The sequence below is a fragment of the Epinephelus fuscoguttatus genome, linkage group LG3 (assembly GCF_011397635.1).
Source record: "Epinephelus fuscoguttatus linkage group LG3, E.fuscoguttatus.final_Chr_v1".
Taxonomy (NCBI): Eukaryota; Metazoa; Chordata; class Actinopteri; order Perciformes; family Serranidae; genus Epinephelus; species Epinephelus fuscoguttatus.
In genome coordinates, this window is record NC_064754.1 from 612,480 (window position 1) to 673,427 (window position 60,948).

Genomic DNA, 60,948 nt, shown 5'->3' on the forward strand with positions numbered 1-60,948 from the left:
TGTTTCTTACCCCTCCTCCTCCTCCTCCTCCTCCTCCTCTTGATGGCAGCAGGTGTGTGTGTGCTCCTTCTCTTTGTTCATGTGACTTTAATTTAAAATTTAATTGTTTATTTGTTGTTTATTGTTTCGTCGCCTCGTTGTTTTGATGTTGTTTTGAATCTGTTTATTTGTTTGGAAGGGGGCAGGCCCCGGCAGCTCTGCAGCATCAACCAGATTCATCTCTGCCTTTATTTTGAAATCCTGACTCACTGCGTTCCCTGAACATGTCAATGTAGGGGAGAGCGGTGGGAACAGTGTTTGTCTCAGCAGCTGACCGATTGTTGGAGCTCTAACGTTAGAAATGTTTCCAACAGAATTAATGAAGTGGAGTGGACGATCCATCGTTACCATCGGCACCAACGACAAAGAAACACAAAATAAACAAACCACAACAACAGAGGGAACTGTCAACGTTCCCAAATATGGGACAAACTTTACATCCGTCTATGTTGTGAACATTCACAGTGTCTGTGTCCCCATTAAACTGCTGTCATGTCTTTATCACGTCACACATTAACGACACGCTTTGTTTTCATTCAGACGCCGCACTTTTTCCTCTCCACAGGAAGAGACTGAGCTTTTTCCTTTTTTTACCACAGTGAGGATGAAACACATTATTACAACGCACCATCTTTAGTCAGTTGTACGTGTGCACGTCATCAAATAATGTGTCACACGAACTTCCCTCTGGACGCTCACACACAGAGGATCGGACCAAATGTCTCCCCTTCTGTCCCTGAGATATGATATTAAAACATGATGATGACACAGTCAAGATGACCTTTGACCTTTTCAACATACACCAGTTCTGAGTGGACGTCACAGCAGTTTCATGCGTGTTCTGGTGGCAGAGAAACATACCTGGAATAACAATGTCTTGTTGTGTGGTTGGATGTCAGAACAGGAGCACAGGATGAGACTCGTTCAGAGGACGCCGAAGCAGAAGATAAAGTTTAATTCTCTTGTGGCTGCTGGACGCTCAGCAGAGGAGTGTGTGTTTGAGTTACATCAAAGATAATTCATCATCATAGGAACTGTACAAACTCACATCTGTCAGACATGGACTTGTCTTATTGTCCCTGGCTCAAACTCGCGGAGACGTCCACACAGAACATCATTTAATGTGGAAGCAACATCAGACGACTTTGTAGCTAGCTAGCTAACGCTGCCTGTTCATGACCTCCTGGATCAGAACAGAATATAGAAACTCTGAGCGCTGCTCATTTTAGAAAGGACGCCACAAGAAAACATGTTCTTTGTTTAGATTATTAAACAGATGATGGATCATCGTTTGTTTCTGTCAGTGTTCAGCTACATGTAGCACGCTAGCTACGTTAGCTACATCGCTAGTGTTAGCAAGACTTTTATTTTCCTTGCCTGGATGCAGATGAGCTGATCTAAACACACATTATAGTCTCTACGTTAACACAAACTGAGAGCAGGTTGTCTCGTGGTGTCCTTAATAAAGTGAGCAGTGGTGACAGCTAATATACTTTGTTATGATCCAGGTGTTAATCTGGCGCTAGCACATTGATGGGGTCAGCCCTATGTTGCCACAGTGCTAGGACATTTTCAAAATTAGGTCTTGTTCCTACATTTCCCTTCAATTTAAGCCCTACCTTCCCACAAGAGTTTTTAAAAGCACATTATAGTAAATGAATGAATGAGTAATTTTATTTCGATCAGCAGCAGAAATCATCACGATCATTACAAGAAAAAATAAAATAGGCTGATTGAAAAGGGTTTCGGCTGAAGCAGAGCTTATAGATACCGAACCCTTATTTTCATTTCCTTAAGTCAGACAAACAAAACCAGATAAGTACAAATACGCATACGGTATATACATGTAATACAATCACATGCTATTTACATATACATACCTACATACACATGCATATATACCTGAATACATACATTATGTATGTACATATTTATGTTCGTGGGTACATGTGCGTATGTATGTATATATAACATAAATATGTACATACAGAATGTACCTGTGTAACTTATGTGTCTACACACAAATATAAAACAAAACAGAAAAAAAGACATCTTATAATATTCTATATTTTTCAAATGTTATTTTTAAATTTGGTTTTTAAATGGACAACACTTTTACTCTCTTTAATATCCACTGGCAAACTATTCCACAGTTTCACCCCATACACTGATACGCACATACTTTTCAATGTGGTACGAAAACTTGGTTGTTTTCAGTTTCTTCTCCCTCTTAGGTTGTACCCTCCATCCATCCATCCATCCATCCATCCATCTTCTAACCGCTTCATCCTCTTGAGGGTCGCGGGGGGCTGGAGCCTATCCCAGCTGACACTGGGTGAGAGGCAGGGTTCACCCTGGACAGGTCGCCAGACTATCACAGGGCTGACACATAGAGACAGACAACCATTCACACTCACATTCACACCTACGGACAATTTAGAGTCACCAGTTGACACGTAGATCATGAACTTGTGGATATAAAAACGACTCATTGCAATCATTTAAGAAATATAAACTACAGTGCTTTTTACATTTTATTTGGCGCTCACACCGACACCACTACTGACCCTTTTTGCCACCAGTTCAGCTCCACCCACAAAATACATCATCACTGTTTCCAAACACAAAAAGGATTTATAAAATGTTACGCTTCATGATTTTATCCCGTTAGACATTTGTGTGAAGTTTTGTCATAATTAGTGTATGAATTCTGAAGTTATGGACAAAAACATGTTTAGCGAGATCACACTGACCTTTGACCGCTAAAGTGTAATGATGTTTAACGTTTGTGCCAAAGTTGGAAAAAAAAAAAAAAAAAAAAAAAATTCCCTCAAGGTGTTCTTGTGATATTGTGACATGGCGTTCATGAGAATGTGACATATGTTTGTACATACAAACCTGAAAACATTCTGTCTCCGCCCGCGGCTGTGGCCATAGTAATAAATGTAAACATGTTGCATGTGATAATTAATGGACGGGAGTCTCACCGCCAACACGTTTCAGTTTTATTGTAAAATAAGTCATTGTACACACACACACACACACACACACACACACAGATAGATCCTTTCAGTTTATGTAAATGTTTTTATTTCATGACAAAGTTTGACGAACAGAGAAAAAAAAAATCCAACAATTTTTTCTTTCTTTCTTTTTTATGGAGCCAAAATCTGCAGAATACATCACCTTTCTTTAGTTTCACTGTAACAGCAGCAGCAGCATGTCGCAGGTCTGGTCTCTGCGTTTCATATTAATTTTTATTACAGAAAATCAAACAGGAAAAAAAACATAATTTAATGAATGAAAACAATTTAATTTTAAAGGAAAAGTGCAGCATATTGGGAAATCTTCTCGTTAGTCTTCAGAGTCAGACGACCAGATGCATTTCAGAGCATACAGGACATGACATAGGACATAGTTCAAACACTGGACGCAAGGGGGAACTGTTAGCCTAGCTCTTAGCTTAAACACTGGAGGCAGGGAAACTGTTAGCCTAGCTCTTAGCTTAAACACTGGAGGCAGGGAAACTGTTAGCCTAGCTCTTAGCTCAATCATTGGACACAGGGGGGAACTGTTAGCCTAGCTCTTAGCTTAAACACTGGAGGCAGGGAAACTGTTAGCCTAGCTCTTAGCTCAATCATTGGACACAGGGGGGAACTGTTAGCCTAGCTCTTAGCTCAATCATTGGACACAGGGGGGAACTGTTAGCCTAGCTCTTAGCTTAAACACTGGAGGCAGGGAAACTGTTAGCCTAGCTCTTAGCTCAATCATTGGACACAGGGGGGAACTGTTAGCCTAGCTCTTAGCTCAATCATTGGACACAGGGGGGAACTGTTAGCCTAGCTCTTAGCTTAAACACTGGAGGCAGGGAAACTGTTAGCCTAGCTCTTAGCTCAATCATTGGACACAGGGGGGAACTGTTAGCCTAGCTCTTAGCTTAAACACTGGAGGCAGGGAAACTGTTAGCCTAGCTCTTAGCTCAATCATTGGACACAGGGGGGAACTGTTAGCCTAGCTCTTAGCTCAGTCGCTGGAAGGAGGGGGGAATTGTTAGCTTAGCTCTTAGCTCAAACACTGGACGCAAGGGGGAACTGTTAGCCTAGCTCTTAGCTCAATTATTGGACACAGGGGGGAACTGTTAGCCTAGCTCTTAGCTCAAACACTGGACACAGGGGGGAACTGTTAGCCTAGCTCTTAGCTCAATCATTGGACACAGGGGGGAACTGTTAGCCTAGCTCTTAGCTCAAACACTGGACACAGGGGGGAACTGTTAGCCTAGCTCTTAGCTCAGTCATTGGACACAGGGGGGAACTGTTAGCCTAGCTCTTAGCTCAAACACTGGATGCAAGGGGGAACTGTTAGCCTAGCTCTTAGCTCAATCATTGGACACGGGGGAACTGTTAGCCTAGCTCTTAGCTCAAACACTGGACACAGGGGGGAACTGCTAGCCTAGCTCTTAGCTCAAACACTGGACACGGGGAACTGTTAGCCTAGCTCTTAGCTCAAACACTGGACACAGGGGGGAACTGTTAGCCTAGCTCTTAGCTCAAACATTGGACACAGGGGGGAACTGTTAGCCTAGCTCTTAGCTCAAACACTGGACACAGGGGGGAACTGTTAGCCTAGCTCCATCTGAGGAAATTTATTTTGTATGAAGAGAGATGAAACTGATATTCATTTGATGCGCCTGACACTGGAGAAGATTTACAATAATACTGGTTTAATATTCCCCTCATTTGCCTGTTAGCTAGCAAGCTAAAGTTTCAGCTAGCATATATGCTCCCCAGCTAACAAATGTTAGCTCATTAGCTATGAAAGTCTTTGATTTGGAGGTTGGTAAACAACTTAAAATAATTTTGAACAGAATACAATCAACAAATAATGGGTGCTTTACAATACAAACATTGCTTAGCTAACGTTAGCCTAAGTCATTAACTGGTGATAATATCACACTTGCTAAGCCTGGCAGGTTTTTGTGATGATTGTGGTTAAAACTTATTTGTTTCCCTTCTTCCAGTCACTTGTGTAAAGCTAAGCTAACCACATCCTGTGGTCTATACTGGACACACAGAGATTAAACTGGTGTCCCTCTGAAACATGCGTCTCTGGAGAGGACAGAACAAAAAGATTTCACTACATGTTTCTTTAGGCTGTAAACAGGTGGAGGAGGCCTCAGCGGCCATCTTGTAATAAATGTGAACTGAACTGAGCTCCATTCACTATCTAAAGAACGCTCACAGTTACAGCTAACATCTTTCATTTTACAAAATCAACCTGCTGCTGTACACAAAACCAGAAGCACCAGTATCATACCAGTATAATATCAGCATCATTTCAGTTACATCACTGGGGGAAAATATCTGTTCCAAAGTTTCATTTTACCATTTTCTTTAATGTTACAAAATTACTGATGTTCACGATTCAGTCTCTTTAAAATCTACAATAACACAAAATGTTCTGGTGTACAAAAATAACAGACTCTGCACGTTTTTTTTTAAATGTGTCCAATCAGTTACCAATTAGCGAAGTGAAGCATCAGTATTGTTGCTTTGGTTACCTTCTGTTTGATTTAAAACTGTGGTTAAACTGTTGACCTGAACTGTGTTTGAGATGTTAAAATGTTTGTAACGTATACTCATGTACAACAATGAATAAGTAAAATAACATGGGACCCAACATTGAACCCTGTGGAACTCCACAAGTAATCGGCTGACAAGTGATCGGCTGGGAGCTCTCCAGTAGGTTCTTTTGAGAACCATCAATCTCTGTAATGACCTATGTCATTACAGATGAATGAGTGAATTTTATTTTTCTTGACATAAGACTTTTCCACCCAAAATTGGTGCAAAAAAATCACCAGAATGCAGGAAATAAAGTGTTTCATGCTCAAAGTTTCTTGGTGGAGGGTCCCCACACGTTCCTGCTTAGTACGTATCCCCACCAGTGCTGAAATTAAACCTTTGCCTTCGGATGGCGTGACCAAGAAACAACATGACTTATTCATACAATTGTTACAGGTCTGCAACTGTCGGGATGTTGAGACGTGATGTCAGTTCTGCAGAACGTGACTGACTGATGCCTTCACTGGCGGTGTGAAAGTTTAGAAAAATGGACCTTGTTGCATCACTCTTTGCAGCGTGATATTTTCCTTCTTTGTCAAAACACTGATGACCAAAACAACAGTTAAAAAATGTTGACGTGCAAAATAATCACACGCAAAATAAAATATGAATAAAATAAATAAAAACGCCGCAGTGAGTAGAGGCCTACAGTCCGGGAAAAAAAAACAAACCTACTTCTGCGCCGCAGAAAATAATTTAGTTCTCTTGTTTCTGTCGTCTTTCATCATGTTTATCTTTTGACGCCAACATGCTGGATTTTACATTTAGCACCTTCTAACTACACTAAACACATGTCGACACAGATACGAGAACACGAGTGGTATTATTGAGTTGTTGCACAGGTTCCTTAGAGAACAGAGGATCATTTTGGTTGTTTTTTCCCTTTAAATCCTCGTTGATGTTCAAAAGCAGCATTCAGTTTCTTCAAGTTTTATTTAAACAACAGGGAGACAACAGACAGCGCTATCTGGTGGACAGAAAGAGGTCGTCCACACTCTGTCTTCCTCTGCTCAGTAAAGTCTATCAAATATTTATTTTCTACCTTAAATATGATTCAGTTTCACTTTATTGTATGTTGAGGTAGAACATATATTTTTTTTTTATTTCCAGTTTAAATATCTGGGATCAAAGATCCATCTTTCCTTTGTTTGTTTTCTACTTCATTTAAGTAAAACATAACTGCATCATCATCATCATCACCTTGAGACAGCACGAGATACAAAACAAAACAACGACAGCATTCATCATCCATATCTGTAAAAAGCCCTAAATGATGATTTTGATAGCACCACCAGTATAAATAAAGTTGTATCAAATGTTTGGTCAGAGTTTGTGATAAAGGCACGTACTGACAAACAGAAACAGCTACATCTAACAGCTACACGTTGTCTGAAGGAGGTCAAACTGCACTCCTCTTCCTGTGTTTGGATCTTTTTACACAAAAGTAACTACACAAACATTTGAAATCTAAAAAACACCGGCTGCTTGTCATGTCCACATCAAATCATCTGAATATACAAGAAGAACTACGTCACAAGAAAATACAGTACAGTCAGCTTCACGTGACGTGTCTGGTCACGGCTCACACGCAGTTTGACTTGAGACTTCCTGTCCTGTGTGGTTTCAGGTAAAGGGGCTGAAGCGTCAACAGAGCTGAGTGCAGCATCACAGGAGAAGGAGAAGAAGAGGAGGAGGAGGAGGAGGAGGAGGAGGAGGAAGAGGAGAAGGAGAAGAGGAGGAGGAGGAGGAGGAGGAGGAGGAGGACTGTCACTGACATTTCCACACAAACAAACTGGAGGGAAAAAACACAGAAAGAAATGTTGTGAATATTGATGATAAACAGTTGGACCCAATTCATCAGACATAATTTAATAAACACTCATTTTTATTCTTCTTATAGTTTTTGTTTTTGCATCAACAAATATTTTAACTAGAATTACTGCTTCACCGCCGTACGGCTCTGTGAACACGGACATTTCACACAGAAGATCTATACAATCAGCACAGTTTCAAGATTAGAGTCACCAATTCAGTATCTGACCAAATGTCTCCCCTTCTGTTCCTGAGATATGACGTTAAAACATGATGATGTCACAGTCAAGCTGACCTTTGACCTTTTGACCTTCATTATTTCATCCTGTTAGACATTTGGGTCAAGTTTGGTCAGAATTAGTGACTGAATTCGTCAGTTATGGACAGAAACATATTTCGTGAGGTCACACTGACCTTTGACCTCCAACCACCAAACTCTGATCAGTTCATCTCAAAGTGGACGTTCGTGCCAAATTTGATGAAATATCCTGAAGGTGTTTGAGAGATAGGACGTACACAAGAATGGGACAGACGTCTGACCTGAAAGCATAACGCCTCCAGCTGTGGAGGTTTTATAAAAAGATTCGCTCTGTGTCTGAGGATGCGCAGTAAATAAATAAAATAAATATTGTTATTTCTCTGCATCATCAGAGGCTTCAGGTGTTTTCTCTGAATGATCTGGTCTGACTTCTTCTCACCTGCAGTCACTGCCACCGGCGCTGATGACGAACTTGTCGTCACAGGAGAATCGAATGTTTGTCACGTGAGCAGAGTGACCGAAGTAGCGCTTGTGTTTTGCCTGTGAGAAGATCAGAAGGAGGAACAGAGAGGTGATGGAGTGACCCCACTGTCTGTTCAAGAAAAACATCTGACGACGTGTCGTACGAAGTTGACTTACAAATTTTTCGGAGCAGGGGAAATCAAAGAGCTTGATGAGGCCAAAGTCGTCTCCGGTCACCAGGTTGAGACCAGCGTGGGAAACACAAGCACAGTTAACGTCCGCCTTCTCTGCGTTACGAGGCCAAACTCCGAGAACCTCGTCACCCAGGATGCTGAGAACACCAAACAAATCAGCATCACGGTCAGTATAGAGTTTAAACAGCCCTATGTTTTTATGGACCTCTAACACGTTCCCTTTAGCTTTAAAATGTGTTCCCAAAACACTTCAGTGTATTCTAAAACATCTGCAATACAGGTAGTTCCCAAAGTTCCACTGTTTGTGTTTACATGATGGATCTAAAGTATGATTGTAAGCCCCATATCCATTATATTTCACTGGATCGGCATGTGGTTCCCCACAGTACTTCAGTTAGTTCCCTAGACTCTACATTTTGTTTCACATTTCTTCACAATATGTTCCCTAAACTCTGTAGTATATGCTCTTGGTTCTATGTGTAGTTCCCTCGGCTCTTCAGTATGATTCATAGCCTCATAGTCTGTTCCACAACATATTCTGCAGGATCTACATGTTCCTTAGGTTCAACAGTTAGTTCCCTAAGCTCTAAACATGTTATTTTGCCTTCACAGTATCTTCACTGGGCTGTATAGAATGTTGCCTAATCCCCACTTCACTTTGCTCTACAGTCAGTTCCCTAAGATCTTTACTTAGTTCCCTAGGATCTACAGCATGTTTCTCGCCACTACAGTAGGTTTCTCAGGATCTACGCTTCGTTCCCTAGACTCCTCGGTATGTTTCCTAACCTCTACAGTATGGTCCATTGGCTTAACAATATGTTCCCTAGGTTTTACATTTAGTTCCTTAGGCTCTACAGTATGCCCCCTAGGCTACAAAGATAGTTCCCTTCTACAGCTACTTCCCTAGACTATAAAGTTAGTTCCCTAGGTTCTACAGTTAGTTCCCAAGGTTGTAAAGTTAGTTACCCTCTACAGTTAGTTTCCTAGGCTCTGAGGTTACTTCTGTAGGCTATGAAATTAGTTCCCATAGTTCTGCAGTTACTTCTCTTGGCTATAAAGTTAGTTTCCTAGATTCTAGAGTTAGTTCCCTAGGTTCTTAAGTCAGTTTCCTAGGCCATAAAGTGAGTTCACCTCTACAGCTAGTTCCCTTGTAAAGTTAATAACCTATGCTGTAAATTTCCTATGCTATGAAATTAGTTCCCATGGTTCTGCAGTTAGTTCCCTTGGCTATAAAGTTAGTTTTCTATGTTCTAGAGTTAGTTCCCTTGGGTCTTAAGTCAGTTTCCTAGGCCATAAAGTGAGTTCCCCTCTACAGCTAGTTCCCTCAGGTTCTATACTTGGTTCCCTAAGCTCTAGTGCTCTTGGCTAACCAACAAATTAGTTTTGTTGGTTATAAAGTTAGTTACTTATGCTCTAAATTTAATTTCCTATGTTGTACAATTTGTTCCCTAGGCTATAAAGTTAATTCCTCTTGACAACTAGTACTCTAGGTTTTTAAGTTAGTCTCCTAGACTTTCATTGTACTTCCTTAGGCTCTACAGTGTGTTCCCTAGGTTATAGAGGTAGTTCCCCTCTACGGCTAGTTCCCTAGGCCCTGAATTTAGGTCCCTTGGTCTTACAGTTAGTTCCCAAGGTTTTAAAGTTAGTGCCTTTGGGTTCTAAAGTTAGCTCCCCTCTACAGTTAGTTTCCTGGGTTCCAAAGTTAGTTCCCATGGCTATAAAGTTAGTTTTCTAGGTTCTGAGGTCAGTTTCCAAGGCTATGACCTGAGTTCCCCTCTACAGCTAGTTCCCTTGGCTTCAAGGTCAGTTCCCCAGATTCTACACTTGGCTCTCTAGACTCTAGTGCACTTGGCTATAAAATTAGTTCGCTCGGTTGTAAAGTTAGTTCCCTTGGCTCTGAAGTCAGTTCCCTAGGTTATGAAATAGATCCTTTGGTTCTGCAGTTAGTTTCCTTGGCCATACAGTTAGTTCCCTAGGGTGCACAGTTGGTTCCCCAGGTTCTAAAATTAGATCACCATTATGTTTCAACAGTAGTTTCTTGGATCTACAGTATGTTTCCTAGGAGTATGTTTCTTGCTCCTACAAGATAATCCACGGGAAATATATCCCAGGATCCACACTTAGTTCCCCAAGCCCTTGCATGTGTCCTCTAAGCTCTCCAGTCAGTTCCCTAGCCTCTGTGGTATGTTCCCTATAGAAGCCTGATAGTAAGTTCTACAGTCATAACAAATCTCTATGGTAGGTTCCCTGAGGCTTTGGGTATGGAGAGCGTCTTGATTACAACTTACACGGTTCCCTGAATAAAATAAAACATTATCCAGGGTTCTGCTTCAGTTATCAGAGCGGCAGAGCTGAGACTGTGTGTGTTTGTATCAAAGTGTATTTTAACTAATACGTTCACTGAGTCCTGCTGTTTTCCCGTAGAACCACAGTTGAACCTCTGAGCTCTACGGTATGTTTCCTAGACCTGACAGTACATTTCTGAGAGCACTCAACATGTTCCCTGACACATCATACAGGACATTACACCATCTGAACCATTATCGTCTCACAGCCAGCCTCACCTGGTCCAGGTAGCCCAGGTGATCCTCTCAAATGCAGACTGCTCTGTGACAATCTTCCCCAAGGGAACTTCATGCACCTGCCGAGTGTAGGTGCTGGTGGACACCTGGGTGGAACAGAACAACAATTCAACGATGTATGACGCTCCCATGAAAGATTTTCACTGTGCTCAACAGTAGAAAAACATCAGTAAATAGATCTTTTATTTTATTTATTTATTTTTTGTCTTAGCTCTTAAGAAACTACCGTTACATTATTTGGCGCTACGGACGCTTCATATCCAGGTCAATTCACACACTTGTGAGTAAAGCATTTAAGAGCAGAGGAGAGGGCGCCGTCCGATCTCTTCATAAACTAAAGTCATATTATTTTGCACGACGCTTCATATAACATAACAATATGCTATTTATCGTGTTATGACATCATGTCATGTCTGTCTCTACATGGTCACGCGTTAACAATTCTGCTCTGCTCTGTGTATGCATACACATTCACACATGCACACACACACACGCACACACACACACACACACACACACACACGCACACAATACGCCAATAGATACACAGAAACATCCCAGCAGGCTGTGCTTTGCAAACATACAAAAAAGTTTCGCGCGTGTGACATCTTTTTTTTTTTAATGCATGTTTCACCTCCGCTGCGACAACTCCATCCTAGGGGAAACACTGCATCTACCATAATACAACAATCTGTTAGTAAAAAGGTCAGAGGTCACAGCGCCAACACCACTGATGGTAATCAAATCTCCATTCGTTGGCAGACCAAACTGAACTGGTGCACCTGTGTCATAATTCTGAGGGTTTTCAGTCTTTTCAACCTGGATATGTTTGCTGTCAGCAGAGAAGTCGATCTGGATGACGGAGCCCGGGATGTCCTTACAGTAGCCAATCCTGTTGAGGGACGGTCCCAGAGAAAGGTCGTAGAAATCCACAGCACTTTCAACTGAACCCACTGCCAAGAATCGGTTGTCTGGACTGAACCTGAACCACAAGAAAACCCCAAAAATGTGTCGCTGATTGAGGTGCAACACAGAAGTGTTAAAGAACGATGTCCTGGTATCTATTAAAGATCGATGCCGTACCGTATGTCCTGGATGGCGACACTGCGGTCTCTCCTCTTGCCCCAGACAGTGAGGGAGTTGACTAGCAGGACGATGAACTCTCCATTCTCCATACCGATGGAAACCATCTCTCCATTGGGACTGTAGGAGGTGCACTTGGCAGGATGACCCAAACTCACCTTGTTCAGAAGTTTCTAACACAGAAAACAAGATAAGAGAACATCTGAGTAGAACCACAACAAAGCTTCAGTCTCCACCCATCAGATCTGGTACCTTATCAGCCAGGTCCCATATTCGGATGGTCCCGTCATCGCTGGCGGAGATGAAGACGTCTTTGAAAGGGTGAGTTGCTAAACCCCAGATTCCTCCCTGAGTGTGTCCGTTGATCATGGTGTTGGAGGCGGCGTTCTTTTCTCCCACCTCTATGATCTCTCCATCTTTGGTTCCCACCAGGATTTTACCCTGAGACAAAAGACATCTGTCAGTAAGTTGAGGGTTCCAGTGACAAGAATCAAGATCCTCCTACCTTCAACTCCAGAGTTTATTTTTGAAAGAAAACTCATAATTTTATTGTTCAGTTCACCTAAAATTTGCTGGAACTACTTTATACAGATGTTTCATTTAGCCCAGTCTCTTCCATCTGAGTGCTGCGCCAACACTTTATACACATTTCAAGAGACTGTGTGAATACAGTGTTATTCTCAGTGCCATCCATCAGCTACTGATCTACAAGTATTCTGACAAAGGTGTGACTCTACAAACTGCTTGATATAACTGGATCCACGTTATCGTGACGTGCTAGTTTAACTCCATTTTACCTGGAGCGTGCACTTTCATGGTCCTTGTGCATGTGACTTAGCAAATTGCAATGATACTTACGAATAACGACTAACAGCCATTTTTGCATTCATGCTTCATTTAGGGCCTGTGTCCACGTACCCTCTTATTTAGCTTGTTCCCAATGAGAAGAAAGTGTGTGCGGGTGTCTACAGAAAAAAAAAAAAATGCTGCACTCAGCTCAAAGCGCTTCAACGTCACTGCCCCTCCATTAGCTGTTGGGATGACGCGTGCAGATGTTTGTTCTGTCAGCTCTGTTAAATTTGGGCTCTTATGTCCATTTTGCAGGTGTTGGTGTTGTTTCTTGTGGTTGGTGTTGGACGGTGGTGGCATGTGGCTGCGAGTCACTCACCAGGATGAGGACAACAACCCACCATCTGTAAACTCTCCTTTTACTAATTTCTAGCTAGCTGCTAGCCAATCGATGTTTATATATACATCGAAGAAAGATGGAGAAGATGGATACCAGCTGGACGAACATCCTGCCATCGTACAGGGGTTGGAAATAAGCTGGACAACCTCCATCAAGCTCAAACAGGATATCAGGAACTGTGACATCCTGTGATTCACTGTCCGACCAGGGGACTCTGTTTCTCTTAGCTGATCTGATGGAGCAGAGGATTCTGGGAGAGAAGGAGAGGAGGTGTGGCTTTAATCAGGACCGGTGTGATGGTGTGAATGTGAGCTGCTGTCCTGCTCCTGCTGTGGATCACTGCTGTACGCCGTTCAGAGGCGGCTGCAGAGGGACTCCACTCCTGTTCAGGAGGAGCGACCATGTGGACGTTTTGTTGAGGTTAGGTTAGGGTTAGATGTGTGGACAGTAACCATGGAAACCAGAACCATCCTGAAACACTGACGAATATAAAGCAGCAGCCAACGATGGAGGAAGACGATAAAACGACTGACTGACAGTGACCAAGTTAAAGGAGCTGGTGGATCACAGTTCACTGGAGTTGTACCTTGTTTGATTCCATGTGACGAATAAATGACTGATTGTCAGTCTCGAGTTGTATGAAATTATCGCAACAAAGACAGGAAAGCAGATCAGTCAGACGCTGAATGCTGCTGGTAAGTGTTCTGCTTTTATCGTTGCGTTACGTGTTATAAGCTTGTCATTAAAAAAAGTGCTGGGAGCAGGTTTTTTATGAAGTGCTCTGCAGCTCCCAGCCACCACTTTTCTGCCAAAGACAAACGTTCTGTGGACACAGGCCCTCAGGTTTTATACTCTGATCTGTCTCGTACCTTTCCTCTGCAGACGGATCGGACGTTCTCCACCGGCTGGCCGGTCTCCAGCTGAAACGCTCTACAGCGCTTCATCTCCTGATCCCAAAGTTTCACAGCGCCGCCTTCTTTAGTCCTGTCAAATACACCACCACCACCATCATGCTTTTATTTTCACGTACAGGGATCATTTGTTGATTTTCAACCAGCTCTGTGTCAAAGTGTGATAGTGGATAGTCTGTATAAATGAACTGTGGTAAACTTTTCGCCATCTAACCACATCTTCCTTGTTGCTCGGCTACAGATTGTCCTTCCTCTTTTGTCAAGTAGGGTTGCAGCAATATACTGGTTTTAAGATATAATGTGACAGAAAAGTTGACTGTTATCAAATTGTGTACATATGCTTATCTACGATATTGAAAACAACAACAACAACTGGATGTTGAATCTCAACTTTAAGTTATTTTCAAAGGCTGTTAAAATAATGCATTAATTCTAATTAATAAATCCCAGAAAAAATAACGCATTAAAAAAATGAACGCTGATTAATGTCATCCCATGGTGTCCTTTGACCCGGCGCATCATTGAGGGTCACAGTGTCTTTGGGTGTTTCTCAGAGTCAAGGAAGGATCCTCAAACGGCTGAATTTGAAGGACATCATCGACCCGCCCAAGGACTGTTCCAATGTCAAGGATCCTTCTGAGTTTCACGAAGGACTGAGTCCTTCTTTCAGAGACATTCAAAGGATCCATGTGTGGGTCCTCCACGGGTATAAAATACCCATCATGCTTTGCACAGTACACGATTTGCTGAAGTAAGGGAGGGGCCTCTTCAATGAAATCTCGGCAGGATTTAGATTAATATGTCATTTATTTGGATGAATGTCTCCACCTGAGTTTATCAGACAAAACCTCATTTACACTTTCCAATGTGTCCACTGCCACATGATGAGGTTTATTAAATAACATGATTTAGATAAAACATAAAAGTTTGAAATGAATCATTCAGAGCAGAGATGGAGCGCTGAGTGCTAAGTTTCAGAGCAGCGCAGCTCATCAGATCAGATCTGTTCATGTTATTGTAGCGCAATGTGCGGTGACACAGAAAATATGGATCACTGTGAAATGACAGAGTGATTCTGTGTGTGTTCATACTAGGCATGTGCCGGTATGAGATTCTGACGGTATGATAACCATGAGCAAAAATAACATTGTAACAGGTATTACCACGGTAACAATAATAATAATAATAATCATCATCATCATAATAAAACGGGCGTCGTCCTATTTTCACACTCTAGACTTTCAGGCCAATAATTGTTTGACCGTTCATGAGTGACAGCACGTACCAGGCATCTCCTGTCAGTGCAACGCATCATTGCTCCAGTTGTTTAAATGTGTAATATAGACCCGTTAAAAGTAATAGAGCCGTTTCTTAACTTCACGATGGTGACTCTGCCCAGCAGCTTGTTGAGCTCCTTGTTGTTGCGGATGGCCAGCTGCAGGTGACGGGAGATGATACGAGGCTTCTTCTTGTCGCGGGCAGCGTTTCCAGCCAGCTCCAGCACCGCCGCCAGGTAGACGGGGGCGCCGGCACCGACACGCTCCGCATAGTTTCCTTTGTGCAGCAGCCTGTGAACACAGCCGACTGGGAACTGGAGCCCGGCACGAGAGAAGTGGGTGTTTGCCTTGGCTCTGGCTTTTCCTCCGGTCTGTCCACGGCCACTCATTTTTCTGATTCTCTCTAAAGTCGGGACAAAGTGGGTTCTTCTGATTGCCAAAATCACACCACAGACTTTGTCCTTTTCGCCAGTGGAAAAAGTTCAGCTTTGCCTCCTTCAGCCATGTTTGCAGTTTGCACGTGAGTGGATTTACACTGATTACGGACGTTCTGACTGACTGAGGCTGCCGGAGGACGGGTCCTTCCAAGGTAGGATCCTTGACTTTGAGAAACACCCAGTGTCACATGATGGAGGCAGACGAGACGCCGCTGCTCGGTTTTCAGTTTCAGAAACAGTAATAAAACATTTGTTTAACCAACAATAACTCTCTTGTTTTCATTCCTGTGAGGATCATTCTGACTGGGAATAATATAAATTCTGTGAAACCGCAATATTTTTGGAGATGTCTATCGTACCGTGAAAATCTCACACCGCTGCAACCCTGTTCTCAGGACGTTTGTTGTATTGTTTTCGTATGGGCTACAGGCATTACATCACCCTCCAGCGGGGGAGTTTATTGGTGCGGTGCATTCTGGTAGTTGCAGGCAGCAAGTCTAATGCCACATGCCTTTTTTCTGAAGTACTTCTTCAAGTCCTGTTCCAGGAAAATGTCTGTGTTTCACTTCCTGCTACAATTCTCTCTGATCATCTTGAACCAAACAAAGCAGTCAAGAACCCGTTTGTCTGGTCTTCACCTGGAACTAGACCTTTGCTGACCCTACCAGAGGCTCAGTAAATACAAGATCTTATGTCATGTTATACTGACCTACAGGTGCCAGAACAATAAGCAGCAGGTTGTCAAACTCTGTCCAACACCTTCTGTCTACCCGTTGTCTTTAATCCACTGTTCATTCAAAGCTAATGTTAGCCACAGCTAGTCTTTGATTCCATCACTGGCTGCCTTCAGCGTGTGACTGGCCTCCAACTCGTCATTTAACAGTTAACGAGAGACGAGTTGAGATGCTGAACGTTTGTGTGAAGATGAAGGAACCACAGATTTTTGAATTTTCACCACTTTTCAAACTCTCGCTGAGACAAAGCATTTTGATTTCTGGTCACTCACGGCCGTTCCTTCCCCCCGGTGACGATGAGTCCATCCCTCAGGGTGGTGTACATGGTAAAGACCGGACCACTGTGCGCCTTCGCCACCACTCGCACCAGGAAGTGCTCCCTCCATACGTACACGTCTCCGTTAATAGCACCAGTGAACGTCAGGTTGTTCTGGAGGAGACAAACACTGACTTACTACAGATTTATGTGTCTGATGTTTTTAAAAAGTTTCAAAGACCACAGTTTGTGTCTTACAGCACCAAACGCGACAGACAACATGGTCTGCATACGGCCGTCCTCCACCGAGCCGATCACTCCTTTCTTGTAGACGAGCGAACCTCCGACCAGAGTCCAGAACTTGATGTGTTTGATTCCCACCGACACAAACTGGGTGTCAGAGTCTGGTCTGAACTCCACCACAAAGATCCGCTCAGCGTGGCCTCCTTTACAGGTCACCTTGGTGCCTGGCAGAGAGGTCACAGGGGATCACAGTAAACTCAGTTTGCTTCAGTCTGACTGTATACACACATGCATCAAGGTTCTTTAAGAAAAGTTAAGTAGTTTTGGTCCCGTACACTGTGTCCGTGTCCTAACTGGATGCGAGCGCCAGACTATCGCGCCACATCAGGTTATATCAGACGCTCTGGGTAACCACTGAACAGACGAGTGAGTATGTGCTTCCTTATTGTTCAGACTCACAACAAGACTACTGCAGGTAACTTACAGATATCATTGTTGTAGCTTCCAGACTGCATCACACCACCATCTCCACTTTGTAAAACAAGCCAGCTCAAACATCCCACACAGTTCTTACCAGAAATGTTCAGCTTCCCGTCGATCTCCCTCCGGCCAGACACAAACTTATTTATATTTCTGTCGTGAAAGAGGAGGTATCCTGCATCCTCCTCATTTAAACCTCATTAAACAGCTGTTGCTCATCCACTGCAGCGCTTCCAGTGCAAGCCACAGAATAATATTAAACGGGGCATCCGATAAAAGTTTAGCTCAAAACAACACGCCACATCACGCTGCGTCATGTCACTCACAGGCAGTTAGGACATTCAAATAGAAAACAATGCGATCGAACTGATTTAGTCGCTGACGCTCGCTCGCGTCACATCCAGTTAGGACACGGAGAGAGGGCCAAAAAAACTTTCAAATGACTTTTGGACTTTAATGTTTGAACAAGGAGCAACTTTCTATACTGATGTGTTTATTAGCCACAAACAACCTGTGACAGTTGAGACTCTAGCTTCAGCGAGCTACATGTGAGCCACAGAGGTGTGGACTCGAGTCATATGACTTGGATTCAAGTCCTACTCAAGTCACAAAGTCGATGACTTTAGACTTAACAAAATCAAAAATAACCTGCAGCTCGACTTGGACTTTAACACCTATGACTTTTAACTTGACAGTGCTTGATACCTTCCTCCAGGCCCAAAGATTGATCAAAAACTGACATAAAAAATCATTTCATTTCCTGACCCAACTTCTGTTAACACTTTTCATTCTCAGCAAGCTGACGCTGAAGTAACACGAAAATCCAAACCATCAAGAACTGACTGAACGTTCCTGAGCGCCATTTGGAAAAAATGATACCAAAGATATTTTGTTTGTGTACAAAAACTAAGGGTGGTCACAAAAAACAAATTACAGGATGTATAACACGGGTCAAGAATTACAGACACACAAAAACTTCTAACAAACTTGATTTAACAAATATTTACACCTTTTAAAAGATTGATTTTTGCAAATTTAGTAACTTATGACTCTGTTGCTAAAATGGCATCATATATGGTGAAGAGCGCCTTATGACTTGTTTAGGGCTCAAACCTCAAAGTTTAAGACTTGGGACTTGACTTGGAATGAGTCAGTTTTGGGACATGTCTTGGGAGCTGAGTTCAAAGACTTTAGACTTACTTGTGACTTGCTAAACTTTGTCACAACTCTGCCATGCAGTCACCCTACGTCTAAAATCCACTTGGAATTTAAAACTACAGGTTCTCTGACGGGACACGTCATCACATTCGTTTTTGTTCCTGTGTCTTTATTGGCTCTGAATTCATTTAATCATATGTGTTAATAAAAATCTGTTTTTAAACCTTCAGTTTTTTATGACCATTCTTGCCCTGATTGTTGTCATCCTCATCTCCCTCGGATACTCCAATCAGAAGAGTTATGAAGACCCCAGGAAGAATAGCTACTGCTATGCAAAAGCTAATGGGGATCTTAATAAAACAAACAAACACTCCTCACCTGTTCTTCACCAGAGTACCTTGTTCAAGGCAGAACTCTGTTGCCCCTTGTCCATCAACGCGAGAGTCATTTTCTTAAGAACATGAAATAAACATTGTACCTTCCTGCCACCTCCACACAGTGATGATGTGTTCAGGTTCAACTCCCACAGACAGCAGCAGCTTCCCTGTGGCGCTGAAGTTGACGTAGCCGACACCTTTAGCGTGGGAACAGCGGAGGATAGACAACGTCTGCTTGGTCATGGCATCCCACACATGGATGGATGGAGCAAGGCCTGGTAGAGGAGGTCAAATGTCAGAACCAAAGAACTGAGGAACCACAGAACCAAGGCATCAAATAACCCAGGAACCTACAGATCCAATGAACTGTGGACCTGAGGGACTAAGGCAGTGAGGTAGCCCTGGAACAATAGGACTTAGGAACCTTAGAACCATAATATCAACAAGCTAAGGACCTGGGGTTTCTTACAACTGTAGAACCAGGGACCTGAGGTACTATGGTAGCCCAGAAATCAAAGAACCAAAGGACCAAAGGACCAAAGGACTACAGTACTGACCAACCAAGACCTCTGGCATCCTAGAAACTGTGGAACAGAGGGTGTATGTCATCACAGCAAAGAAACTGAGAAACCAGAGATCCAAGAAACCTAAGAACCACAGTAACCAAGGATCCCAGGAACTACGGTGCCAAGGAACCAAGGCATCTCCTTAAATGTTCAGCATCTTAGAACCTTGGTCCTCCGGTTGTGTCCTTGATACTGTGGAAACAAAGATTCAAAGAACAAGGAACCAAAAGCCGTAGTCAGACCAAAGATTCTGAACGAGACAAATTTAAAGTTAAAACTACTCGCAATGCACCGTTCTGCAATGTTCTGACAGCCTGCCAGTTTACACCAGTGAGACCAGACGATACGATTAATCATATCCACGCCAACGACTCTCTGTTGGCCAACCTCTGTTCTATCTTCTGTCTTTTCAGACTTATTTTGTGGCTGAATATAATTTGTAGCTTCTTAAAATCTGAATGAGGATAGTGATAGTGAGATACTGGCTACAGTGATGAAACAAAACCAGCATCAGATGGACTGTATTCATAATCAATACGCCACAATAATATAAATAACCAGCGCCAATTCATCAGTCAGTGAGAATGTGTGTGTGGGCGGGGCATAAGCACATACAGCCAGCAGCAGCAGCAGCGACCCACCGTCTGACACCGGCACACCGTGAGGACGGAGACTGACAGCCGTGTCATCAGTTGCAGGGATGTAAATGAGATGGACTCGGGGTCAGACGGGACCGATGGCTGTTGTCAGAAAATGCTGCATTACATTGCCAGCTGACAAGTTGTGAATCACTAGGCCTGTTGACTTTGCTACAAGCTGATTGGCTGTTGAAACAGATGATGTGCTTTACGTTCTAAAACCCGCTGCCGGAGATTTGACCAGCTGAGCCACAGGTGACACCATCAGACGACTTGAATCCAGCTGGGACAGACCAGTTCACACCGCTGCTACTGTTCTCTGCAACCTTCTAAAGCTGCTTCTGCTTGCATCTGTTTCTATAAAATACAACATCCCACAACATTTCTATACTGATGACACACAGCTGTATTTCTTATTAAATCCATGTAAAGTTAGTCTTCAGTCTCATTTATGCTGTCTCATGGGCGTTAAATGCTGGATAGCTGAAACATCCTGATTCAACCAATTGTCTCTGGCCTCAAAATGTCTGTATACAAGCGACAAACTTGCAAATCATGCTCGATTTTGCTTTAAAGTCTCTGTTGGGATATCAGCTCTTAAAGAACTGATTTTAAGATTCTTTTATTTGTTTTGAAAGAACTGCATGGACCGGCAACAGCTCCAATCTCTGATCTCCTTAATCCCTATTCGACATCATCTGATTTATCTGATCAGCTTCTCCTTAAAATGTGATTGAACCTTTTGATTGCAGCTCCCAGGACGGTTTATCCCTGGCTCGTCTTGTCATCTATCAACACTTTTTTGAAAACTGCTTTTGAGTCCCCTAAATCAATATAACTTAATTCTATATTTACTTTAAAACTTAAATTAATAGACCCGGGCTATTATTAGCTAAAATCCCTGAACTCAACAGGCCTGTATTTGAGACAGGCCTTTAATTCCTTTCACACAAAACTGTTGCTCAGCAAAGATCAGAAAATACAATAAATTATTTCTTCAAACCAGTATGAATATTACTGGATAAAAACAAGTCTTCAGATAACATATCAAGTGTGAATAACTCATTTGATCTAGCTCCGACAGACAGAGCATCAGACAGAGAGAGTTATGGTAGTCGAGGATTATGACACTGACGCACCGACATAACGCCACTCTGTCCTGTTAAAACAATCCTCACAACTTGGATTCATTTTAATGAAAAACCCTTTTGGTTCTTTTGATGTGAGGACCCTTACAGACTGAAGGAAGATGAAGAATTTACAGCGTAATCCTGGAACAGACATATAATCTGAGGAAGCCAACAACCTGATTTTATACATCCAAACAACTTCTACAAAAAAGGAACTGCTAGGCAACCAGACCAGGCCTCTATTTGTCTAAATGTGTAGCCACACCTGGCTTATAAAATAGATGGGACGTTTAATTGAAGTTTTATGATATTTTCTCTGTAAAGAATTTGGTGAAAATGTTTAGTTTATAAATTATGCATTGTTAGGATTCGTCCTGTCCACGAACATCTACGGTAAATTAAAAAAAAAATCTGTCCAGTAGACGTCCTGCTCTATCTGTCGGACAGAGCTTCATGTGATCATGGCTGTAGAGGGTTAATAAAACAACATCACTGCATTCTGGCAAGCTCTTTAAAAACAGTCATGTGAGACGTTCACACCCTGAAATCCTCTGCAGCAATACAACTGATCCAGGTGGCGCTTCCACAGGAACTCAAGTACAAAAGCAGTCTCTGAATCACAGTCTTACCACAAACAGTACACACACCACACACAGGAACAACACAGGCTAGCTCAGCTAGTTTAACATGCTGATAAGAGGCGCTAAGCAAGGCTTTGTTCTTTGTCCAACTTGCTTTAGTTTCTCTCTGGCCATGCTCACAGTAACATGGAGACATTTGAAAACACTGTTTACAAAAGCTTTTCCATCCACACTAATGTTTTCAGATAGTTCTCTACATTCTGTGTCCACACTGTAGCACGGAAACAGCAGAAAAAACATTGAGGGCCCTATTTAGATGGTCTAAAACGCGAAGCGTGCGGCACATGGGCGTGTCCCAGTCACTTGCTAGTTAGACAGCGCGTTTTCAGACTGTGCGCCATGGCGGAGAGTCTAAAAGGGTCGGACTTACTCTGTGAATTAGTCATGGGTGTGTTTTGGGCGTATCATTCAATAAGCCAATCAGAGTGTCACCTCTCATTCCCTTTAAAAGAGGCGCGATTGGAGCGCACGGCGGAGAGCTAGTTAGATGGCGGACCTACCAACTGGAAAGAGTGAGTGTTTTACAGCTGAGGAGACGAATCTCCTCATGAGGGAGGTGCAGGCCCGTCAGAATCAGATCTATGGGGACAGCAGACAAGCACCCAAGCTCCCCGAGGTAAAGCAGGCGTGGGATCACTAATACAAGAAAGATCTTACTAAATATCTGTGGAATATTATTCAAACCTGTTTTCATCATGTAACAGAGCACAGCTGTCAGGACTGCCGCGGAGCTCCCCAAGGTGCTGATCCTACAGCTAGGACCTATTCAGCGTTTTCTCCCCCACCCACATTTGTTAATTGTTTTCACATGTTTCCTAGAGCTGTGTTCTGCCTCTTATTTGCATGTGTGTCCTCTCTACACTCAGATAACAATAACAATATAATATCCATATGTAATACATAATAATATAATATAATGTTGCCTAGTATAAAAAATAAAGGCAATGTGTGGGCTTTGGCTTTCAATCAAAAAAATGATTGATTGGTCAGAATATTTCACAATTTCATTTGTCATCATTACAAATTATGATGATCATTATTACTGTGATTAGATCATTCTGATTAATGACTGACCATTAAGACGTGTTTCTGACAAATATTTTAATGTGCACAATAATAACCTTTCACACTGTAATCATATTTTTATTTATCTTTTGCATATGTGTGGCTGCTCCGTCTGTGTCTGAGCAGAGTGCACGCGCGTTGTGCACCCGCCTAGAGACGCATATTACTAACTTGTTTAACAGTGAAATACTGCGCCGTTGACTTTAGACCAGGTTTTTGTTGGTCACTGGCGCATTTGCTTTTTACGTCATCTAACTAGCAACACGCCATGACTGCGCCTGACCACTCCTCATTTTTAGACCAACACACCTGGAGAAGCGCAAGTTCATTTGCTAGTTAGACGACGAGGGCGCAGGACGTGAAAATGACAACTGCGCCTGCATCTAAATAGCAACGACACTTGCGACATGGATTATGCGCCGTCCGCCGTCTGCTTTAGACCATCTAAATAGGGCCCTGAATCTCTTCTTCATCTTCCTCCAAAGGATGCTTTTTTGACAAAATATTCTTAACTACAGGTCCAAGTGGAAGTTTGTTCCAGAGCTTTCAACTTCATCTCCGACATTTCCACGATTACTGATCAAACGCTTTCATATGAAGAGTGTGGGACATATTTTACACCTGCAAAAAGCTAGTAAGAGGACACTGAGCCAAGATGTTCTTTTTGTAAGACAAAACGATTCATCAGCACCACCATCTGGGAATAAGCAAATCCTCCACAAACACTCCATCAATATGTTGTGATGGTTAAAACCAAAGGTCATGTCAAAGAAAGAAAGAAAACTGTTTTCACAAAAACAACCATCACAAAACAAACTGCTGTAAAACTATGAATAAAAAATCCTGAGATTCACACGGATTCTTGAAATATTCTATGAATTCTACTCACACACACGAGATGATAAATAATAATAAATAAATAATTTCCCCTCGGGGATCAATAAAGTATTTCTGATGATGCTGATGCTCATGAGCGCCGCTGATTTGGCCAGATGAAGAAGAGAGTTGACACAGACAGCAAATCGACGTTAAACTGTCATTTTTTTTTTGGTTCAGCGTGAATGGACTGCTGATTAGAAGCTGTGTTTTCATCTGTACCCACATGAGTGTAGACATGGTCTCTGACAGGTTGGGGGCGGAGCTACAGACAGAGAAAGCAGACCTGAACAGGATCCTGACTGCTGATACTCACCAGACACTTCAGCCTCTACGCACCGACGACAGCCAACGACACCAACACGTTAAACACTGAGTTCTCAGCATGAATGTGAACAGAATCATGTGTGTGGATGATCAGTGATGAGTGACGGCAGAAAGGTGAGCAGAGACTTACCTGGCAGGTCAGTGATGTCACCTGGTGATGAGGTGAGGCGGTGACAATGAGGAAGCAGTGGAAAAGAAAAGAAGTGCAATGGGCAAAAAGCAGACGGGTCATGCATGAGAACAACACGCAGATCAATACAGCAACTGTGTCTCTGTGTCGATACATAAAGTCTGAGGTCTGTTTGTTTCTCTGCTGAGACTGAAGTAATGTTTCAGCCTCAAGTAACAGCAGAGAAACTGAAACAGGAGCAGGAGAGAAAACATCCAATATACAGCAGATAATAAAGACCTGACTCTCTGCAGGTGAGGTCATCACAGGTGATCAATCCGATCATCTTTTCCTCAGAGAGTAACATCTACTGCGTTTGTGTTAGCACGTTAGCTGTCTGAGCGCCGATATGAGATGATAACGCTGAAGAAAATATGGCTGTGGACAGATTACTAAACGAAGGACCCCTGAACACGAGTAAGACAGGCCCCCGACCCCTCGTACATAAAGGGCTGAGGACAGAAAGAGACGCAAAAACACTAAAAATGATGCGGCTTTTATTCATTTCATGTCTCTTTGTTGCTGTTTTAAGTCTCTTTGTTGCTGTTTTAAGTCTCTTTGTTAGCCTGTGCCCAGTTAAATAATCCATGGCAGCAAAGTGACGCCAGCCACATCATCATGAGGAATTATATAAACTCACATTTATTAAACATGAATTTGTCTCATTTTACATGGTTAATACTTATGGAGACGTCCACATAGAATATAATTTAATATGGACATGACAACTTTTCTACTTGTTAGCATGCTAGCTAGCTAACGCTGTGAGCCGATGACCTCCTGGATCAGAACAGAATACAGTAACTGTCAGCACTGATCATTTTACAGAGGACACCACAAGAAAACATGTTCTTAGTTTATGTTACATGACATGACTTTAGATCGGTTCCTGTCTGCACCCAGGCTCCATCCTGGGAAAATAAAGGCTCGCTAACATTAGCACGCTAGCTACATTAGCTAAAGCTGATCACTGACAGCCAGAAACAAAAGTCTATGATCCATCATCTGTTTGATCATCTAAACTAAGAACATGTTTTCTTGTGGTGTCCTCTGTAAAATGATCAGTGCTGACAGTTACTGTATTCTCTTCTGATCCAGGAGGTCATCAGCTTACAGCGTTAGCTAGCTAGCATGCTAACAAGTAGAAAAGTTGTCTGTCTTGTTCAGTTGATGTCAATGTGACACACACTCCTCTACTGAGCGTCCAGCAGTCATTACAGACTGAATATCCAGATTATAATAAACTGGAGACAAAACTTTATTTCTACTTTACGTAGATCAGGCATGTCCAAAGTCCGGCCAGGGGACCAATTCAAAACAGAATGTTGGTTAATGAAGCACGCTCACTTTGTATTTTTTCTGTTCCCCTCACAATGGTCGAACTAGTTTTTAGACATGTACCAAACAGGAACTACGCAGGTGGAACTGATGCGTTTTCATAAACAGACAGTAAACAGTAAACAAACAAACGGTTATCTGACAGCAGACATTTCCTGCCGCAGACGTAGCTCGACGGCGAGTGCGGCTGCTTTAGGAGCAAGGACGGTTAAATAGTGTTTCAGTCAAAGATGGAACAGTTGCATTTGTCTCATTTGTAAGTGATTTGTGTTGGTATTAGCAACCCATATGATGTGAGAAGCAGACGTATTTAATACGGCCCCCCATCAAAAAGATCATAGGTCATAAATCCATCAATATAAAAACGACCCACAGACATCAGTTGAGAAATATAAACGTTTTAGTGATTTTATAAAGAAAGACTGCAGCTCCTGTTTACGCTGATTGTTTACAGGCCAGTGTTGCTCTCTTCAATATGGCCACCATGTTGACGCATCACTGCAGGGGCCTGACACAGTCAATGTGGCGTCTGTCTGTCTCTGAGTTGAAGAAGCGAGTGGGAGCAGTTTGATTTCACCTCAGACACGTCAGCTGAGTGGACACTCACCGATTTGTCCCGTAGCGATGATGTTTTGGTATTTTGGGTGTTGGTTGACGGTCAGACAGAGGATGTCGTCAGTGTGTTCCAGGTAGAAACTCTGGGTTCCTGTCAGGACAGTAGGCAGGAAGTGGATATCATCATCAACAACAACCTTTAGGCAAGGCAAGTTTATTTGTCGAGCACATTTCAGCAACCAGGCAATTCAAAGTGCTTTACATAAAACATACATCAAGTAAAAGCAATAAAGGCAACATAAAAAGACATTAAATACTCAAAAACTCAAAAAGAGTTTAGTTAGAAATCAAAAAGCTAAAACAGAATAAGTTGCAGCACAGTGTGAGATAATAATCAGTTCAATCAGAAGCCTCAAGTTTGATTTAGTAATAGGCAGCGGCAAACATAAAAGTCTTCAGCTCTGATTTAAAAGAACTGAGAGTTGCAGCAGACCTGCAGTTTTCTGGGAGTTTGTTCCAGATATGTGGAGCATAAAAACTAAATGCTGCTTCTCCATGTTTGGTTTTGACTCTGGGGACAGAGAGCAGACCTGTCCCAGACGACCTGAGAGGTCTGGATGGTTCATAACCTTGCAGCAGATCAGAAATATATTTTGGCCCTAAACCTTCAGTGCTTTATAAACCAACAACAGTATTTTAAAGTCAATTCTTTGACAGACAGGAAGCCAGTGTAAAGACCTGAGAACTGGAGTGATATGATTCACTTTCTTGGTGTTAGTGAGGACTCGAGCAGCAGCGCTCTGAATCAACTGCAGCTGATTTTTTAGGGAGACATGTGAAGACACCGTTACAGTAGTCAAGTCTACTAAAGATAAATGCATGGACAAGTTTTTCCAAATCCTGCTGAGACATCAGTCCTTTAACCCTTCTTCAGGTGATAGTTGGCTGATTTTGTGACTATCTTAATGTGGCTGTTGAAATTCAGGTCTGAGTCCATGACTACACCAAGATTTCTGGCTTGGTTTGTGCTTTTTAACACATTACAGATTGAAGCTGAGCGCTGACTTTTAATCGTTCTTCTTCTTTGGCTCCAAAAACAATTACTTCAGTTTTATCTTTGTTCAGTTGAAGATAATTCTGGCACATCCAATCACTGATTTGTTCGATGCATTTACTCAATGCTTGTACTGGACCATACTCCCCTGGTAATATGGTTATGTAGATCTGTGTGTCGTCTGCATAATTATGGGAAGATATCTTTGAGCCAGTGGGAGCATGTAGATGTTGAACAGAAGAGGCCCCAGAATGGAGCCTTGGGGAACTCCATCCTCAGATGTGTAATTACCTATAGACACAAAGTAGTCTCTGTCCTTTACGTAGGATTCAAACCAGTTTAGTACTGTTTTGGAAAGTCACACCCAGTTTTTCAGTCAGTCTAGTAATATGGTGTGGTCGACTGTGTTGAATGCTGCACTAAGATCCAGTAACACTAAAACTGAAATTCTGCCCCTGTCTGTGTTTAAGTAGATGTCACTGAAGACCTTAACAAGAGCAGTCTCAGTGCTGTGGTTAAACATCATTAGCTCGGTGTGAGAGCTGAACTGACCGGCGGACAGGTTCTGGATGACCACGGCGGCAGCAGTGTGGAAGATGATGTCAGCACCGTCGTTGAGGTAATGCAGGTTGTTGCGACAGTCGAAGCCTCTGTAGCCAAAGACGTGCTCCAGCACCAGCTCCTGAAAAACAAGACACCATCAGCCGCTTGAAGTGAAGTCACATGTCAGCGGTGTTAACGAGTCTCGTACTGACCTCCACCACCTTCTTCTTCTTGGTCACGTTGTTCTTCAGCAGTTTGTCGGGCAGCGGTGCAGCTCGACTTACTGGAGGCCTGTACAGGAAACAGATTCAGGAACAGTTCAGATACAGAAACACTGTGTGTCCGTGTGTGTGTGCATGTGTGTGTGTGTATGTGTGTGTGCGGGTATGTATGTATGGGTGTGATCACCTCTCCTCCACAGGAAGCTCTTTGTGCTGCAGGTGAGGTCTGGTTCCTGTCATGTTCCTGATGCTGGCAGAGTAGATCTTGGTGATGTAGTCCACCACCTTCTCCCGTGCCACGTCGCTGTCGTACCCTGAAAACACAACAACCGACACAAGTCAGAAACAGAGGGCTCTGTGGGGACGGAGCACCTGCTGCAGCAAGCCAGCATGCCGTCTGTGGTCATTGTGACTTGACCAGCTGACTTCACTACAAGCTGATTGGCTGTTGAAACAGGTGACGTGTTTTAAAACCAGCCGCCGGCCATTTGACCGGCTGAGTGTCAGGTGACACCATCAGCCGGCTTGAGTCCAGCTCAGACCGGCCAGTTCACACCGCTGACATTTTTCTGTGTGACGTTCTCAAATGGTTTCGTCTCGTCATTGTAGCCTGTAGCTCTGACTGCCCAGAGAGGCAGTCAGAGCTACAGGCTACAATGAGGCTAAAAACAGAGTTCAAATGAGGTTTTTCCAAACAACTTTTTATGTCGGGACTTCAGGACACTTGGATCACTACGGACGAGCAGTATGGAGATATTTTGTGGTTTCAATGATGTGTTTTTGGACGTTTGAATCTGGGGCGCCGTCAGCCTCCATTAGGTGGAGTTGTGTTGCTACCTCCTCTCCCCTTGGATCTCTGCAAGTGATGTGAGGACTCTAAAACTTCACCTGAGCCTCCCTCAGCATATGGGTGAGTAGATAATGGCTGAATTTACATTTTTGGGTGCACTATCCCTTTAAGGCTTCTGTCTTTTGCGCCATCATGTTGTCCACTTGCGATGATGTCATTACAATATGCTACAAGCGGTCCAGAAGACGGTGAAAACGTGCAGTGGCGCCAGAGGAGGAGCGTACAGTACTCATGAACACCATGACCTGGAAGACTGAGAATCTTCAGCGATACAGTCTGTGTGGTTTTGTTACCTCCGTCCTCCTCCGTGTCGTCGTCTGACTCCTCGCTGTCCACAGCTCTACTCTCTTTGTGACCCGGTGGCTCTCTGGTCCAGATCATCAGCGCGGTGTCGGCCCCGCCCACTGACAGCAGCATGGAGTCGTCATTGGACCAGCGGACGTTTGTCACGTTGGTGCTGTGACCAACGTACTTCTTAAACTTGGCAAACTGGCCCTGAGGACGGACAAAGGTCAGCATGAGAAGACGTCATGAAGAGACGCTGTGATGTCACTGAAGCCCCCCCCCCCCCCCCAAAAGGATCAAACCGCAGTTTTCACATCCACGTCTCCCCGACACAGTGGTGCGTCTCACCCTGGATGGGAAGCTGAACAGTTTGAGGAAGCCGAAGTCGTCTCCAGTGGCGAGCAGTTTGCGATCTTTGGTGAGCGAGGCAGCGTTAACGAAGCTGAGCGTCGGCCATATTCCCTCACAGGTGGGACCCAGAACAGACGTCCAGCTTGCCCAGTCCAGCTTCTCAAACTGCAAACAAACAAACAAACAAACAAACAAAGGTGTTGATCTGCAGGAACAGACAGAACCTGATGACGAGAACTCGGACACAGACTGACCTCGGCCACACTGATGTTCTGTTTGCGTCCTCGCGGAGCCTCAAAGAACAGCTGCTCTTTAGCTCCAGTGTTCACCTGCAGCAGTTTACCTGCACGGAGACACACTCTGGTTTTTATGGGTAATCAGTTAGCACGTTAGCGTAGCATCAGCACAGGTGAGTGTGTTCACCTCTGGAGTCCCAGTCGATGTGTGTGATGTAGCTGCCAGCTCCTTTACAGATGCCGACTCTCTTACTGGTCAGGACGTTGTAGATGTCCACAAAGGAATCGTGGGACGCCACAGCCAGGTACTTCCCCGCGTCTGAAACAAACACACAGCTGTGATTCATCATAGACCGACCAATCATCTCCACCCTGCATCACAGCTGCGTGCTGAGTTCAGGCACCTTGGGAGAAGCGGATGTCCGAGATGAGCTCCCTGCGGTGGTGAAAGGTCACCATGTCCTCCAGCGTGTCGGCGTTCACCACCAGGAAGCTGCCGTCGTTCAGACCGACCGCCAGAGCTTTACCATCAGGTGAGAAGGCACAGCACCGCCCACCTGTAGTGCACAGGTAACACACACACACATGTAACACACACACAGGTAACACACACACACACACACAGGTAACACACACGTAACACACACACACACACACACACACACACACACACGTAACACACACACACACACACACACACACACACACACACACACACACACACACACATACACAGGTAACACAGGTGTGATACTTTTACCCTTCTTGAGTTTGCGGACGGCGACCATGCGGTGATTGGCCGACAGCTCCCAGATCCTCAGAGTTTTGTCATCGCTGACGGTGGCACAGACAGGAAGTAGAGGGTGAGCCGCCAAACCCCAAACCTCCCCTTCCATGTGACCCTGAACACAACATAAAGGACACCCGGCAGTCAGTGAATGCAGCACAGACATCATGTGATCGATCAGCTGACGCTGCTCAGCTGAGTCACTTTAAATGCAGGTGTGTAACTAAGACAGGAAATGAGGTCACGTTACTTCCCATAAGCCTTTAATCCTTTTTGATCTTATGGGCTGCGGTCGGCGAGACGTCACCGCTACCTGCTTGAGAACGGGCGGCCCGACTTTTGGAGCTACTCCAGAGAAGGTCCATCTCTGGCGCGGCTTGGCGTGGCACGGTGCGTCTTACATGATAATGGAAGCTTTACTCAGCGCCGCCAAAAGTCCATCCATTTTCATCCGCTTATCCTGAGCTTGGGGTTTGGGCCACGGGGCCAAAGTGACAATGACGCACACGCTCTGCTCACGTAGGCACTGCGGCCATGTGGCCCAGGTCACAGTGCCTACGTGAGCAGAGCGTGTGCATCATGTGCCTCTTGTATTTTTTTTTTGACAGATAAGAGCAGCCACACTGTCGGTGTGACGCAGTGCGGCGCGGCGAGATGCTAACACAAAGCTTTTTATTGTTAAACATCATCACGACCGTGTTGCTGATGATGCAGCGGCTGCTCAGCTCCCTATCAGCTTATAATTGTGGAAATAAATGAGTGACAGCAGCGAGCAGCCCCCGGACAGCGCCGCCGTCTGCGTGAAGCGTCGCTCAAGAGCTGCAGCAGCTCATCGAGGTCGCGGTCACGTCCCAAACTTTAACATTCACACTGGAGTTCACCAGAATCAGGAAAAACTAAACTTTAGAGGAAGCTGTGCGTTCACAAAAACAAAGAGCAGAACAGATGTAAAACACGACGTGTTTCAGTCTGTGGAGCGGTTATTATTATCTCAGTCACTGTGTGTGTTCATGTTCCAGCTGAACTGTTACCGTAGTGACATACAAACTGTCACCAGGTGGGCGGAGCTACATTTGAAGTACCGCATGTAAACTGTGCAGGCCACTGAATCCTCCACAGGAAGTTCCTGCAAATGTTTCACAATAAAAGCCTCTTTAGAAAATGAAGGGATTCTCTCAGCTGAAATGATGAGGGGCTTTTAATTTGAAACAGAAACAGGAAGTGTTGAGTTTGTTTAAACTAAACCTGAATGATAAATGGTGTGTTGTGTTTGAGATGCAGCTGGTAGCCTCTGCAGCTGTGCTGAGTAAAGGCCCAGACTGTTGCTGTCCTACAGTTTCCATGGCAACAGATCGCTCTGTGTTCCTATTGGTCAAAGTGACGGGAGAAGAAAATCAAACATGCTAGACTTTCTGTGGGGACGTCCTGAGGCGTCTCAGACATGGCGTCGAACATTGTTAACTATGACACACTACACCAGGTGGAACGACGGATTATGGCGGACGACACTCGTCGTTAACGATCTACGCGGCGCCGTATGACGCTGTGTCTGGCATTAAACACAGGACGATTAACAAACATAAAACTGCCCGTGAGATGTGATTAACAGGCTGATAGAACGAACATGAACTGAGTTCCTGTCACTTTGTTTAATTCAAAGGGAGCTGACAAAAATGATGAAGGTTTCTGTTTTTAATGCTAGTAAAGATTAGCTTCATGGTTATTGTCTCTCAGTGTGTTTGAGTTTTAGAGTCTTCCTGGTGGCCCCCCCTTCACCCAAACTCAAAACATGCAGCGCTCGGTGCAGAATTCACGGCCGACGCTTCATCGTCTCGTCGCCCTGCAGACGTTTGTGGTGTGAACATGCAGCGCTCCGACTGCAAAGACTCTAATAAATACATCAGCCTCAGCAAAAAAACAAACAAACAAAAAAACCACAGCCCATCAGTGTGACGCCGCTGCTGACATCACTCTGACATGACGACATGTTTCCTCTGATGTGAGTGAGACCTGAACCAGAAGCGTCATGGGGCCGCTCTTATCGATCTCCAGGACTTCTCCGTTCTTTGTCCCCAGCAGGATGTGACCGTGACCCAGAGTGATGGCTCTGATGGACGGGTTGTCCTCCAGCAGCAGACCTGGGGGACAGACGGAGACAGAGAGACGCCGTGTGAAAACAATCTGCGTGTCTGTGCTCTGTGATGACGAGACGTGAGGCCAGATTTGAGCCGTTCCGGTGACACCTTTGGACGACGGAGACAGAGCGGCTCTCTTGATGGCGTACGTCTTCAAACATCTCTCAAACATGTCGTCCCACAGCTCCACGATGCCGTCCTTCCCCCCCGTCACGAAACCCTGGACAGTGAACGCAACACAGGAAACAACAGACACACTGATCATCTCCCGAATCATCAACATCCCGTTGGAAGTTCAGAGCTGCCAATAATGAAAATCAACTCATATAATCAACCTGAAACTTGAGTCTGTGTGTGACGTTCAACAACAACCAATAACTAATCAATAATATATTGATCCAGTCTAAGTGGGAATCAGTCAGTGTGAAATGAAAAGTCTTCTTGTTTATTTAAACTGGATATTTATTTATTTATTTAATATTGTGTTTCATTTTATGACTTGATCAAAATGATGGTGGAATATTCTCTGTTCTTATATTTCAACTAATCCCATAAATGACTACGTATTTGTTTCATATAATAACTGATCTATGACATTATCATCATCATTAGTATTATTATTATTATTATTATTATTATTATTATTATATTCTGATATTATAACTAAAATTGCGACTTTAATCTTGTTAAAAGAATACAATTCTATTTCACTTGATTCTTGTACATTTTTATGTACACTTCCTCCCTGTTGTACATTTGGCACTGTGGCTGCATGAAGGGGCGGAGCTATCCTCCCTCTCTGTCTCCACATCCTCCTCTTCATCATCACCATCATCATCATCACCTGACTATCTGACCTGCTGACACTGAGCTGTCTGAGTTATGAAACGATCCTGCGCCCTGTCCCTCTGTCTCGTCTCAGCCGTGTCACTGATTCTTCGTCAAACATCTCAAAAGGCAAAACACAGGAAATAAAACCTGTTCTGAAAAATGTTAACGGACGAAAGTTTGAGGCTCAAAGTGTGAAAAGGTTTCTGACTTCAAGACGAGGGAACAGGAAGTGCTAAAATGCTAACTCATTTCTGAATTTTAGGACTATAAGTATCTCCTTCCTCATCCTGGTCCAGGTGTTCCAGGTGTTACCTTGTCCAGGGAGCACATGGCGAACACAGGGCCGTCGTGGGCCTTGATGGTCTTGATGAGCGTCGTGTCTCTCCAGATGTAAACGTCTCCGTTGGTGGCTCCAGAGAAGACCAGGTCCTCTGATCGACCGTAACACGCCGACATCATCGTCTCCTGTTTCCCCAGGTTACCGAAAATCCCCCGTTTGAACGTCAGACCGCCACCTGCAGGAGGAGGGTGGGACAGTCAATGATTCATCCGTTTCTCCTGATGACATCATTATTTATCATTTGTTTAGCCTAGCTAAGCACAAAGACTGGAACCAGAGGGACGCTGCTAGCTTAGCTTAGCTTAGCTTTAGCTTCACCAGAAGAGAAACCAGACGACTGATAAACCCAGCAGCTTCTGATTATTCATGTGTTCATCCTGAATGAACTCATTAACACTTGATGATGTTTTCATGTCTTTGTCATGTTGTCGTACTTCCTGTTTATGTTTGAGAGGTTTTACTGAGACTCAGGGACGGGCGCTCAGGTGAGGACAAGTTTACCTGAATGTTGCCAGAACTTGATGTGTTTGATGCCGACAGTCACCAGTTTGTCCGTCCTGAACGGGTTACTCCTCACCACGAAGATCTTCTCTTTATGACCCCTAAGGGACAGAGACAGGTCAAAGGTCAGTCTGCTGTCCGTCTGTCAGCTGTGGACAGGTGGACAGGTGCACAGGTGGACAGATAGACAGGTGTGCAGATGGACAGGTGCATAGGTGGACAGATAGACAGGTGTGCAGATGGACAGGTGGACAGGTGTGCAGATGGACAGGTGGACAGATAGACAGGTGTGCAGATGGACAGGTGCACAGGTGGACAGATAGACAGGTGTGCAGATGGACAGGTGGACAGGTGTGCAGATGGACAGGTGGACAGATAGACAGGTGTGCAGATGGACAGGTGGACAGATAGACAGGTGTGCAGATGGACAGGTGGACAGATAGACAGGTGTGCAGATGGACAGGTGCATAGATGGACAGGTGGACAGATAGACAGGTGTGCAGATGGACAGGTGGACAGGTGCATAGGTGGACAGATAGACAGTTGTGCAGATGGACAGGTGGACAGGTGCATAGGTGGACAGATGGACAGGTGCATAGGTGGACAGATAGACAGTTGTGCAGATGGACAGGTGGACAGGTGGACAGATGGACAGGTGTACCTGGCCTTGGCCAGTCTCTCTCCTTTTTTCCAGTCCCAGATGACGATGGAGTGAAATTCATCGATTCCCACTGAGATCAAACTCTTTCCGTCCACTGAGACAGAGAGACATGAGACAGACAGACATGAGACAGAGAGACATGAGAAGGTGCATTCACAAAACCTCATACACAAAAATTGTGATGTCCTCCTGTATAAACACAATCAGTGATGACGGGATAACAAATGGTGTTTTAAAACTCTGAAAATTAAACAGCTTACAGGTGGCACGTCAGGGATAACAAATAGTAATTCAGTGTTTGTAGAAAGTGAATAATAAATTCATTTTAACAGATCAATCATAAATGTGCTGTAGTGTGTGGGGAGGGATACCAAATGGTGCAGTGTGAAGTGAGGTATGCCAAATGGCACAGTCTGCCATGAGGAACACCATGTGGCGCAGTGTGCACTGAGGGATACAAACTGGTGCAGTGAGGGACACCAAATGGTGCACTATGGGGTGAGGGACACCAAATGGAATACCTTGTAGAGAGAGATACCAAATGGCGTGGTGTGCAGTTAGGGACACCAGTTGGTGCTATGTGGGACACCAAATGGCACAGGTTATAGGGAGGGAAACCAAATGGCACGGTGTGCAGTCAAGGACACAAAATGGTGCTGTAAGGGACACCAGATAACACACTTTGTAATAAGGGATACCAAATAGTGTAGTGTGCAGTGAGGGACACCAAATGGTGCGGTGTGCAGTGTGTGTGTACCTGTGAACTCCAGAGCACACACTCCTCTGCTGTGGTGTCCCTTTAGTAGAGACAGACACTTCAGAGTCTGGATGTCCCAGACGTGGACGGCCGGGTCTCTGCCCACCTGAACACACACACAGCCAATCAGAAACACTCTCAGTCAGACTGACCGAAACATGCCACCCTCTGATTGGCCGGCCGTACCTGAGCTGAGGCCACATAGTCTTTGAGCGGGTGGACGGTGAGGCTGAGGATGTCGTCGTCGTGGCCGAGATAAAACCTCTGACTGTGCTGCAGACGGTTGTAGACAACGGCGACGGCAGCCACGTGGTACACCACCTCCCCCGTCTGACTGTAGAACAAGTTGTTACGACAGTCGAAGCCCCGATACCTGCACAGGTGACAGGAAGTTACACCGCCACAATAAAGGTCAGCTCATACACAGAAACACAGAGAGAGCACCAGAGCTGCCAGTAGGAGGACAGAGGATGAAGGACAGAGGACAGAGGATGGAGGACAGAGGATGGAGGACAGAGGATGAAGGACAGAGGATGGAGGATGGAGGACAGAGGACAGAGGATGGAGGACAGAGGATGGAGGATGGAAGACAGAGGATGAAGGACAGAGGACAGAGGATGGAGGACAGAGGAGGGAGGACAGAGGATGGAGGACAGAGGATGGATGGAGGACAGAGGAGGGAGGACAGAGGATGGAGGACAGAGGATGGAGGACAGAGGAGGGAGGACAGAGGATGGAGGACAGAGGATGAAGGACAGAGGATGGAGGACAGAGGATGGAGGATGGAGGACAGAGGATGGAGGACAGAGGACAGAGGACAGGGATGGAGGACAGAGGATGGAGGATGGAGGACAGAGGACAGAGGAGGGAGGACAGAGGATGGAGGACAGAGGACAGAGGATGGAGGATGGAGGACAGAGGATGGAGGACAGAGCATGAAGGACAGAGGATGGAGGACAGAGGATGGAGGATGGAGGACAGAGGATGGAGGACGAAGGACAGAGGATGGAGGATGAAGGACAAAGGATGGAGGACAGAGCATGAAGGACAGAGGACAGAGGATGGAGGACAGAGGACAGAGGATGGAGGACAGAGCATGAAGGACAGAGGACAGAGGATGAAGGACAGAGGACAGAGGATGAAGGACAGAGGACAGAGGATGGAGGACAGAGGATGGAGGAGTCCGTGTTGGACTGACGTGTCACAGACTTCACATTCATGATGACATCATCAGCACACATCTGATCAGTCTGATCGTCTCTACCCGTGAACAAACTGCAGGCGAAGCCCCTCCTCCGGAGCTTTCTGACGCTTTAGGGAACCAATCAGCTTCTTCCTCAGCTGAGGCAGGTCCTCCTTATACACCTGCAGACAGACAGGGACAGGTGAGAGACAGACAGACAGATAGACAGACAGATAGACAGACAGGGACAGGTGAGAGACAGACAGACAGATAGACAGACAGGGACAGGTGAGAGACAGACAGACAGACCTGGCGTTCGTAGCTGGTCTGAGCTTCCTGTTCGATGTCCGAGTCGAGCTCCGGGACGTCGGACACGTCCGAGTCCGACTCCCCACTGTTGGAATCGGCATAACCCTCTGAACACACCAACCAGGAAATGACCTTGTTAGTAATATCTAAACACAACTGCACGTTTTTTAACTGAAGTCACTTTGTCCTGACAGATCACTCTTCAGGGATAACCAATGGCAATGTCGAGATTTAGGGATAACATTGGTGTTTAAGAGTGAACATGACGTTGACGAGGATTTATGGATGCAACGATGACAACACATGGTGAGATACTGTTTACTGATGATGACACACAGATGTTTACAGGTGGCGGGTTAGGGATAACAAATGTTGAAATAAAGATGATCTAAAATGTGTGTTTAGGGGTGAGGGAGTTTAAAGATGATCGTTTCAGGATAACAAATGGTGCTGCAGGTTTTAGGTGTTTAAGGGATGAGCAATATTTCATCAAAATTTACAATTTCCAGATGTTTATTGATAATTTTCAGACAGCAGTTTTGGGATAACAACTGTGATTTAAGGGACTCATAAATGGAAATTCACGATTGCTGATTTAGGGATAACAAATTGTAATCCAGTGTTTACAGAGGTTTTAGGAGATTTAAGAGTTTAGATTCTGACTTGGGCTCCGTCGGTTCAACAGGTGGTTCAGGATGCTGACCTGGTATAAATGCTGAAACAGAACATTTTGGCGTTACCTTGGAGGAGGGGCTCCAGGACGCCGTTCATGACGCCTTCGGGCAGGAACCTCCACTGGAAAACAGCGTGGTCGGCGCCACCAGTGCTGACGACCCACTGCAGGTCGTTGGACCAGCGAACATTTGTCACATGGGCAGAGTGACCGATGTACTTCTTGAATTTGGCGCCTGGTGGAGGAAGAAGACGGTGAGAGTTTACGGATTCAGACAGAGGAGGTGGTCAAACGTGGATACAGCCCAGTGTCACCGCGTTCTGTGCGGCCATATTGTTTCCACACACAGACGCCAAGATGTCCGTTATTAATATGTTAAGATAAACGTTTGGAAACCGACTGGAACAATTCAGTCAGGTGCTTTTTCAGTCGACTCGATTCAAGAGATGGACGCACGGAAAACTTGATCTTATTGGACAAAGATAACAGTGTCTGAAAAGGAAAAGGTCAAACTTACATGTCCCCACCCCGTTACTACGTCTCTTCTTTTTACTCTTAATTTGTTATTTCAACAAATTCCCAAATGTATTTACAGCAAATATAAAACTGTCCGCGGCCCGTTTACAACCCAGTCCAATAAATAAGTCATAAACCCAGTGTAGCTACAGCCGAGAGTTAACACAACCTGTCCTCCTCGATTTATCTGCCAAAAATATCTGCACAGTTTTTTAAACGGACCCATCATGCAGCCGCTCCACACACTGACATACACACACTCTTCCTGGTTGTACACACACACTGTTTTTTGAAATTAAATTCTCTTAAATTATAACCTCCCTCCCTGAAACAGATGTTGACAAAGTTTTTCCTCAGTTCGCAGTTGAGAAGCAGAAATAAATCACAATACGTTATCGTAATACTCAGTGTATCGCAAAACATTTAAAATCTAGTCATAATGTCTCGTGATCGTATCAGGTGACCTCTGGTGACACACACACTGAGGATCCTCCGGGAGAGACTGGAGCTTCAGCTCTGGACATCTGGAAGCATTTAACTTTATAGACTCATAAAACTCTAACAGTACAGATCGGTGATGTATTCTAAAGTTCTCCCCCGGGGCGGAGACACTCATCCACGCGGTCGGTGGCTTAGTGGATAGAGCAGGCGCCCCGTGTATAAGACTGTTGTTGCAGCAGCCCGGGTTCGACTACAGCCTGAGGCCCTTTGCTGCATGTCACTCTCCCCCTTCACGTTTAGCTGTCCTGTCAATTAAAGGTAAAAACTCCCCAAAAAATATCTTTAAAAAAAGATAATCCATTGTTCCACCTGGTGTAGTGTGTCAGAGTTAACGATGTTCGACGCCATGTCTGAGACGCCTCACGACGTCCCCACAGAAAGTCTAGCATGTTTGATTTTCTTCTCCCATCACAGCTGTCACTTTGACCAATAGGAACACAGAGCGATCTGTTGCCGTGGAAACTGTAGGACAACAACAGCCCAGCCTTTTAGATATTTCCTGTAGGGACGTTAGCACACAGAGTAAACAGGAAACAGCAGAGGCACTTTATCAACCCGCTGAGTACTGCCATTAGCATCAAGCTAGCAAAGAATGTTCTTTCTTCATAATGGAGGATATAAAGGAATCAAACTCACGGACAGTGTCTGGGCCTTTACTCAGCACAGCTGCAGAGGCTACCAGCTGCATCTCAAACACAACACACCATTTATTTATTATTCCCTCTGTAATTATTTATATGTTTTTATCTGCTCATGTTTGCCTTGATAAAGTTAATGCATCGCGCCATTGTTTCAAACTCAACACCCTTATAACTTCAGCTGAGAGGATCCCTTAATTTTATAAAAACTCTTTTATTATGAAACATTTGCAGGAACTTCCTGTGGAGGATTCAGTGAACAGGCTGCAGTGAGAGTCTCTCTCCATGGGATATTTCAAAATAGCAGCTTTGTGCATTTAGTCCTTCTCAGGCAAGCTCAGGGGTTTAGTGTTGCTGTAGCCCACAGGAAGTGAGGATTAGAATATATGACCTTCACATAATCCGCTCCAAATGAATCTATATTTTTAAAGTCATTACTAAAAGTGTGTGTCATATAAAAACTAAAGTGATGGTCAAAGTTGTCACAGTGAAATTTAAGGTGTGCTGATGGATTCACGTCATCAACTCATGCATTGAGTAACATTACAAGTTAACGTTCCACCTTAAAAGTTGCCGGCAGTCGGCCCAGTGAATGAAGTGATTTTTTTCTCTTTCATTTTATAGTTGTAGTTTACTGATGTATGAACAGAGGTTACATAAAACCAGAGTGAGCGTCCTCTACTGACCAATCAGACTGCAGGGTTTCTAGCTCCACCTTTTAGTACCAGATCTGTGTGCTAGGTACCCCAACAGAGGGGGGACCAAACATGGGGACGCTAAGGAACGCTTCTGTTGGGACCATCCACAACTTTCACTGTGGAGACAGAAACTATGAACTGAACTGAACTGAACTGAACTGCTCAGTCAATTAAGTTGTTTTTCATACCACAAGTGTTGCTGGAGCTCTTTTGACATTGTCTAGTGTTTCCTCACTCTCCATGCACCTTGTGAACCAGTGAAGTTGTGCCAGAGACCACTTTCTATGACAGAAGTAAAGCTCAGGGTCTGATCCACCATTTGACTGCTGCTGTTTACTCCCACCCTGCATCCCACAATGCCAGGGCGTAGGGAAGTTATGCCAGGCCCCAGTGCACGCTATCGTGAATGTGTTGTAATGGCACAAATAGAGACTTGACATTGGACATCACCAGCATACATATTACCCAGCAGTCACTGCTGCATATCTGATGAAAATATAAAAAAAATTCATCGTGTCATCGAAGAGTTTTTATCATTTATGTAGAAAAAGTATATAATTGTGTTTTTGACGGTTCTGACAGTTTAGACAAATAAAAAGTAAAACCATGACGCAGCGTCCCTCTCTGAGGATGTACACAGGAAGCGTCACCATTTTTAAAGAAGAAACATTCATTTTTATCTTTCTTCTTTGAACACACGAAGATATTCAAGGTGACAATCTGAATCACTTGCGCAACGCCCTCCGTCCATGATGCATACCTGATGACAACGGTTCCACCCAAACACTGGTAGAAGTGCAGGCTGGTAGCACCAAGGTTCCATAAATCCTGAACCAAACAGGAATCGGAGCTGATCTGGTGGAGAAGGGGTAAAAGGGGCTGAAAAGGTTTCTGACTGACCTTTCTTGAGGCAGGGGAACCTAAAGAGTTTGACGAGGCCGAGGTCGTCTCCGGTCACCAGCACGGCGCTGCTGTAGTTGGCGTCCACAGAGTTCACGTTGGTGATGTTGGAGTATTTGGGCCAGATGCCGTTCACCTCCGGCCCGATGACTCCTGTCCACGTCATCCAGTGGATCCCCTTTGCCTCCTCTTTTGGAACCTGCTTCCCTGCTGCAGGACACAGGAGGAGGTCACAGGGTCAGAAGGTCAGGGAATTCTGGGAGATAAGTAAGTCCCTGGACTAGACGTCCTGAAGTACAGTTGATCAGGGAGAATAAAGCCAGAGTGAACACTTTGCGTGTACCTGGCATCCTGTAGAAGAGCCGCTCTCCGGCGCCATCATTGGTCTGCAGGAAGCGGCTGTCGACCGACCAGTCCAGGTGGGTGATGAAGGAGGCGGAGCGGCTGCACTCGCCCACCTTCTTGTAACGCTGGGCGACAGCATATACATCCACCAGCCCGTCGTTTGATCCCACTGCCAGGAAGGAACCATCCGGCGAAAATTTTAGCTCATGGATTACCTCCTTCCTGTCCTTGATGTGCACGACTTCCGTCATGTCCCTGAAAAAAAAAAAGAAAAAAGATTAATTACCTCAAGTTCTTCATAAATTTAAATGACGTTAATATGAGATTCTGATCAAACGTCAGTAAGTTTTCATGCTGTTGGTCCAATCAGAGGCTTCCAGGTCCTGAACTCAGGTAACAAGATGAAGGGATAAATTAGCCTCATGGATTAGCTCCTGTCGCTAACCTCTCAGGCTGACCTGCCCGCTAACCAAAGAAGCTGTTTGGTTGGTCAATTAGAAAACGATCTTTCCTTTTGGAGTAGTAACAAACATTTATGGAGTAGTTCCCTATCGCCATCCTCCGGCCTCACATAGGTGAGATCACCTGACACGCAGCACGGTGAAGGATCCATCCTTCATGCCCAGAGCAAGCTGAGAGCCGTCGTTGTTGAAGGAGACACTTCGGACGGACTCCTCCATGTTACAGCGAGCCAACAGAGTGTGGTCAGGAAGACTCCACAGCCTGAAGGACAGACAGACGGACAGGTGAGAGGGGACGTCAGTTGATCAGCTGCCCTGGCGGTGGCGACAGTGGGTCAGACTGACCTGACAGAGCGGTCATCGCTCCCGGTGACAGCGACCGGTTGTTTGGGGTGAAGGTCGAGCGCCCACAGCTCGCCCTCGCTGTGACCCTGCATCAGCAGAACAGGTTTGTCCCGGTCTCGGACCATGACCTCGAAGATCTCGCTGTCCTGCGTACCCGCTAGGATACGGTCTGCCTTCCAGCAAACGCTGCGGATCGACAGACCTGAAACAGGAAACACACCTGACTTAAACAGGAAACACATCTGACTCAAACAGGAAACACATCTGACTCAAACAGGAAACACACCTGACTCAAACAGGAAACACATCTGACTCAAACAGGTTCAGGCCCTGTCTGTACGCATCCAGATATTTTTGTAAACAGATAGTTTTCCCTCCATTATAAAAATAAAAATTCCATCCACACGACCTCGTACAAAATATCTCCGTCTACACTTGAACGCTAAACGACAAACGTTTACATGTGTTCACACAGACAGTGCTGCTGCTGCTGTGACTTGTGTATTTCCATGACTGAAAGTCGGTAATCCACAGATTTATGGAGCCGTGCAGCCGCTACATCATCAACAATATAGTCCTGCATGTTAAATACAGATAAACAGTAACTGGAGTTTTGATAAATCTTCACCCCAGAGGGTGTTTTAAAAAATTAAAAAAGTTTGCGTAGCCGAGAGGCCCAAACTTCGAGGAAAATATCGGGACACGTACAGACAGAGCCTCAGACAGCACCGACACATAACCAAAGGTGTCATCTAATAATCAAACCTCAGTTTTACATGTTCACCACCTAATTTTTAATCATTTGCAAAGTGAACTCCACATTCTGACTTTGTCAAACATTCCACAGGTTGATCCTGTGACTGATTCTTTTTAACGGCCCCACTCCTATTGGTTCATACTGGTTCTGCGTAGCGTGATGTTCACACCTTTGTATCCTTGCTCCGCCTCCCTCAGGTCAATCTTTGTGATGGGTTTGAAGTCAACGTCCCACAGTCTGATGCAGCCATCTCGTCCTCCCGTGGCAAATCCCTCCTCACAGGCGTGCATGCTGAAGATCCCCGCCTGAACGACACGTCACACACAAAGAACATTTCCCATCAGCCCTTCATGTCTGGAAGGGACAGATTCTGAAATACTGATCTCCACTGTGACATAAACATCAGCAGCGCTGCAGCCACAGACAGAGACAGAGTCAAAGACAGAGACAGAGTCAAAGACAGAGACATTCCCTGTTAAAGGGTTTTTGGGGAGTTTTTCCTGATCAGCTGTGAGGGTCCTAAGGACAGAGGGATGTCGTATGCTGTAAAGCCCTGTGAGGCAAATTGTGATTTGTGATATTGGGCTTTATAAATAAAATTGATTGACTGATTGATTGATAACGCTGCGTTTCTTCCACCAACAGGGCTCTCATTTTAGTGTAGAGCGTCAGACTGAATTTACCAACGCACCATGTCAGGTCACTCACTCTCCGGGACCGCCAGTGTTACTTGAATAAGTAAACACTGACCAACGGGACCAGACTGGCCGACCCGTATGCTCTCACTCAGTGGATGGATGATGTCACAGGAAGCCAATCTTACAAAGGAGGACCACACTTGTTTGTTTTGCTATGGAAGCTAACGTTAGCTAATGTGCTAAAAAGTTAGCGTTGCAGAGAAATCCAATCTTCCTCTTAATCCCTCCCCAGTTTCTGATGAGGTGGACATGATAACCCTTAATACACATAACCTTATTCATCCCTACAACAGGAAATACTTTTTCCCTAACCTGATATGAAGTGTGCGCTGCACATGTGAGCATTTTTGATGATGGCCTCCGTCCAGTCCTTTGGTCTTATCACATTTAACCATAGTTGTCTTTGTTTTTGTTGACGGGCAGTGGCGGCTGGTTTTGAGCCATGACTCCTTCTATTCTGGCTCCCAATAACACAACAAGACAAACACATTTTAACACTCCTATGGAGCCTACAGCCCTGTGGGGGAGAGGCAGCTGCACCTCCAGCTGATCACATGATGTCATCGTCGATCGACGTACCCCGTGTGCAGCCTGTACGGTCCGGATCAGAGTGATTCCTCTCCACACATAAACGTCTCCGTTCAGAGCTCCAGAGTAGGTCAGCTCATCTTTGGCTGCAGAAACACACAGGATGGTCTGCAGGTCGCCCGTCTTCCCAAAGATCCCTCGCTTCGGGGTCAGAGCGTTCCCACACAGCGTCCAGAACTACAGACACAACCAGTGAGACGGTACATGTGTGATACTCAACAGTCGGACACAGGAAACAATCTTTAGACCAAACGTCAGCTCAGCAGGAGGTGAAAGATCAAACTCTCTCACCTTGATGTGTTTGACTCCACAGCTGACCAGACGGCTGGACTGAAACGGATCCCAGGCCACGTCAAAGATCTGCAGAATACCAAGAAAGACAACTTACAACGCCTTTCAAAACCAGACCTACCAGAGTTCCCAGAATTCAATTCCCAATGACAGACTGACTCTGTTCCCTGGTGACTCAGAGGAAACAGATGAAAACAGTGAGGAACAAACGTCAGTGATTATTGAATGTCGTTTCTTGTGTTTCTGCAACAAACAGAGTCGATGTGAATGACTTAAGAGCCGTACTCTGTCTGAGTGTCCGGTTGCCGTGGCGAGGACTCGTCCTCTCCTCCAGTCCCAAACACACAGCGTGTTCTTGGCGTCCAGACCGACCGACACCAGCCGCTATGAAAACACAGACCAGAAACAAACGTGAGCATCAAATGAGTCATTTAGTTTGTTTAGTTTGATCCACGGGTGAGGCTCCGCCCACCACAGACACTCAGACCACAGGATTGGACGATGCTATCACTTACAGACTGACTGGCGGGTCATTCAGTCAGTACATGTGTTGGAGTTCCTCTGAGCTGGATCCTGGGGCCCCGAGTGCAGATATTTTTGTGATATACGGGGCGACAGCTAATTCTTAAAGATTAGCATTTTCAACCACACATACACACACACACACACACACACACACACACACACACACACACACACACACACACACACACACACTTCCCCTCGTCCATTTATAATCCTTCTCAGGGTCTGACGGCTTGTCTGCCCAAATCTCAGGTGACCCTGTTCACAGTACACATGTCATATCATACAAACGTAGTTGGCAACTCAACTCACAACTTTAATTTTCAGCTCAAGGATGAAAACATGATGGAATAAAAGCAGCTTTTAAAACCAAAAAAGAAAAAAATAAAGTCTGTAAAAATAATCTGAGAAGCTCTCTCGATCATTTCTAAAACACTTTTGAGATGGACCCTTCCACAGTGACATCATCATCATGAGGGGGCGTGCTCTGACCTGTCCGTCAGAGTCGAAGGCCAAACAGGCCACTCCATGTGTGTGGATGTCCCTCAGGATGGACACGGTCTGCATGCCGTACGTGTCCCAGATACAGATGAACGGGTCTTTGCCCACCTGACCCGTCGCCACCTGGATCTTATCTGGATGGATCGCCAGACTGACAGACAGACAGACAGACAGACAGACAGACAGACAGACAGAAAGAGGGAGATATTTAATACACAGACCATGAGTGTAAGCTCCTCTTAGCGCCCTCTACAGGCTGCACAGTCCATTACAAACATCATCCTGTAACTTTATAGAAGGAGCAGGACTCCTTTACACTGACAGGAGTCAGCTCCTCGTCTCCACCGAGCGGTTCAGTTCAGTTCAGTTCAGTTCAGTTCAGTTCAGTTCATAGTTTCTGTCTCCACAGTGAAAGTTGTGGATGGTCCCAACAGAAGCGTTCCTTAGCGTCCCCATGTTTGGTCCCCCCTCTGTTGGGGTACCTAGCACACAGATCTGGTACTAAAAGGTGGAGCTAGAAACCCTGCAGTCTGATTGGTCAGTAGAGGACGCTCACTCTGGTTTTATGTAACCTCTGTTCATACATCAGTAAACTACAACTATAAAATGAAAGAGAAAAAAATCACTTCATTCACTGGGCCGACTGCCGGCAACTTTTAAGGTGGAACGTTAACTTGTAATGTTACTCAATGCATGAGTTGATGACGTTAGTTTAGTTTATTTATTCATTTGACAAAAAAACACTAAAATAAAAATAACACAAAAGTTCCCATATTTTGAATGAAAGGGAACAGAAAGAAGAATAATCTTATTAAATCTACCCCTCTGTCAAACAACAAACAAACAAACAACAAAATAAATAAAATAACAACAGGCTCACACACCCACTCACATTGCTTAGTTAGTTGCTGACTTACAATTCAATTTTTAACATTCAAAGGTCACATATACGTGCAAAGATATCTACACACACACACACACACACACACACACACGTTTTTTTAACCCTGTCATGACAACAGGTATATCAATCGAACTTATCTAACATAGTTCATTATATCTCCTTAGCATACTGGTTTAGTCACTCTTTAAATGTAATGTTGGATTTAGATTATCTGGTTACTTTGTTCAGACTGTTCCATAAACTGACTCCTTCACTTTGGTCCTGAATCTCCGCTTTTTAAAGATCTCTGTTCCTCTTAAGTTATAGTGGCTCTCTGTTATTTTGGCTGTAAAGGTCTCTACACAGGAACCTGGTGATCCGTTAACACAACTGATTATAGCACTTTAAGCTTTTTCATTAATAATTCCACTTTGATAATTCCCATTATATTGTCTACAGTTGTCATATTCCCAATGACCTTACATTTCAATGTTGAGTTGATGTACACAGCTACGCCTCCACCTTTTTAAATTCCTTCTATTTCTATTAAAAAACCCGCCATCCATAAAGGAGTGCTGTGTTTACATGGCAACTCGCGCGAGACTCGAGAACTAGCACCACCACTAGCCATCAGCTAGTCTCGTGCGAGTTGCCATGTAAACACAGCACTCCTGCAGGCTAACTGACCACGGTGAGAAATGATGCAATAAAAGTGGAGTGAATTACGTCTTTTCAAGTCAGTTTTGCATGCTGCGGCTTCAGAGCACTTGGATTACGACGGACGAGCCGTTCTGACGTTTCTGAAATGCATTAGTGGAGTTTTATTACATTTTCAAAATGTGGGTTCCGTGCACTTCAAGTGTCGCTGTTATCCTCCGATACCCCGAACGAGTTCTGTGGATTGAAAAACTACGCTGGACTTCTTGTCGGCACGAGGGTCAGTAAGTACTGTCTGTATTTACATTCTAAAGTGGCCATTTCCTTTAATGTCCAATCACTGTTGTGGCTCCGCCCACTCACCCCCTCACACTGTTGTAACTGGAGCCGAAGCACCGGCTTCATACAAATCTCTGGTGTGGGATCATTTCGGTTTCACTGTTGCATAAAACGACGAGTGAAAACTGTTAACAGAAATTTCACTGTCTGCAAACGTTGCTTGAAACATGTCTAGTGCCCCCCCCCCCATCCCTTGTCCTTTTATTAAACAAACTAAATAACTTTATATTATTTATCTTATTTTCAAATTTTCCTGAATGACAATTATACCCGAGCCGGTCTATGCAGCAGAGCCTGTGTTGCGTTGAATAGGCTGTAGCACAACACAGCAGCACGTCAAGTGCAAAGTCAAGCAAAATAAAGAGATCATTTTGGGAGAAAAAAAAACTGTTCTCTTTACGCACAAAACACGTACCAAAACCGAACCGAAACCGTGGCCCAAAAACTGAGGTACGGACAGTACCATGGGCTACCTGTACCGTTGCACCCCTACTAGGTACCATGTCTGAAGGGTCACTGTTGGTTCCAAAGGTGCTGTACTGAAAGGGTTTGGTGGAGATGGGTCTTCTTCATCAGAACCAGTTCATATGTCCTGGTGTCTGTCCTTGTCTTCGTCTGCGGTGTCTCTCACCTCCACACATATCACTTCTCCACCAACATGAAACTGGTTCTGTTCTGGTTCCTGCTCCTACTTTTGAACCGTTCAGAGGATTTCAGCCAAAAACAAACTGGTTCAGAACCTGAAAAGTTGCTGCTCAGATGAAAACAAAAAAGAGCAGGTTTTTCTTGACCTGAAGTTTAAACCGTGATGACATCAGTGGACGTGTCTTATTCTACAGATCAGACAGAGAGGATGCAGACATCAGGTGAGCAGTGTTCTCATTCTCAGCTGGTTCCTGCTTGTTTCTGGTCAAAAACATTTCTGTAATAACAGAACAAAAGCTCACATGTAATTAACGTATTTGTCGATTTTGCTTCTGTTGTGTAACGCCCACTGTTGATGACACGTCATTGATCACATTGGTTCCACTCAGAACTGGTGGCAATTCAGGCTGGTTGACGAAAGAGCACCAGTGCTCCACAAACCTTTGTTTGTCACCAGCAGAATACAGTCACCATTATCCAGACAACCCAGAATCTAACTGGAACCTAAATGTGATGCTAACGCTAGCTGTTGTGCGTTCAGTGTATCCTCTTAGAACGGTTTGTGTGATACCCTGTGAATCAGCGCCCCACGTTACGTCTTGAACGCACAGTTACAGATGCAGCGTCTTCAGATTTCCCAGGCCTTCTGAAAGCCTTCCAGATGCTGCCAACCTCAGGCCAACTTCCATCCACTGACTGACTGACAGCTTCGGCCAAGTGACATTTATAGTTCTTCATATTTAAAACTGATGAAATTCGTTAAAAACCCGACAAAACCAGAACCTTTCTCTCCTCTTTCATAGTCACGATTAATGCCATGGAGTAATTAAGTATTAAAACATGCACACAAAAAAAAGAATAGTTTGCTGGAGGCTTTCGCACATATTTAAGCGGAGGCAGGGCGGACTAACAGCACCATGAACTACACATATATAATTACTGCACAGCCACAACAAAGATACGTATTATTGCTCAGACAAGTGCTGCTAACGCAGTGTGGGGGTTGGGATCTGCTTCAGATGGCCACTCAATGGCAACGTCCCACTCCGTAGGAACTAAAGGGCACAACATGATGCTATGAACATGTGGTGAGCAGAGGAGCCGAGGAGTCATTGTCACACTTTGTCAAACGGCTGAATGAGCAGAGCTTTGTGAAATCTCTCCTCCATGAATCTGTTCAGACGCACAGCGACGGATCAATGAGGTGAAGCCGAGCTGCGTGCGGCAGGCAGAGCGTGTGCAGAGCCTTGTACAGTCCTCAAAATAATAATTAAAAAAGAAAAGATCTGTCATCATTTCCAATATTCACACGCTGTTCTTATCCAACGACGATTCTGCGTCAGTCCATATTTGTTGGCGTGTAGTCTGAAAACAACATGTTCACTGAGGTTAAAAGAACTTCTTGTCTTTTGCACACTGTGTAAACGAGTGGGAGGTGTAACAGCAGCATACATCACATTCACACAGCCATAATAATGGTATCACCTACAGTGATAATCATTAAATATGGGGAGCTCCCTCAGTAACTCCACTGCTCCTCCTGGTGGACAGACTGACCATTGCAACTGGTTTCTACAAACACCAGTCCATTAGACCTGAGGGAGCTTCATGGATGAGAGGCCAAACGTCTTCACGAAACTCAAGCAGGTCCAGCTGCCTACGCTGCAGCACTTAGGATCGCCATGACCTGGACGACTGAGAATCTTCACCGACACATTGGTTATTTCGCCAACGCTCCACGGCGCCGTGCACGCGCTCAGAAGAACCCACAATACCAGTTTCTATAAATGTCCCGTCTGACAATCTGTGCTCGTGTCAAACGTCTTTAAATCGTGTTTCTGTCACTTGACTTTCAGCCGACCGCTCGGCTCATCATGTTCTTAACTTCCTGTCAAAACTGTAGCCTCATCAGCCGGCGGCGGCGAAACATCAGAGTGACCTCACAGAGACAGACGAGGACAGAGACGTGTGATTGGCTGACAAAGCATTTAAAGGTTTCTACACAGAGCTGCCTGCTGACGGACATCTGCGCGGCTGCAGGCGTCTCTGTCCTCATGTCTCTGTCCTCATGTCCCTGTCCTCATGTCCCTGTCCTCATGTCTCTGTCCTCATGTCCCTGTCCTCATGTCTCTATTGTCATGTCCCTGTCTCTGTCCTCATGTCTCTGTCCTCATGTCTCTATTGTCATGTCCCTGTCTCTGTCTTCATGTCTCTGTCCTCATGTCTCTATTGTCATGTCCCTGTCTCTGTCTTCATGTCTCTGTCTTCATGTCTCTGTCCTCATGTCCCTGTCCCCATGTCCCTGTCCTCATGTCCCTGTCTCTGTCCTCATGTCCCTGTCCTCATGTCCCTGTCCTCATGTCTCTATTGTCATGTCCCTGTCTCTGTCCTCATGTCTCTGTCCTCATGTCCCTGTTCTCATGTCCCTGTCTCTGTCCTCATGTCTCTGTCCTCATGTCCCTGTTCTCATGTCCCTGTCTCTGTCCTCATGTCTCTGTCCTCATGTCCCTGTCCTCATGTCCCTGTCCCTGTCTTCCTGTCCTCATGTCTCTATTGTCATGTCCCTGTCTCTGTCCTCATGCCTCTGTCCCTGTCCTCATGTCCCTGTCCTCATGTCCCTGTCTCTGTCCTCATGTCTCTGTCCTCATGTCCCTGTTCTCATGTCCCTGTCCTCATGTCCCTGTCTCTGTCCTCATGTCCCTGTCCTCATGTCCCCATGTCCCTGTCCTCATGTCCCTGTCTCTGTCCTCATGTCTCTGTCCTCATGTCTCTGTTGTCATGTCCCTGTCCTCCTGTCCCTGTCTTCCTGTCCCTGTCCTCATGTCTCTATTGTCATGTCCTTGTCCTCATGTCCCTGTTCTCATGTCTCTATTGTCATGTCCCTGTCTCTGTCCTCATGTCTCTGTCCTCATGTCCCTGTCCTCATGCCTCTGTCCTCATGTCTCTATTGTCATGTCCCTGTCCCTGTCCTCATGTCTCTGTCCTCATGTCTCTATTGTCATGTCCCTGTCTCTGTCCTCGTGTCTCTGTCCTCATGTCCCTGTTCTCATGTCCCTGTCCTCATGTCCCTGTCTCTGTCCTCATGTCCCTGTCTCTGTCCTCATGTCCCCATGTCCCTGTCCTCATGTCCCTGTCCTCATGTCCCTGTCTCTGTCCTCATGTCCCTGTCCTCATGTCCCTGTCTCTGTCCTCATGTCTCTGTCCTCATGTCTCTGTTGTCATGTCCCTGTCCTCCTGTCCCTGTCTTCCTGTCCCTGTCCTCATGTCTCTATTGTCATGTCCCTGTCTCTGTCCTCATGCCTCTGTCCCTGTCCTCATGTCCCTGTCCTCATGTCTCTATTGTCATGTCCCTGTCTCTGTCCTCATGTCCCTGTCCTCATGTCCCCATGTCCCTGTCCTCATGTCCCTGTCTCTGTCCTCGTGTCTCTGTCCTCATGTCTCTATTGTCATGTCCCTGTCCTCATGTCCCTGTTCTCATGTCTCTATTGTCATGTCCCTGTCTCTGTCCTCATGTCTCTGTCCTCATGTCCCTGTCCTCATGCCTCTGTCCTCATGTCTCTATTGTCATGTCCCTGTCCCTGTCCTCATGTCTCTGTCCTCATGTCTCTATTGTCATGTCCCTGTCTCTGTCCTCGTGTCCCTGTCCTCATGTCCCTGTCTCTGTCCTCATGTCCCCATGTCCCTGTCCTCATGTCTCTGTCCTCATGTCCCTGTCCTCATGTCCCTGTCTCTGTCCTCATGTCCCTGTCCTCATGTCCCTGTCCTCATGTCCCCATGTCCCTGTCCTCATGTCTCTGTCCTCATGTCCCTGTCCTCATGTCCCTGTCTCTGTCCTCATGTCTCTGTCCTCATGTCTCTGTTGTCATGTCCCTGTCCTCCTGTCCCTGTCTTCCTGTCCCTGTCCTCATGTCTCTATTGTCATGTCCCTGTCCCTGTCCTCATGCCTCTGTCCCTGTCCTCATGTCCCTGTCCTCATGTCTCTATTGTCAAGTCCCTGTCTCTGTCCTCATGTCCCTGTCCTCATGTCCCCATGTCCCTGTCCTCATGTCTCTGTCCTCATGTCTCTGTCCTCCTGTCCCTGTGTCCCCTCACACAGAATGTCTCATTTAAAGCGAGAGGACAGACGGAGACAGTGGACAGAGGACAAGGACGTGTCAGGACCGAGCAGAGGATGATGGGAAGGACTCAGCAGCTTCATCAGCTCGTCATCATCGTCAGCATTTTTCTTCCAGCTGTCAGCTCCCATCAGGCCGTGCGTCTCAAACACCGACCCCTACTTCCTGTCTGCGTCCCTCTCAGCCAGCGGCGTGGTCAGCGGCTAAAGGAGCATCTAATCGATGAACCGGCGTTCGATCCGAGACGAAGACATCGTTTACAGTTTGTCTGAGAGACAGACCGTCCTTCATGAACCAACGTCTTTATCATTAAAGAATAAAGATTAAATTATTCAATGAAAAATAAACCTCGTTATAACGTCGACAGCTGTCACTGTCACCACCTGACTCAATGTGATTGGACGTAACAGTCAGCCAATAGCCATCCATCACAGTCAGTTCAGGAAGCTTCACGGAGTCACATGATCGTCATGTACGCTGTAAAAAAATCCTAATTTTACAGAAATAACTTAAAGTTTTTACAGTGGTTTTATGTTGTTTTTTTAATTGCAACAAAACTGTAATATCACAAACACCATCTGTGAATTAACCAAAGTGTTGTTTGAAGTTTTATGTCGATAATAACAAATTAATTTCTCTTTTTTGAACAGAAACAATTCTAAAATTTTTATACAGTATTCTCTGAAAGATCACACCTTTTTTTTCCCACAAGGTCGATCCAGCCGTCAATGCTTCATCGTTAGTTTCTGTGTCTGTTATTAACTGACTGACTGTTCTGTGAATAACAAAAATCTAATTTCTTATTTTGTCCAGAATTATTAGATGTTGAGTTATTATCATAGAAATTTATTAAACTCTGAGAAAAAAACTGAAATCAATTTTTTGTATTTTTGCTTAAAGCTCCAGGATGTCAGATTTAAATCTAATCAGTGTGTTTTCTTCAACGAGCTGAGAATCCGAATGGTTGTGTTCTCGTTAAGGTCAGAATGAGCTGTTTATATCTGCACAGGGAGCAGGTCCTCGTCCACAGAGGTCACCATGATGATGCACACTGAGAAAAAAAAAGCCATCCTTTCACGCTGGCGTGACACGCAGCCAGGCGCTGTTGTTGTTTAATGGCTCTCAGAGGCATCAGGAGAAAAACGCAGCCGAACAGCGTAAGTTAAGGGGCCGAAATCCCGAGTGGTGTGGGTGGGTCCAACAACCCCCGACTTTCACCCAGGAGGCCGGTGTTCACTTCCTGTAAGATTGTAAAGACAAACCCTGTTCTTTGTTCCTAAACCCAACCACGTGTGTGTGTGTTGGCTAAACGTAACCACGTGTGTGTGTGTTGGCTAAACGTAACCACGTGTGTGTGTCGGCTAAACATAACCACGTGTGTGTGTCGGCTAAATGTAACCACGTGTGTGTGTGTTGGCTAAACGTAACCACGTGTGTGTGTGTTGGCTAAATGTAACCACGTGTGTGTGTCGGCTAAATGTAACCACGTGTGTGTGTCAGCTAAACGTAACCACGTGTGTGTGTGTCGGCTAAATGTAACCACGTGTATGTGTTGGCTAAACGTAACCACGTGTGTGTGTGTCGGCTAAACGTAACCACGTGTGTGTTGGCTAAACGTAACCACGTGTGTGTTGGCTAAATGTAACCACGTGTGTGTTGGCTAAACGTAACCACGTGTGTGTGTGTTGGCTAAACGTAACCACGTGTGTGTGTGTCGGCTAAACGTAACCACGTGTGTGTGTGTCAGCTAAACGTAACCACGTGTGTGTGTTGGCTAAACGTTAAAACAGACAATGCATGTAACAGGCTGAAGTTGACACGGCGTCCCAGAACGTCAACAACCAACACACCCAGGGTACCTTGGACGTCATATGTAGACGTGGAAAGTCCATGACCAAACGTGGACATGTGACGAGGTCACAGTGAGGATGTGTCGGCAGAGCGCTGGCTGGTTTCTAATGTAGTGAGTGGAGGTGGGCGGGGCCAATCTGAGGTCAATGATGGAGGCTCATTTAAAAGCGGAGATGATGCGTGCAGTGGGAGGAAGTCCAGATTCAAACACATATCGTTTGAAACATCCTTTAAAAAAGAGGAAGTTACTGACATGAATCCAAGAAGCTTTCTCGCACCATCAGAAACGAGTCCTGACATCATCATCATCAGGTACGATCTCACCTGTGGAGTGTCAGTCAGCTCACCTGAACACCTCCAGGTTTGTTCATTTCTGCAAACATCTGGATGTTGATGATGTGGTGTAATGAGGACGCCTCCCGGAGGAGTCTGTGCGGTATGCGAGAGCAGATAAAGAGCGGACTGCTCCTTTAACAGAGATGAAACGTAAGCCGCAGAACTGGGTCACACTGACACCTGCAGGTGAGCCTGCAGCAACATCTGGAACATCTGTCACAGCGTGTGTGTGTGTGTGTGTGTGTGTGTGTGGGAGTGAGAACCACAGGAGGACCACATCACAGCTTCATCTGTTGTTTCCATGGAAACACACTCCTGCTCATCAATCAGCCATGTGATACATCAACAGTTAGATTTTAATATCACCATTAGACAGGAAACTTTACCTGAGGTCAGGTGACCTCTGAATACACACCGCTCTATAAACTGAGGGGAACTCTTAAATCTCACATCAGATCCTGATGAACGACTGAAGCGTAAAATCTTTACTGATGAACACTGTATTTAATTAGTCGAGAACAAAATGACGTAACAACGGTCACAACGGATGCCTGCCTGTATGACCTCCTGACAACAGCTGCACTCCTGATGAGTCGGAGGATGGATCTCCTCCCAGACCTGGATCAGGGCATCAGTGAGCTCCTGGACAGTCTGTGGTGGACACACTGATACATAACGTCCCATAGGTGCTCAGCTGGATTTAGGTCAGGGGAACGAGAGGGCCAGTCAATGACATCACTGCCTTCATCATCCAGGAACTGTCTACACTCTGGACACATGAGGCCGGGTCCTGCACCAGGAGGAACCCAGGGCCCACTGCACCAGGAGGAACCCAGGGCCCCCTGCACCAGGAGGAACCCAGGACCCTCTGCACCAGGAGGAACCCAGGACCCTCTACACCAGGAGGAACCCAGGGCCCACTGCACCAGGAGGAACCCAGGGCCCACTGCACCAGGAGGAACCCAGGACCCTCTGCACCAGGAGGAACCCAGGGCCCACTGCACCAGGAGGAACCCAGGACCCTCTGCACCAGGAGGAACCCAGGGCCCTCTGCACCAGGAGGAACCCAGGGCCCACTGCACCAGGAGGAACCCAGGACCCTCTGCACCAGGAGGAACCCAGGGCCCACCGCACCAGGAGGAACCCAGGGCCCCCTGCACCAGGAGGAACCCAGGGCCCTCTGCACCAGGAGGAACCCAGGGCCCCCTGCACCAGGAGGAACCCAGGGCCCTCTGCACCAGCGTAAGGTCTGAGGATTTCATCCTGATACCTAACAGTAGTGAGGGTACTGTTGGCCATGACATGGAGGTCTGTGTGACCCTCCATGGTGCTGGGCTGTGAGCACAGGTCCCACTAGAGGACGTGGGGCCCTCATGCCACCCTCATGGAGTCTGTTTCTGACAGTGTGGTCAGAAACATGCACACCAGTAGCCTGCTGGAGGTCATGTTGTAGGGCTCTGGCAGTGCTCCTCCTGTTCCTCCTCACACAAAGGAGCAGATAGCGGTCCTGCTGCTGGGTTGATGCCCTTCTACGGCCCTGTCCAGCTCTCCTGGTGTAACGGCCGGTCTCCTGGTGTCTGGTATCAACCTGATTGGGCTGCTTCACAATCACTGGACTGATCTCCAGTTTAGTTTAACTGATTTGAAAGCAGACAATGGCGGACAGTCCGGGGAAACTCCCCACCAGATCAGCAAACTTTCTGTTGCTGCTGTTACACTGATTAGACCCCGCCCACTGTGAACCCCAGAGCTGTGATTTGTCACGGCTGAATTTAAGATGCTACAGCCACTGCTGTGACCTCTGTTTCCATCTCGTAGCAGCGAGGAGAGGAGGACTGACTGCAGAGCAGCTAGCTGCTAATGTTTTATGTAATTTATGGTCTGATAAACAGAGACAGAGAGACAGCAGGCGAGGAGCAAACCAACGAGCTGCATTCAGCTGTACACTGGAAAACGATTTTGAATCAGTGAATGGAAACATTGCTAAACACATGCTAACGTTATTAGCACAAGCCTGTGGCATTTTACATTGTATATATTAGCCTAGCAGCTAGCAGAGATTTGCTCTGCTCATATTTCAGCCAGGATAAATCACACACAGTGTGTGGAGGCTTTATTGTCTTCACAATTTATTGTTTCTTATCTGTGAAATTAAAGTAAATCAAAGCTTTGTTTCCACTGAGGGAAATGGTTTCAGCTCACAGAGACAGACAGGAGGTCTGCGTCACTGTGACACTGTGGAGTTACATCTCTGGGGAGGTGTGCGTCAGGCTGCGGTGTGGGGTACGGCGTCGACGCAGAGCCTACAATGTAGGTACGGCATGCATTTGACGCACAAGTATAAATTCCACCATACGGTGGACCACAGCTGGTGACTGTTGGAACGGCGGACTAACGAACTAAACTACTAACAAGGTTTGGGTGAGTTTTATTTTGTTTCTGTTGAGTTTGGATGAGGTGCGTTTTAACCATGAGAACACTTTTAAAGTAAAGCAACCAGCTGCGAAGCCTTTCAGAGTTTTCTAAAATAAGAGTGACTGAGTTGTGTCAACATGTTTTTCTTTGTTTGTAAAACTGAACACAACGATGGAGATCTCCTCGTATATTTATGGACTCAGCTTTGCTCACAATCCTCAGACGGACGAAACTTTTCTTCGATGGACCCGTTTCTGCCGCTGGAGGGTTTTTTCTGACTTTAGTGTAAAAACCAGTTCAGGTTTCTGATCGTTGCAATAGGCCATGAAGGTCGGCACGCCAGTCTTGATTCATACAAAAACACCCCCTGACTCACACCCACCCACCCCTCCTCACCTGATGATGTCATCGTTGTGCCCCAGGTAGAACTTCTGGGTGTGCTCTCGGGTGTTGTAGACCACGCCCACCCCGGCCACGAAGTACACCACCTCTTTCCCTGCGGTGTAGTAGAGGTTGTTTCGACACTGGTGACCTCTGTATCCGTGGATCCACTCCAGCCTCAGCTGGCAGCGCGGCGCCGTCTTATCTGACATGTTGGCTTAAAACTGAAAACTCAACATCAAGTTAAAAATACGAAGAAACCAGGAAGTCTGACGAGCTGTGAGCAGGTCCGAAGCATCTGCTGTGAAGAGTCTCTCTGGACGAACACAAAAACACGCGTGTGCATCAGAGTCTGCTGCTGGTCCTAAGGCTGCTGGGAGCTGTAGTCCATCACTGGAGTCCGACATCCAACTGCACTTCCCATAATTCCAACCTGCACCACAAATCAACATCCAAACAAAAATAATTTCAAAGCGCAGATATGTTTTTCAAACTAACTTTTTCTTTTCAATTTTCTTTTTTAAATTTTAAACTACCACAAATTATTCTCCCCAAAACATAAATCAGTTTCAGAAATGTGCTCACAGTGTTTTGTAAGGTCATAAGGTTGTTGCTGCTTGGTTTCACTGCATCTGATTGTTCTTACAATTTCCTAAAATTTTAGATTATTGTAAATTACAACAACCATTTTTTTCAACTATCACAAATTACACCAAAAAAAAAAAATTTAGGCAGCAGAAACGTTCTCAGAGTATTTTTATTAGGTTATGAGATTGTTCTTCTGATTTTGGAGTAACAGTTTCATACAATTTCCCCAAATATGAAATTACAGTAAATTACAACAACCAAATTTTTTCTAACTACCACAAATTATTTTCCCAATAAAATAAATTAGGTTTCAGAAACGTTCTCACAATATTTTTGTTAGGTTATGAGATTGGCGCTGTTTGGTTTCATAGTAACTTTTTTTTATTTATTTTGTATTACAGTTTTCTAAAATATTTAACTACCACAAATTTTATCTCAATAAAAATAATTTTGGTTGCAGAAATGTTCACTGAATATTTTTGTAAGGTTGTGAGTTGGTTTGTTTGGTTTCAGAGCAACATTTTTGTAAAATTTGTAAAATTTTCTAAAATTTTAAACTACTGCAAATTATCCTCCCAATAAAATAAATTAGTTGTAGGTTATGAAATTGTCACTGTTTGGTTTCACAGGATCTTTTTATTTTGTTGTTTTTTTAATAATTTCTTAAAATTCCAACCTACTGTAAATTACAATGACCATTTTTCCAACTACCACAAATTAAACAAATAAATAAAAATGCAGAAACGTTCTCTGAATGTTGTTGTAAGGTTGTGAGTTTGTTTGGTTTCAGAGCAACATTTTTGTAAAGTTTTAAAAAATTTTAAACCTGCAATTTACAACAACCTTTTTTTTCTTACCACAAATTATCCTCCCAATAAAATAAATTAAGTTAAAGAAACGTTCTCAATAAGCACGTAAATTAAGGGTTTCTGCAGATGTTCTGAAATCTGATGGTTGTTGATGTTTCTGCACAGTTTTATTAATGTATTCTTTAATAACTCATCTTCAGGGTTCCCGTGGTTCCTCCAGCTGGCAGCACTTGCGGGAACATTTTTAATGACAGACACGTTGTGCACGAACCTTTTGGGAACGTTGCTCCAACTAATGACCCAAACCGGAACATTCCCAGGATGTTCTCTGAAGGTACAGGAAGGTGTTGGTGTTTGCTGAGAAGGTCACTGTGGGAAAGAAACAGAAACCGTGTTGGGAACACATGTCAGGATATCGACCCAGCCTTCAGCGAGACCATGAGGACTGCACTGTCCGTCCTTCTGACCGATGTTCCGGTCGCACCGGGGACAAATTAACCGTCACTTCATTTAACGGAATCCACAAACGGAGCGTCTGAAGGCGGATATGATAGAAAATCCCTCCCCTGACTCCCGCCGCCGTCTGTTCGCTGTTTCCAGTTAAAATCCGGAGATTACAGCGCCGATTTATCGCCGTCAGTCCGCAACATCCACACCACCGACACCGGCTGCACCTGCTCCTGCAGGCCGGCCGAGAGACGCTTCAGCCCGGCAGACACCCGCAGCGGCACCCCGGCTCAGAAACAGCCCAGAAAACGCACGAATATGAAGGAAAGTCGGGATATTAACGGGAATCCCGGGGATCACTGACAGCGGCAGAGCGGAAAGAATTACCACCGACACTTCCTGTTGGAGTTTTCAAAATAAAGTTTAACTGTCAGCGGTTTTTTTTAGCCAATGTTTATCTCGATGAAAACGTGAATTATTTAATCTTTGCAATGATCGCTTCCAACAGAGGTCTCTGCAGAGGACAATACAGCTGTCTTTTTAAGTTCAGTAAATTACAGTCTCCGGTCTGTGGACACACATTTGTCTCAGAAATATCTGTGTGTGTGTGTGTGTGTGTGTTTAATCTGTGATCATGAGACACTTTCACACATATTAAACAGTGTGTGTGAAATACAAATCTGCGAGCATGAAATCAAATGATCTGTTTCCTTTGTTTATAATTGATATAAATGTGTTCAGTGCGTGTGTTTGCAGCTGCGTTTTATATTTGCAAAGTAGTTTTTTGAGTTTACATATCTCTGGTTTTGTATTTAATGTTGTATTTGTGTTTAATATTTACAGATTACACATTAAATCGCTGACTGTTGATCTGTTCACATAAAATAACACTGAGACACATCTGTCTCCATTTCAGTCCGCTAGATAAAGACTGTGTGACAGTAAAACATGTTAACAAGATTAATGTTCGTATTTTGACAGTGAGTCTTTATTTTATTTTGAAGCCTAATACGATGACTTCCGGTTTCCTTCGCGCTGACTTTCGCGAGCTTCCCGCCGCTGTCAGAGCAGCAGGTCAGGTGCGGTTTTAGCGCACCAACGGAGGTCCGCGCGAGCGCAGCGGCTTCATGAATCAGACTCAGCGCGTCACTCTGTGCTCAGGAGCCCGCGGTGCATGATGGGAGGTGTAGTGTAGAGCTCCTCTCTGACAGGAACAGAGGCACGTCACATTCAGTCCTTATTAAACATGATCACTGCTGATATTTAAACATCATCTTTATCTTCAGACTTCTGGAACCTTTCAGCTCTGCAGGTCTTAAACATGTTTTGAATTAATTTATAGTTTCTCAGGTTTTAATTGTTTTTATTGCTGTTTGATATTTACGTGAACGTGTTTGTGACCAGAACAGATTTGTTCTGTATGAAACCAACGTGACGACAAATTGTCGTCTGACAGCTTCAATTACCTTCAGTGTTTCATCCCCATCTTGTCCTGAGGATCCTCCAGAATCCCGAGGACACTACAGAATCCTGAGGACACTACAGAATCCTAAGGAAGCTACAGAATTCTTAGAACCCTCCA

At 45.0% G+C, this 60,948-nt stretch overlaps 1 protein-coding gene across 2 annotated transcripts; it reads right to left on the reverse strand.

Annotated features, from left to right (window-relative positions):
- Positions 1-7,198: 7,198 nt before the first annotated feature.
- On the reverse strand, positions 7,199-60,181 carry LOC125885754 (echinoderm microtubule-associated protein-like 6). 2 transcript variants are annotated; one of them, XM_049571513.1, is made up of 43 exons: positions 59,191-60,181; positions 57,538-57,955; positions 45,892-46,051; positions 45,160-45,258; positions 44,875-44,943; positions 44,575-44,760; positions 43,467-43,602; positions 42,541-42,742; positions 42,320-42,457; positions 41,733-41,989; positions 41,390-41,599; positions 38,204-38,371; positions 37,464-37,570; positions 37,236-37,336; positions 36,158-36,344; positions 35,972-36,077; positions 35,215-35,308; positions 34,554-34,654; positions 34,025-34,227; positions 32,990-33,101; positions 32,757-32,884; positions 30,720-30,861; positions 30,364-30,516; positions 30,147-30,278; positions 29,978-30,066; positions 29,721-29,888; positions 29,381-29,582; positions 28,425-28,551; positions 28,229-28,307; positions 28,026-28,155; positions 26,472-26,570; positions 24,488-24,508; positions 19,216-19,389; positions 17,115-17,323; positions 16,873-17,030; positions 14,111-14,225; positions 12,305-12,493; positions 12,053-12,225; positions 11,789-11,951; positions 10,952-11,055; positions 8,371-8,524; positions 8,171-8,271; positions 7,199-7,452 (listed from the first exon to the last, which is right to left on the reverse strand). In XM_049571513.1, exons 2-43 carry the CDS (start codon positions 57,732-57,734, stop codon positions 7,428-7,430), a joined length of 5,868 nt encoding a protein of 1,955 aa, XP_049427470.1. In that variant the 5' UTR covers positions 57,735-57,955; positions 59,191-60,181; the 3' UTR covers positions 7,199-7,427. The 2 variants fall into 2 exon arrangements, with proteins under 2 accessions (XP_049427470.1, XP_049427472.1); XM_049571515.1 differs by lacking the exon at positions 24,488-24,508.
- Positions 60,182-60,948: the final 767 nt, after the last annotated feature.

Coding starts and splice junctions, on each gene's coding strand:
- LOC125885754 (XM_049571513.1), bottom strand. CDS start 57,734: ATGTCAGATAAGACGGCGCCGCGCTGCCAGCTGAGGCTGGAGTGGATC. Junction 41,600..41,732: donor GCTCTTCTACAGGATGCCAG/GTACACGCAAAG, acceptor TGTGTCCTGCAG/CAGGGAAGCAGGTTCCAAAA. Junction 38,372..41,389: donor GTTCCCCTGCCTCAAGAAAG/GTCAGTCAGAAA, acceptor TTCCTCCACCAG/GCGCCAAATTCAAGAAGTAC.